Source organism: Meleagris gallopavo, chromosome 3 (assembly GCF_905368555.1).
Source record: "Meleagris gallopavo chromosome 3, MGAL_WU_HG_1.1, whole genome shotgun sequence".
Taxonomy (NCBI): Eukaryota; Metazoa; Chordata; class Aves; order Galliformes; family Phasianidae; genus Meleagris; species Meleagris gallopavo.
In genome coordinates, this window is record NC_139406.1 from 60,110,580 (window position 1) to 60,182,668 (window position 72,089).

Genomic DNA, 72,089 nt, shown 5'->3' on the forward strand with positions numbered 1-72,089 from the left:
TTTGAACTGTTTGAGAAGGTTTCTTTTCAGCTGAATTAGTGTTGGATATATATTAGGAAATGCAAGGAAGGTTTATTAGGCTGTGAAACAATAACATCTGCTTTTATGCTAATTTCTATTCTTAAACTTTCATAGACATGAGTGAAGAAGCCTGCCCTGCTTTCTGGAAGGTAGCTACATAAAATGTTGAAATGCATTTTTTTTTCGAAGCAGTATAAGAGTCAGTTTTGGCAACGAAGAAATCTTAGGAGATGTTTTCCTCTCCATGCAGTTACAAGTATGAGCCAGCTCCTTAGGTACAGATCACCGTCAAGTTCCCCACAGGTTTCAAACATAAACTTAGGTTTTAAATTCTATCTATATTGAGCATTACTGTTAGAAATATAGAAAAGGTCAATAAACTAGGAAGAAGGTAAAACAAATGTGTTGTGAATATGTGTACATCGAGCTGTTGCCCATTTGATTAAATCTTAGAATCCCGGGGAAAGATTTAAATGTCTGTAACCAACATCTTGTGTCCTGACTGCTGCATCAGTGCATAACAGGACAGAATGGAGCTTTTGGAGCAGCTGACACACCCATTTTCTAACAGCAGCAATGAAGATGAGATTGAAATCAGTCCTCAAAGCAACAGCTCCTGCAACCCAAATAGAGAAGGAGGGATGGGCCGAGGGGTTCAAATTCCAAGCTCAGCTAACATGTGTTAATGCCATTTGCTTTTTTCACACAGCATGAGTTAAGGGCAGACTGTCAGCCATAACTTCCAGCTCCCTGGGTACTGTCAGCAAATTTCACAACCTCGGTATTATTGAAGGGGAGCTTTTTTACGTTTTCTTCTTTGACTTCTTATGTCTTCCTAAGAATAATGTGATTTCAGGAGAAGTGTTGAAAGGTTTGAATGTGGTAACTAAACATTTACAAAAGATCTTTAGCCTGAAATATGTAAATATATTTCTGTCAGTGGTTCAAATAACAGTGTTTAATTTTGCACAAAAATTGCAAATGTTTCTTTTTATTTTTATACTGAATTTATGCTCTGATAAAAAAAAACACTTCACTTTGGGAATTGGAAGAAATACTTTATTTGCAAAGCTCTCTTTATGTAGCACTTTACATACCTTACAAAGACTGCGGAAGTTGAGGTTATCTGTCATGCTGTTGTCAACATTCTAACCAACTCTATTTGCATGTCTTTAGATATCTAATATATCTATGTATTGAATCAAATATTGAAGCAAATAATAATTGCTTATGCTGATTTTTTCCATGTGATATTTGTTTAGACATTAAAGCCAACTTCAAATCCAGCTATGAAATCCTATTGCTTTTCAAAAGATCAGAATTTCACTCTATTAATGTATACCTTTATGTTTCACTCATCATAAAAACTATACATAGTTCTTGGATTATTAAAAATTCACTCCTTTATTGCTATATGTCCTTTACGTGTTGAGTAGAAGAAAAGGCAAAGGATTTCTTTGCAACTCTTCTTGAAATTTTCTTGCAGAATGGAGAAATAGGAGAGGGGAGGGGCATACCTGATGCCTATTATATAAACATTATATATATACAACAAAACAGTCTGGTAGCTGGTATATTATGTCATTTATTATCATTCCTAGTCACAGACAAGAGAATTCACCACTGTGGAAGCTGCTCACCCAACTGGATTCTGAGCAAGGGGTTTCTATACCCTTGATCCAGTCTTTTCAGCAATGGCTTTGTTGATTTGCAGACTTCATTTTCTTCTTAATTTTTAAACATATTTCTGCTCTTAAAATGAGACAGACACTGTTTGTGGAACTAAACCAAAAGCAGCAAATCCTGGCCCTAGTGAAGTCAGTGGCAGAACTCCCATGGTCTGTGTCTGAGCCAGGATTTCACCCAAAGAGAATAGATGAGTATGTGTTATTGTGGAACACGTATGGACAGTTGGCTTGCACAGATACTTCCAGCTGCCATTCCATATCCTCTCCACCAACTCTGTCTCATATTTCTTTTCTTTCACAGGCAGATATCTTCCACTCTTTTGCAGATCTTCCCTCTGAACTTCTACAACCAGGTCCCATCATGGTCTTTTCTTCTGCTTCTTTAGTTTCTTTATATCTTTCTCACAAAGCTTTATAGTACTATAATACTCATACTATGCCAATGCAGTTCATTGCTTTTCAGTGTTCAGTTCACATTCTCAGTAGTTCCTCCATCTCCATTGCTGAGTCTCTTTTCAAGTTATTGACTTACTCTCTGAACTATACTGTATTTTCTTGACTTTCATGAGAGCTCTCTATGGCCTTTTTTCACTGCAGTTTTCTGTCCTAATATTTTCCTTCCTTACCACAGATCATCTTGTACAGTTGCACTATTTTTTACCAAATTCTTCACTTAGGAAAATTCAAAATCTTCAAAGATATTGTAGAAAAAAAATGAAAAAAATTACTTCATGATTTTTAAGTACAAATACGAATTTGCAGGTTTCTCTTTATTTACTGTTTTCTTTACCACTGGTGAAAGGCATTTTAAAAACCAAAGTTTCATTCCATCAGATTTTTTTATTACTTTCCGTGTTACCAACATTTCAAAAGCACTGGCTTTGAAATGACCTGAAATATTTTTCCAACATTTTAAAAGGATCCAAAAATGGAAAAAAAAAATGTTTTTTTTCCCTTGTTTTTACACCCTGTAGTTTGCCTTGAACTTCCCACACAACATCAACCTTTTACGCTTTCATGTAGGAAAAGTCAATGCTTGATCAAAAAAGGGAGCTACAGGTTTGAGGCTCTATATTAAGAATACTGTCTAACTTGTTAGCTGCTGTTTGAAATCCTGCATGCTATGAATTTCATGCAGTAGAAATTAAGATCTGGTATAATTTCATGACCTCTATCACCTTCTTTCTCACAGATTCCAACTGTGTGAATTTATTTCCATAAAGAAATGTGGGGAAATTGTGGGAAGCAAACTGGATTTACCAACAGTTCGGAGCTGTGCCGAATGTTACATTTAAAGCCAGCTTCTCTTATTATAGTTTTTTCTAACACTTCCTTAAAATTCCCTTCAAAAAACTAACAGTAATTTTCATCAGCTCTGGGAAAAGAGTCATCAAGTATCTCCAGGTGCAAGGTATTTTTAGTAGAACCACTGAAACTGTTATCCACAGTTGTGAACCCTGCTGAGGAAGTCTCTCAGTGCTGCAGCAGCAAGTTATCTGCCCACTGGCAGTTTGAGCTCTCTAGCTAAAGGTGCAAGACCTTGAAAAAAGTTCTAAAGCCATGCCATAAACTGAGGGCATTTTTAAGGAAAAAAAGAAGCAAACAAACCAAATCAAACTAACCAACAAAAATCAACAAGAAAAAAAACCCCATGCATTCTTCATAGCTTGGAAATCAATGGATTAAAAGGAAAAGAACCAAACTGCTCTCAGAAAGAAGCAAATTAAGAAACTCAGATTTACTGAAGGGTTGTGGATCCTTCCCAGTCTACCTCTCATTTGCTTGCATAGACAATTACCTCCTTCTGGCCCTACAGAAGCCCCTTGGCTTTTCTCAGCTCATGCTCTGCCTCCCTCCTCCCTCCCTTAATGCTTTTCTGAAAGGGACTTTCATCTTTTTTTTTTTTTAATCCTAGGTCAAAGAATCTAGCAATTCCCAAGTCGTTTTTTTCCAATAATCACCTAATTTCCTGCATGAAGCAGCACAGGACACCCCAAGACTCTCATCATCTCGCATGGCCACTCTTAGAGCACTCAGACTTGCAAAGTCCTGCTGCTTTCTGCCCTTGCAGGCACAAAGGTTAACTGAGACTGGGTAATTTTTCTTAATTGCCAAACTCCAGCCATGTAATCCCTGAGCCTGGGCAAGGAGAATTTCCAGGAAACAGGACATCAGCAGCCTTCTTATGTTTTCCCCCATTAAGAGGCAGAGCTGAGACAAGAAATGCAGATTGGCTCCAAAAGCCGAGCTCTGTCAGAATAGATTCCTTTTAGATCTAGAATGCAGGAGAAAAAAAAACAAACAGACAAACAAAAACCCAGACCCTTTGGATTCATCTCACCCTGCCTGAGCACAGCAATTCTGACGGCCCCTGGCCTGGCCTCAGCAATGCCATGCTGGTTTGCTGGAAGTGCAGCAGTTGGTAGCTCTTGTAAGGGAGATAAAAGCATGGAAACGGCAGTGATTTGTACCCTATGGAGACTGAGCAGTCACTACTAAGGATGTATTTGGGGCTTTTTTTGTTTGTTCACTCAACTTGAGGAAAGCTGTTTGGGGGGGACTTTTTGTTTGTTTTGGTATGTTATTTGCTTTTTGACTGCATTGCTTTCATTGTTCTACCTCATGCAGGAATAAAATCTTACTAAAAAGGAGAATATGGAACTGTAACATTTTTTTCTCCGTGCAGTGAGTGAGGCATCTATCGCACAGCCTTGCAACCATCTTCTAATGCAGTGATGAAACAGGACCAAAAGATGACTGTCTCTCCTAAAAATCTCAGCCCAGCATTACTAAGCAGGCTTGCTTCCACATACAGGACATTTGGGATGTCTTTGTATGTGTTTTTATTTTATTGGTGCTCAATTAGATTACCTGAGACAAAGAGGAAAAAAAAAAAAAAAGAGGAAAAAAAAAGGTCAGTAAAATATCTGCTTTGCTGACCTAAATTTCATCTACCTACATTGTTAAGCACTTTGGTGTATTTCTTGTACCCATTTATTCCCCCATTCTCATCAGTAGGTGTGGATAGCAAGTTTACTCATTGACTTGCCATGTGTATTTGTACAATAGCTCTAAGTCAATGACATAATTTATTAGGGAGATAAATGAGAGCAATTAAGCGTGATGGCCATAACTGGTGAAACTTTCTGGAATGAGAGTGTGATTAAAATGACAGAGTGCTTTGCTGTGCCTGCTCAAGGTGTGTTATTCAGCCTCTCTCTACCACCTGGTGGAGTGACCCCCAGCGGCTCAACTCAAGTGAGCTGTGTTTCCATAGAGCTATATATAATGATGTGTGCAAAATGGCAACACACATTGATTGATGGCCATTTCATTTTTAAGAGCCATCTTCTGCTATATTATTTAGAGTTAAACGGGACAGCTGATAAACATTACACTTTAGTTCATGTTTGTTAATCTATTCACTTGAATAACCTCTTCAGATGCTGATAAATGGCACCTTCACAATGAATAGCAGTTACTTTTTCACATAATATAGTGTTTGAGGCTTTTTATAATATATCAAATATAGAGCCTCACTCTGTCATTCAAAACCTGAATGACATTTTATTAACAGGGGGTTTCTTTTTAATACTATCTAGCTTACATTTCCTGTGGTTTTTAAAACTGGATTTGGGGGAAGGAAAGGAAATTACCAGGAGGAGAGGAAACTCCATGCTGTCAAGCAGAAAACATGGGTTTCAAACCTTAAGAAATGAAGTTTTCTGTTTTGACAGAGAAAGGGGGTGTAAATGGGCAAAAATAAAGAAATAAGAGTAATACATGGAGAAGAAGATAAATATGGTCAAATATGGTCAGATGAAGAAAAAATGGAAGCAGAGAGGCAGGGATATGCAATAACAGTGAAATGAGAAGATGTACTTATATAGGGTGCTCCAGGCATCCTCAGCAGTGCCAGGAGACAGGACTGAGCTGCAGGACAGCAGCCATACCAAGCCTGCTAGATCTTGCTGCAGCAACAGAGGGACATGCATCCCCTGTGCCAGGATGCCCACTGTCTTTTATGAGAGCTGCTGCCCACAGAGGAGCCCTGTAAGAGTTTTTTGAAAGTCCTAGACTGGCCACAGACACAATGTGTATGTATGGAATTCACACAAAACTCATGTTGATGAAGATCCTTGCCTTGTTTATGTGTCATAAAGTGAATGTATGCTAAGGCTGGAACATGGCTGGCAAGAAGATGTAGATGACATCCCTCCAATCTTGGATCAAAATGCTTAATTTTGTAGAGGATGTGATTTATCAGTGGTTTGTATCATAGCAGGCACTGCCTGTAGCACAGCACCCAAGAGTGTCTTTCCAATTCAGCTCTATTGCCAGGAACACGAGGGAGGGTGAAGCAGAGCCAGGAGCAGCAGGGCAGCATACTGCACGGAGTGGGCTGGTTGGGAGAGCAGACCTGTTGCAGAGCATCTCTCCTGAGGTAGGTGGGGAGAAGGGAATCCTGGGGGTCTCAAAAGAAAGGTAAATTAAAGCTGGGTTTAAAAATAATGTACTTTGGAAAGATTTTGCAGGTTGACTAATCATACTTCAGAGGAACTTCTTTCTTTCTCTGAAATGTTGCTCATTTTTCTAAATGTCAGGACTCTTTAAATGTGTTTATCAACATCCTTCACATCCATGCCAAGCCGGCAGCAACAAGAGCAGAGTTACTACTGATGGCTATTGAAGAATAGCAGGAAAGTGGGAAAAGAACTGCAGAAAGATAGGTGGGGACAGAAATCAGCAGATTTGGAGTATATGCCTCAAAATATTCTGATAAGAAAAAAGAAGAAAGCACTTACACTGAAAATCAAGATCAGGATTTTCCAGGGATGAAAGTTCAGCTGCATTGAAGAGGGCGGAGTGCTGCCATAGATGGGAAAGATGATGAGACCTTAGTCTCTGGGAAGCAGAAATTTAGTCTTTAAGAAGGCCTTTTTGAGCTGTTCCCGCTGAGTTAAAAGATGTCAGTGGTTGAGGAAAAACTCTTAGGGGAACTCTGGGAAAAGACGATTTCTCAAGACTGCCAGAGGTAGAGAAGAGGTCAATAGAACAGAGGCAGCCAATGTGTATGAAGGAAAAACATACTCTTGCATTAAATATATACTTAAAGGAATGAGTAATGATGCTAAGACAGATACAAAGACATACAGCATCAGAAGTAACAACAAGAATAGTATTCCAGGTCAGATCAATAGTCCATCTAATTGGCCTTTGATGAGTCAGAGCAAGGTTTAAAAAACCATTTGAAGTCAACTGCCTGCACTAGAAATAATGTCCTGGCCAGGAGCAGGCAGTCAGAATATTTTATTCCTCAAGATATGGGTACTCACAATGTTAGGAGATAACTTCCTCTAATTCAATGTGATTGAATGTGCTCAATATCCACAGAAAGGTTTTATGCGTTTGCTGAATCCTGCTGATTTTTGGCTCAGTAATATCTGCTAAATGAGTTACACCAGTTAATAAGGAGCTATGTAAAGGTAACATTTTACTTGGACAAGTATTAACCAATCTCCATTCCATTTCATTTAATTCTCTCTGCTCATGCTTTTAAGGAAGAGTATAGAAAGAGATCTTAAGGAGTGGGCCAATATGTTTGGGGGAAAATGTTCCTGCTCTAATTTTTTCATCTTACCTCCATTCTCTCTACTTACTGTAGTCAACAGTTTTTTTTGTTGGTTTCAGCCAGATAATAAAAAGAACTTGTACCTCATATTCCATAACAAGAGGAAATCAAGGTTGTTTCTTTATTTTTATTGTTGTTATTCAAGAATGTTGGCCATATTTGTCATACAATGTTATAAAACTGCATAACCCTATAATACCTACCCCTACTATTTCCCTATATAAGATAATATGATGGAAAAAAAATTGAAAAAGAAGATATCCGTGGTGCATGGTTTCCCAAGTATTTCTATCTTCTAAATAGGGCAGCCCATGATATGCCTTGAAATCAGGATACCGTGCCACATATGAACTGGTCAATAAAGACAAGATCTTTCTTCTAGGGAGAAATAGAATATATACATGAATTTTAAGTTTGGATGAAAGTTCTCACTTCTGTCATACACTTGGGGTTGGATAGTGCATTTCACATCTCACTCAACAGGAGTTACTAGCCCCCAAAGACAGAGGTATATTTCCAACTCTCACCTGAGAAAGAAATGAAATAGATAAGTCGATTCTGAAGGATAAGTCCTCCACATGGGATAAATAAGTGCCCAGATTTATACTCGGACAATGTTTTTTGGTTCTTTCAAGTTGAGATCCTTCAGCTGCAGTTCCTATGAAGGAAAAAACTTTGGTTCTTTTTCACAAACAAATAAAAATACGGGCCCAGGATAGGATAGATTTTCTCATAGAAAAATATAGCAGAGGTTATGTGGTACAGAATTTATTCAATAACAAAATGCCGTATGTTAGTAGGGCCACACTTATCTCACATTATTCCACACGTTTCTTTATGCAGTTAGAATTTATCCCAGACAGATAATATATTTTCAATGAAAGATTTCAAATAAATCTTTTCTCAGTAGCAATGAAGAGGGGTTGATATCATATTTAGCTTTTCACCTCCGTGTCACCTTTGTGCATTTTGATGTAATGCAGCAGAATGACTGCTACTATTTAATTAAACAGGAATCTGGATTAACTCCAGCTGTGGGCCATGTAATCAGTGCTGGTGAGTGTGTTCAGAAAGGGGTGTTTTCCCTTCCTCATATTTCATTCCTGCATGGAAATCTGCTCTCACTCAAACTTGTCCACATGCTGCAGTAAATGATTTTCACTCCCTTCTGAATTGTGCACTGAAGTGCCCTCTCATACTACAGTTCTATGGAACAAAAAGGCACAAACACCTTGACTTGTCCATTTACTCTAAGTACTATTTAATGATAAGGAGTTTTCTTGTTGATATATATATAGACCATTTAATCAAGTTTACACTGTAACTACAGTAATAGCTGTTTGTACTGTTTAGTGCAGATTTATGTCATTCTCTCAAATGACTACGGTTTTACTGTTTGGTGCCCACTGTATAAGATCACTGTAATGCTCAGAAGTGATTTTACCTTTCCTTAAAAGGCGTATCAAAATCATGAGCCACAGGCGTGTTTTCAGTTTTTACTATTTCTCAAATCATGTTTGCTACCATTCAAAATAATATGTATGATAAATATGACAAGTTGCACATCTATACTTTTTCCTAATGAGGAAGGATCATAGGGCCTACTTCTACATTGTGGAGAGTCTAGCCCACTCATAATTGTCTGTGTGTTCTCCAAGCTGAATGTGTGTGTGCAACAGTGCAAATGTGTATGCAAATTCCCTAACTGACATTGGTGAGAATTTGTGCTCATATTCTATTTTGAATATCTTTCTGAGTGTGCACTCTGCCCCTTAGATGTCATCATTGATCCGTACTGATGCTTTTGATAGAGCATCTCTTGGCCAACTGAGAAGACAATTGTCAAATAGATGTTGTTCATTATTCATTTCCAGAGACTGGACATCTCTGCAGTAATTTGATATGGCAAGTTTTCTCAGTCTATCAGCAGAGATACAGATGACACACAATGAAAACTAAACCAGAGTTTGTCATAAATGAAATATTCTGAGACTTTAAATTTTTTAAATTCCGTAACTTGAGTAGGTAAATGCAGGGTGGATAAAAGCAAAACTATTTGGCTTTAGTTTAATACCAGATTTTCTGGAAAAAAAAAAAAAAGAAAAAAAAATTGCTTTTAATTTTCATCAGAATAGTTCCATTTTCCCTCCTTTTATTTAATTTTTTCTATTTTTCTCTTTCTTTTGCTCCATCAGTGTGAAAGGACTGTTGAAGAAAATTCTAGAAAACATACACAAATGGTTTAGACTTTCTGATTTCCTCAAGGATATTATGAGCAATTTTGATCACTACAGGCTGCCCGAGTTATACAGTTAGATAGTTGGGTACAGTAGGATGTTTGTTTACATGTCTTTCTTCCATTCATTGCTTCTGGCAACACCAGAGTTTTAGATGCCACTTTCCTTCAGTTTCTATTTGATAATTAAATAAATTAAAAAAATTAAGAAATAATTTAAAAGAACAAGTAAAACTGCTCATTTCCTTTTTTTTTTTTTTTTTAAGACTACTGGAAGTTTTTTGATTCATTTCCTGCAGGTGCTCAATGCTGCTCTTCTAGGTCTTTACAAAGTACCTAGTCATCATAGTACCATCTCCTTCATGTTTCTGATCAGGACAGTGGTTTTGTGAGAAAGCTGGAACTTCAGCCCTAGAATCTGCCCTAATGAAGTTCTAATTAAGTTGGCAGTATCGAGAAAATCGCAGCAGTTTAAGGCTTAACCTTCAAGGAATCTTGAACAGAGATGAATAACAATATTTCTGAAACACTGTGAGTGCAATTGCAGGTATTAATGAGAATCGATGCATGTTCGTTAGAACATCTTTCCACACTGTTAAGTGGAACAAGTCACAGTGGAAATGTATGTTTATGTGCTTCAGAATCAGAGAGATATTCTTATTCTTGAAGGTAATAACGTCGCTAAAGCTTAAGTTAAATCCTACTGTTAGAAGTACTCTGTGCATTTTTTATTTCTCTCTGCAATCCACATCATGGTTCAGGGCTGTACCCACATCATTTCGCTGTTATTGACAATTGCCCAGAAATAAACAGCCTGAGAAGTTTCTGTGCTCTCTGATTTTTTGAAACAAACTCAGATTTATGATTACACTTCTATCCATTTTCTTATTCTTGGAGAGCTATTTGTCTCAGATTTTATATCATGTATATCATTTGGATATTTAACTGCATACATATGAGCTATGGCAACTGCATAAATGCTCAGATGAATTTCACTCCTTTGGAGATCAGGATATCAAAAGCCAATGTGCGGTGAAAACACCCGTCCACGTTTTTCTGTATTATCCTTCTTTAGAATCAAAACAGGGACAATATCAATTTGCTCAGTGCAGACATACTTCAGAACTGACTTTCACCTTTAACATCACTGGATTTTTGTTTCCACCCAAAAATGACTCCATGTTTGTCTTCGACACTGTGGTGGTTTTTCAACTGCAGAGACAGAGCATGTCAGCCAGGCAATCCCACGACAAACTCCACTAAGGACTTCACAGTTAACAAAACAATGAATGAAACATCATTCTGGCACACAGAACAGCTTTCTGCTGTCTTCTGCCGCCTTTTCTTTTTTTTTTCCCCCAAGTGGAAAAGCAACTTCAAAAACAAGGTGCTGTCATTTTAGCAAAGGAGAATTAGGACTGTGAAAGGATGAAGTGTCCTTGCACAGAAAGACTGCAGCTAAAATTGTATCAATATTCCTGTTATAAACTGATAAACACAGAGCTCAGTGAGGTCAAGTTGTACATGCTTGAGCTGACATGCCAATCTGCCAGCAGTCATATGGTTCTCATATGGCGACACGCCACAGATGCCAGGAAAATGTGAGAAGTTTCTGGCTCATTTCATTTCACTCTCCTGAATGCCATGTTTGCCTGCACGCACATACACACACACACTCACATACACAGAGAATGTAGATTTTCTATTTTAAATTGAGCTGTTACAGCTTGTGTACTCCCATTTTCTTAAAGGATTTGTAATACCTCACCCAAACTGATTCCTGAGGCTTCATAGCATGGCTCGTCTTGGAAACAAGTGCAGGCTTTTCTTCTTACAAGCCTTCAAAACACTCCCCTAGCCATTTTTAAATGACATTAAAAGACAGAATTAGAAAAAAGAGACAGACAAGATAACAACACATCATATGTGGATGCATTTTGCACGCTTATAATATACATTCAGGCAACAGAGTCTTAAAAGTTTCAGCTGCCTCCAAATGAGACTTCTACCAAACCTCTCGTGACATGAGAGCAGTTCTTTTATTAATGCTTGAACAGTGGCAAGTATTTATTTCTTTGGTGCTGTTTCTTCAATGTGCATTTTTGTATCAAGAATATAAAGTCTTTGTCGCATGGACTGACACGATACTACATTAACAATTGTCTATATTTGTATTTGGTAAACAGACCACAATTACTCACTGAGTATATAATGCACAATTTACAAATCGTTAAAATATGTATTTTCACATTAGACCATCTTTCAAGCTTTTACAGTCTTTTGTGTCAGGTTCAATTGTCTTCAAGATGAATTGTTTTCCTTTTCCTTCTTTTTAAGTGTTACTAAAGGGAAAAGGCTGAGGCAAATATAACTACAGCCATGCAACATTTTTGATGAAATTAGTTGCTTCTACAAATACAGAGTACACTTCACCCCTGCCTCACCACGTCAAGCTACTGTGATTTTAAATGAACGTGATTAAAATAATTAATACAAAAACATCTATTGCAATCAGGAAAATTCAAAAGGAAAAGAAAAACTACACAATACATATATTGTCTGCTTCTGTTCGAACATACAACTGTAAAAATGGTGGTGAATTCTCCACATAGTCCTGTTTGAAATTAATTCAGCTATGATATCTCACCTGTTTTTGGTCAGAAATACATCTCTTCAAGGACTAATGCTAATTCCAACAATACCAAATTTCTAGGTAGGCCAAAATACTTTAGACTTCAGGGAAATAATTTCTTCTTTTCTAAACCTAGGATTCACTTCTCTGGGCTCACACTGACCAAAGGTTCAAGACAAGATCACCAAATTAAGAAAAGGCAGTAACTTTCTTGTGTTAGTAAATTTAGAGTTCAGGGGTTTTAGCCCCTAAATTTGCAAGATACACAAAGGGAAACAACAAAGAGAATTATCTGTCTTTTAAAACAGGTCCCAACTCTCTGAAATATCAATAGTTATAACTCAGATGTATTTTGTTTTCTTTTACAGATGACTTATAGTGGAGGGACAAAGGTCAACATAACCTATAGGTGAGATAAATTAGGCTTTGTTCCTTGATTTGCCAAAAGTTTTGTGCATGCTTCCTAAGTCTCTAATTATGATATTGTCAAATTCCTCAAATTCGCTAGTGTTTTACACTTGAGCTTTACATAAAAGGAACCGGGAGTGCTTCTCGTGGGTGCTGATCACACATCCTGATGCTGGGGAAGTGCCTTTGCTGGAAGTCCTAACTGTTTTTTCCAGTACTCTAAATTTCATGGAACAGGGAGTGCAGATGCAAGAAGAGAGCAGAAGTGGGCGCTGATATAATCTCATATCCTGTCAACAGGGAGTTTGAGACCTCAGGCAAGCTATATCACGTACCAGAGGTCAGGTTACACTGAACAGTGTCTCAGCTCCTGGCATACTTCACAGGGATGCTCAGACAAAAGACAAAGAAACCATGATAATAGGAGTACTAATAAAACTTTTATTAAATATATGAAACAAATACTGATTGAATTTAAACTAACTAAACCAGATAAATCTCTTCACTTTGGAACACACTCCAATCTCTGTTATCCATTTCTCAAACCCAGAGATTCTATATTTTCAGAGGTCAGTCTTTCTGACTTTCCAGGGTCCTGCCTACTTCTTCTGACTTCAGTCAGGGTAACTTGAACATACGGACTAATTTACAAAAAGCAGTCCCCAATGGAACACTGAACTACTTCTGAAATATTTTCTCTTGCAATGTGTCACTGAAAAGAGCATTGTGTGAAATGAAGTCCTCAATATCTTTGGAGTTTCCTACTTATCTTGTTCTCAACTTCACAGAAATGTCACACACAAACTAAAGTCTACAGTCTTTTTCTTTAATGAAGCCATCTTTCTTTCTAATAATGTCGTTTGTTTGTTGGTTGATTGGTCAGTTGGTTCTTTTTTAATATGCATTTACTCAAGAGATCCTCGTTATTACAGTAAAACAATAAAGAAGTTGAGGATTGGGACTTCATAAGTTGTTCTCTACATCATACATTTGTACAAATATGTTGGAAAAAACATTTCTGTTTGTGTTTGCACTGGAGACAACAGATTGTAAATATCCAAAGTATGCATCCACTCAGACCTCATATATAGAGCTTACCTGAATTTTGTCATTAGCCTTCCAATGAAGATAAAGAGCTTAAATTGAGACAGTCTGATTTAACTCAGTGCACATCCTCATAAGATTGTATTGCTGGGATCAGAACAACATGCTGCAACATTGGTTTCAGTGTTGCATGCATTGCATATTGTACATCTGTTATCAATACTATGACCACTTTGCAGCAATCAAAACTATTTCTCCATTCCCAAACAAATTAAAACACTAAAAGATTATTCACTTGACAACAAACATTATACATGTAGTTATTTCTTAATGCTCCTATCATAATTTTTTTAAACTTAATTTGTCAAGTTCATAACTATCACTTGAAACTTGCTGACAAGGAACCTGATAACACATCATATCAAATTCCATTTTACAACTGTTTCCTTGGAAACACAGGCATAAAAATGGGCCATGCACAATGAAACGAAATCAAACAAATTGAAATAAACCTTAAAGAATTTCCACTAATCACCAAATCTTTGCTTTGCTAGAACACATGCAAAAAACAGGGGTGACGAGTCTTACAGTAAAAGCATCATTACCACCACAGTGCTATAGTCCCTACTTGTTTTGGCCCTGATTCATTAAAGCACTTTAGCACATATGTAAATTTAAGTGCATGAAGTATCCAAATGAACGGAACAAATCATGCACTTAAAGTTATTTATGTACTTAAGAGCTGGCTTTGTCTCCAGAGGCTCACTTGTTATTAGCAAGAGTATATATATGTATATACTGCAGGTTATACATACATTTGTAGAAGACATGCTCAGGAATGATAGAAACACAAAATTCTCAAGACTTCATATATCATAAGTTATGATTTCTGATTATTTAAAATCCTGAAAAGATAACTGGATAAAGGTAGAGAGACATTAATATTAAGCAATCTGTTTATATGGATGTATAAATTTTATTTAACATTAAAATTGCATGCCAGCTGAGAAGTGAAATTGGTTTTTTTTTTTTTTAAGTTGACATTTGGAATTTTCTTTCACAAGTTTGAAGTGACTTTATAGCCAGACTGCAGATCATCCGAAAAGAGCACTGTGCTGAGATATTCTGCTACCTTGCTAAAATTTTCCTGCCTATTAAGTTAAGGTCTTTTTTAAAAATCATAAAACCATGACAAACTATCACGCAAACCAAAAAACTTCCTCTTTTTTATTGTAATCATTATGATAAAAATGAGTACGTAGGTTTCTGTGCTTGCACTCAAGATATAGTGTGCCAGATTTATATGGCAGAAGTATCAAAATGAGATATTATGAATGCAGCATTTCTCCCAATAAAGCAGTTACCACACACCCAACAACAATTTAACTCTACAACTCCTTGGATTTAAAAAAGAGCAAAGAAATTTTATCATGGATTGTTTTCAGAATGCCGTGTTTTCCCAACGTCTTGGTAAAATTCATAGATAAGCAAGGAACTTCCTTTAGGGTGTTTATTCCATTTCATCCATCACATGGTCTCTTCTGTCTTTCTCTGATACCTCTGGTTCCGACAACGTACTGACTGATAACATAATTTAATTACTACATAGTATGTTCAATGTATTTCAGATCTCACAGTACTTTGCAAAGGAGATTTGCACTGAGGTGCTTTAATTTCACAGCTTCTTCAAGAGTCTCACAGAGTTCAGACTGTATTGGATGTCTTTCCTGTCCTAAGCGTAGAAAAGAACAGATAAAGCTTAAACAGGCATGTAAAGTGAAAGATATCTCACGTAAAGCTGAAAATTGGTTTCAAATACTGTAGAAAATCAAACCACTCTGTTTTAAGTGCTTAAATTTTACTAATATATTATGTAATAATATATTATTACAAATTATACAAATACAAATTTTGAAAGATGGAGAAACAGTTAATAAATTACTTGAGTGTTCACTTCTTTGGGGGCTGAACTAAATGATCTGAGGTTCCTTTTAACCCCTGCAATTCTGTGATTCTGTGATTCCTCTACTTCTCTGGAGTTTCTTGGTAGTATTTACCTGACATTCCGGAGTTCATCCTCGGTTCTTGTAGAGATATTTTTCAAGTAAGGAAAACAACTTTTAGATGTGAAAAATCATGATAATCATTATTTAAATTTCTCTCTTCCGTCATTATTATCTAAATCTCATCCTCATAGTTTTGGGGCAAAAGTTATCAGTAAAACATCTGCTGGCCCTTGTGGCATTCTCTTAACAGAAGTTAATACATAAGAATTGGAACTAGTCATTTCGAAACTATTTTTCCCTTCTACTTTCAGTTCTCCATTTACTTTCAGTTTAAAAGCAGACAGCCCCACAAAATCTGATTTCTAGAATTTTAGGATAAATTATTTAAGGTGTAAAACATCCAAGATTTTCTTGAAACTGAGTTATTTACAACTAATTTTGTGATCTTGTTTAAAGTAGTACTCAATAATGATTTATACTTTCCAGAATACCTTTAGCATTATTTTCTTCCCAAAGTTTATGGCAAAATTTGTACTTATAAATGGAATACTGTGCATTTTTTATTAAAGTTATACTTAAATAAAATATACTTTGTGCTTTAATTTATCCAGACCTGTACAACACGAAGGAAACAACAAAATACAATTTTAGTGCGTACATTTTCGCATGAATTTTTAGTAGCCAGGAAGGGATGCACAGGACAGTGCTCTTCTCTGCTGCCCTTGCTATTAAATTGAGTACAGTGTTTGCTGACTAAAGGTTTAAGAGCAGGCTTTTGAAACTCTGTTTTAATAAAAGCTATCAGGAATTCCTACCTACTGGAAGGAGGATACTGAAAGCACCTGACTTTAGTATTTTGTAGAATATCTTCTATCCTTTAACTTTACATAAGATTCCATGGTCATTCTTGGAGATCTTCTATGAGCCAAGAGGATGTTAAGAACTTACATACAATACTAGATACTGTCCCATGCTTGAAACTGAGCTCTCTGCATCTTGCCAGAGGAGCAGTCTCTCTTCTTTTTAGCAGGGACTTTCTCCAAGAGTCGGCTTGAGCTCACAGTGGCTACAGGCTGTGCAATGTTTCTATTCACACATTTGAGAAATGCCTGAAGTACCTTGGATGCTAGTAGGTGGAAACAGCAGGCAAACTGAAGATTTAACTCATGGATTTAGTTTGTGCCTGCAGTTATTAAAACATAGATACATGCTTTTCATTTGCACTGAGGTATTTTAACCCCAGCCAAATGCAGGATTTGATATAGACCTGCCACCTCCTACTGGGAGTTTTCCTTCTGGCATCGTGGCTTTGGTTCTCTTTCTAGCTATTGTCAAATTCTGGTGACTACAGTCTGTAATTTTATCCCACTCAGTTGTGCCAAATTGGGCAAATGGACAGTGTCAGGAGACTTGGAGTGATGCTAATAACCTCATGCTGTGTTCAATAGGTATCTGTAATCTTGCAAGGCCTTTATGCCCTCAGAGTAAAACAGCCAAGGCCCCTAGGGCTCTTGTTGCAGATGTAGTTGTACTGAGGTTTCTGTTTGCCTCCTTTTTCTTATCTTGTTTTGTTGTTTTTTTTTTCTGTACAGTTGAGCTTGTCAGGTTTACGAATCATGAGCATACAACATTCGCTGCCTGTGTGCAGGTGCCTTTCACCTCCTAGTCCTGAAACAAGCTGTTTTCCCGCTTTATCTGCAACTTCTGCAGGGAATTTTGGCTGGCAAAAATTCACAAGAGGATCTACAGTGTGGGAGAAAGAAGTATAGACCATCTGAAAAGGACTGGAAAGTGAACCACAGTGCCTACTGGCGTAGCATCATGAATCTTACCATGTAAAATGTATCTTGTGTCAAATGTAAGCACCAGAATTACCCTTTTTTTTTTTTTTTAAGAAACATTTCCCTTCCTACCTCTCCTTTACATAATCTCCCTCTTCTCCTTTTTTTCCCTTATCTCCCAATATTTGAACATTTAGCTAACATTCCCACCTTAAAAAGAATAATGCACAGTAACTGACTAAGTCAAAGGGCCCTAAATTATCAAAGAAATGAAGTATTAAAATTAAATCTCCCCAAAGGTTGTTGATTTCTAATTTTATGTACAGAGAGGAGGGGTGGAGGGGAAGGTTTTGCTTTTCCCTCAATTCTGCCATATTGTCTGATTCACAGCCGGAGACAAACTGAAATGGCCATCTGGTTGGTGTGCATACAAAAGGAGTGGTTTGCCAGACAAAGAAAGTACCTTTTATCATACAAAGCAATGCATCTCTTCTTATAAGACCTCCATTCTTTTGCCTCTGGTGGAGCTGCAGGTAGGTAAGAGCAGGCTCTACCTACCGCCCAGATGTAGCAGCTGCTGTCAAAATATGGATGCAAGTACCTGATGTTCTAAGGGTTCTGATACATTTGTAACATGAAATATACCACTGTCATCAGGAATATTTTCAGCTCCTAGTTTCTGATTTTAGATAGACCATTCTAAGTTCACTAATTTGCTCCCACCATAGGAGCAATTACAGGATTTTATGTTCAAACAATTAGAAATCGGGCTGAGACCACTGTGAAAATTGACCTTTCCAAATGGGGATATGGTTACAGTGCTTATGGCATCAAATGTGAGCATTTTGTGACTGTATAATCCCATCCACAACTCTATATCTCTAGTTTTTGTAATGGTAATTCTGGGTCCCCCTGCACAAATGAAAGAAGTATATGCAAAGCATCCCCTTTTTGCCTGTAGTAACTTTTGCAGTCTAATCCAAACATTCAAATACTTCCAAATAGCCACTTCACAATTCCAATTTACTCTTAATTTCAATTTTTTCCACTGGTACCAGCATACTCCCCTATTCAGGCTGTGCAAAATGTCCCCAGAATTTTAAAAGAAAACTTCACAGTAGAATGTTATGATCACCGTTCCTCTTTCCAGGTGGTAGCTGATCAGAGTAATGTGAGACATTCATTCTAGTTCACATGCACAAGATATCTGCTATGTTTATGAATTAATCTTTTCCCCCTCTACGAGGTACTTTTGGTAGATGAAATTCATTCATATGTATGAAGTACTGGCACTGTTGTTTGAAATTCATCCTTTATTTCAATTTTCTCATCCTCTTTTTCCATTGAAATCTCCTGCTCTTGCTAGTGGACTCTACTGACCTCCTCTTAAGGGGGTATTTCATTGCCTTTGCTGCAGTGATAACCATGGAAGTAGAACATCCCATTTCCCCATAAAGCTGTCTGGGGAACTGAAATGGAAATTACCCTGAGCTGCCAATGGAAGAGACTCCACTCCTGAGATTGGGTTGCTCTAGGTTGATATTCCCTTCCTCCTGATTTCCTTCAATTTTCAAAGATTTCTAAAGAAGATTCAAGTAGAATGCTTTTCTTACTATTAAATGGCCTAAGCAGAATGAAGTTTAAGAAAATGAAGCAAGCAGACAAACAAAAGGAGGGTAAGGAGTGATCCTGGATTTCTAGGCATAGCTGGAAAGTTCATCTCCCTGGTACGTTGCAGGCATGGCAATATTATTAAACGTTCCCCAGGCAACGTTGCTAGGTCCCAAATTCTGTATTTTTCTTCCAGAAAACAAAACATTTTCCTTTTCTAATCAACTAACCCCTCCATCAATGTGTAACAAAATAACCGGAGTACATTGTACAAAAGCTGTTTAATTTCTGACAGTTACTGTCGTATTTATGCTGTCATGATGTAAGGTCATATTAAACTAAGGGACAATCAGTTTATGTGTTGATCATGGAATCTGGGAGTGTAATTGCTGCAAAAATTTTCTAATAAGGTTTTAAAGGTTCGATACATTATTTCAAAATAAATGTGCACAAAGGAGATCTTGAAAGATGTTACTGAAATGTAAGTGTCAGTCATGCAAGAAGTAGAGATTTAAAAACAGACTTTGTATTCACAGGTCCATGACATGAAGTTCCTATTTGGAATACAATAAAAGAACATTCAAGGACAAAAGCATTCCCAGCCTTAAATTTCCCTTACTTCATTCAATTATTTAAGAACCTATGTGTTTTCCTTTCTCATGACATATGAAACGAATTTCTGCATATTCACTAAATCTCTCTGTAGGAGAAAGACCTCCAGATTTCTGAGCCATGTAGCAGCAAATTTCCTTTGGACCTGACTTGTTCTTGGTTGATCTAGTACATTTGTTTATTGTAACCCACAGTGTTCTATGTGACATGCATTAGATCACGCACTAAACAAAAACCATTTATGATACTCAAAATAGCGTCTGAAGGTAATTTCATTCATCTTCTGGTACATGAACCCACTTGAGTGCCTTTTTTCTAGTAGGAGACAAAGCCTTTGCAGTGGACTTCTGAAGTTCAAGGCAGGAGAAAATACGCTTTGGAACAAGGGCTCTCCACAAAGTAATTGCAGACTGAGGCTTTTCAACCAAATTACCTGACCTGGAATTATCTTTCATAATGGTAAGTGCAGAGCAGTCTTCCCTGATGCTTTTGTTGTGAGCAGCACACAAGTCAGCGCAAGAAACAGACTGCAAATAAAACAGCAGAAGAAGATAGTCCAAAGAATGAAAACTATGATTTAGGAAGACCTCAACTTGGGTGGTTGCTTGTGGCAAGTGCATTAATTTTCCAAAATAGTTTCAAAACCTTAGCATTAGAATGACTCAGTGTCTCACTACACATTGGTTGGTTGCCATAATAAAGTCAGCTATTGGGATGCTTTGATATTTTCACACGAAAACCTCAATCTTATAGTGCTATTGCCTGCTCATGGATTCCTTACACTACTGTATTTGTACTGTCCTTCAGACTGTACCGGAGGAAATGTCCATGCAATACTCAGATGTTTCCCTGAGGATGGACTGAACACCACCAGAACAGACAAATGTGAAAGTTCCAGTTCTGGGACAAACTGCTCATACACCTGGTCTACTGTGGTCCCTGATACCACATCACAGAAAAAGGAATGCAAGACTCTATGACCGCTAGTCAAACAGAGAGGTTAGATGCCCCACTTGTTTTAAAGCTTCCTTCCCATTCTCTCAACAGATTCTCTTAATCAGATCCAAGTTTGCCAATTTTTTTCATTCAGTTCCCAGAGAGCTGGAGTAGCAAAATACCATTCTGGCTGGTGAGAATGATGGTCTTACATCAGGACATTTTCTCCTAGTCTCCTGGTGTCTGTGTGCTGGTGAGAGAAGGCATAGTTCTTCTCTTGTGCATGAAAAAATGTGACACGGTTAGAGAGAAATGGAGTTGCCAGTACAAAAACAAAATACTTAGTTGTTTATTTTGCAGGCATAAAATGTGCAAACCAGCAATATATGGTCAGCTACAGGTGCAAGATCAGTCAGATGGAACAGGAAGATGGAGTTTAAAATGTGCCCCGTGTTCCTCACCCAACCGGAAAAAAAAAAAATAATAATAACAAAAATTACATTTGATAGTGCTCCGTTGAACAGAGGGATAAGTGCAGGGACTTCTTGAAATCTAGAGAAGATACACTGCCAGGACAAAGGAGTCTGTAGAATATTTAAGGAGTTACAAAGATAAAAACAAGTAGCTGGAAAGGCTAAGGGCGATGGGGACATTTTAAAATGTGGTGGTAGAAAACCCAACATGCACGCGAGCAAACTGAGAAAGACAGTGACCATCTGCCATGCCGAGTGGGGATGCAGCCATCCATCCACTCCTCGTACCGACACAGCCCCGTGGCGGGTGCTGGGAAGACCTTGGGGCAGGACCCCATGGATGGGAGGAAGGCCATCCTTCTCTTCCTCTGTCATCTCCCATCACATCCTTGCTTCAGCCAGGCCTTCATGAGTGAGCTTGAAAACGGAGGCAAGTAGCATTAATTCAGCTTTCCTGAAAAAAAAATGGAGTGAATAAAGTCAAGGATAGAGTAAACCTACTTTCACAAGATGGAAGTTAGGCTGGTGGCTTTTGGGGCTCCTGTTGGTATGAATGAAGGCTGAGGGTTCAGTTTGCTGAATATTTTGCAGGGTCTGGCTCCCGATCTGATGCTGAGTCACCTCGCCAGGGTTCTTGGGCACTTTGCAGGATTGCACCCTTATGGCTCTACCCGGTAAGCTGTTGTGGCAAAAAGACTCAAAACATGGTGGAACAAAATGGGGAAACAAAAATCACTATATTTAGCAGTATAAAATTGTGATTAAAATCACTATATTATGCAGTATTTTTAGCATAAATAGGAAAATCCAGCACTTAATACACAGTGCAGGGTTCATTTGCAGTCATATAATAGCTGTCAACTAATGCCTGATAAACCCTGCCTAAATTGGAATTTTATGATATCTATTTTATTATATATCTATATTTATTCTGACAAAAGTTGTCCAAACTTGTCCAAAAGACTAGGGGTCCATTTTATGTGCCTGGGTGTCCAAGCACCTGCCAGCTGTTTGTCCCTTGAATTGAGGACATCATGTTTTCAATTTCCTTCAATAAAGCTATGAATCTGGCAATTTGCTGGCCTGCTTCAGCTAAACAGAAAGGACAATTTGAGAAAGATCATAGTTCAGGCTCAGTCAGACGGAAACGATTGAAAACAGAGAGCTGGCCGCTATGTTTCCCCAATGCAGCTTGCTGTCGCAGTTTGACTGACAAACTGACTTTTTTGAGGTGCTCATGCCCATTTCAGTCAGAGTTTATTGAAGGTGATTTTGATCTTCTCCATGAGGCCACAGCAGCGGCCATGCCATCTGTCACCTTGATTGCATCGTGGATTCTCTGGAGAGAGTGCGATGGCTCCTGATCATTTACAGATTGTGCTGCTTTCGCCTCCATAAGGACCACATGCACAGAGCCAGATGGTGAACATACACGCTTATTATAAGTCTTTATCTCTGTGCAGGAAGGAGAGGCACCATTAGATCTCCCTCAGGAGCTCCTCTCCTCTCTACCGTCATGCTGCTCTTCGGCAAATACAGTCTTCTTCAGCTGTCATCAACCTACCTCCGAAAATTAAAAAAATAAACAATAATTCCATCAGCATGGGCACGAGATGTACGGGCTCTGCCACAAAGCAGCCCCCCCGTGCACACACACACACAGACACACATTCGGTCACTCCCGTGACTGTCAGCTTTAGGTGGAAACAAGTTTGTTTGTAAAAAGACAGCCCGCGTGCAATTAGGAGAGGCTTCTTTGTGAAAATAAAGCGATGCCGTCCTGGCCACTCTTGGCACATTTCGCATTCAGCCCATCCTTTCTTGAAAGCAAAGACCGAGCGCGCAATCGCTATTTTCCAAAGGCAGCTTTGTGTCTGTGCCTGTGCTGCCCGGGCTGCTCCTATCGGGATCTGCTTCGGGATGCTATGTGCCACGGTCGTGGGGCTGAACGGAAAGGCAATTCTGCCACATGGAAATGGGGGCAATACCAGAATTGTATCAATGCTGGACCGCTGCAACAGCTTTGTCATCCTCTGGCTGCAAAGAGCCACCCGACAGCATCTGACCGTGAGGGAGAGGGCAGCACCTGCAGTCCGCGTGCATCTCGGCTCTCTGTGTCTGTGCACCCAGGTGTAGGGTCTGAGTGCTTCTCCCCTAGTGCTTCTCTTTGCATAGCAAACACCTCATTGCTGGTAGCAAACTTTTACTTGTCCCTGGTTAGCTGCATTTTTCTCTTTAAAAGAAAATGTAATTGTTAAATCTTAAAATCTCAGCAGAAGAACCGTTGCAGGCACACATTTCTGGGCTCTGCCAAGCACAGAGCATCCTTCAGAGCGAAGTGCTGGCCTCCTTCCAACCCCAGCGTCTTTTCTGAAGCACATTGAGATTAATTTGTTTGTTTCTTTCTTAGAAGTGCTTCTTTCCCGAAGACACGATGTCAGGGAGATATGATTCAGAGAAGAGACCGACACATTCCAAAATGCTAAGAGAACTTGTTAAGGTGACTATCCCAGAAATGGAAAAAACATGATTTTTTGTTTTTTATTTTTTTAATGAAAGAAGAGAATGTTCTGGGGTTTTTGTTAAGAAATTGATGATAGATTCAGATAGCATCACTTACATTGATTATCCCTTGCTCTTTTCCTTTACGTTCATTCCACTGTTCCCTGTGATTTCTCTTTATTCATACTCCAGTTGGTAAGGAACTTCTACTGTGGAAAAAACACAGTTTCACTGCTGTGATTCTGTCCCACTTTTCCCTTTATTCAGATTGTGTGGAAGAGAAAAGCAGATTTTCTTAAAAATATTAAATTGCTTCATAAATGAAAATGGGTTTCAATTCTAGCTTTGGCAGCTCATACAGGTTACAGTGAATCTTATTTTTCAGCTCCAGAGTAACACAATATTAAATATCATCTTTCAATTTTGTCAAAAATTTGTGTTTTAACATTTTTCTGAGTTCTTCCCCACATTTTGTATCCTGAATGCTATGGCATCAAAAGGAAAGGGAAAAAAAAAAAAAAAAGAAATTTCTCTCCATAAATTAGAAATAAGTTTTTAAATATGGAACTAAATAAGGGAAAACATATATGTATGCTTACTGTGTGCTAAGATCTCAAGCATATATTCAGACATTTTATTTGTTGTCCTATAGTTTTGCTTAGGCTACTGTCTGAAGTTGGTGTTATATTTTGTGAATCTGTAATTCCCCTAGAAAAAAAAAAGTCTCACTGGTACTTAGAAGTGTGGGACATAGAGAAATCCTTCTGGCTATTAGCAGTTACATCTATCTTCTATTGTCTTGCTTTGCCCATCCCTAGCGTACCTCCCCAAATTAGGCTACCATGTGGCTATCTTGTATCTCCTCTGTGGATAGAATTTTATATTGTGCTCAAAATCTCTGATTAATCTGATTAGGCCAGTGAGTGACTAATCCTTTAATCTCCTCAAGAGCACTGTTATGTCTGCTGCGTGTCAGATTTGTAACTAGTAATCAGTTAAGTAAATGCTAAAAGTTAAGCAAAAACTATTTTGGACCCATTTCAGCATCTGCTTTTCATTACTGACCTTTAAAGTTAAAACTGTATGGAGAGCAGGAGTGAAAATCAGAAATTGCCTGTGGAGACAGCTCTGCTGCTGCAAGCTGTATCGGCCACCAAGGACCAGTCCAATGCTGTTCCTCTCTTCTAAGTAAGTGATTCAATTACAAACAGGTAGCTTCCCTTTGCTTTCTTTGTTTCTTTCTCTCTGGAAAGCAAATAAAAAACATGCTCTCTGTATGCTTATAATTCAGAATGAGAATTCTATTGGCAATTAATTTTCAACTATTTGCTTTACACTTGCTTTTCATTACAGTCAGAAATCTTTGCAATCTTCACCTGAGCAAATACAGGCACCAAAAAAAAAAAAAAAAGAAAGAAAAAAAAAGAAAGAAAAGAAAAAAGAAAAAGAAAAAAAGTGTTTTGCCTTAATAAAAGGAGACTGTGTGTAGAAGGGGAATTTGGGGCAGAGGAAGGAAAAAAGTGCAATCTTTGTAGAAAAAAAAATGTGTAGACCTATTGCTGGCAGATGTAAAAGCATCAAGTCAATATGGTAACAAGGATCAATATGCCCTCAGGCAAGATATGATTATGACAATGCTGAATGCATGTATAAATTTACCACTCCAACTAGCTGCCTAGGAACAAAATAAATTCAAAGCAACCATGCAGAGAGGAGTCAATCTTGAGCCTGATATCCAGCTCATAAACGTGGCCATGACACAAGGAGACATTCAGACAGGACAGGGGATCACCTCCAGAGGAGCTGGGCCCTAGTGTTGCCCACTATACAGTTCCAGCTCCACGTTCCCCACAGAAAGCACAAGGTACATCTAGCCTAAGTTCTGCAGCATCTTCTTTCCCCAGACTGGTTTTACGTTTGCAACTGTTGGCATGCAGACTGCAGCTTGCCACCCGAACAATGAGGGCAGTGCCCCAGCCATGGAGCACTCAGGGTGAAATTCGGGATGAAGTGATCTTACTTGCCCTTTTTGTGGAGGTATCTGTGAGGACTGCACAAATCTCACAAGGTAGTAAAACTACCACAGATTTCTGTAAACCAACCTATATTGTGTCTTTTCAAGAAAACCTGAGATAAAGAGCATCCATTAATTACTCTCACACTCACAAACCAAACATTGTAGTACAAGAGGTTTTTTATTCTTTTTATTTCACAACATTTTCAGATGCCTTTCTTTTACCTTGACGAAGAAGAGAGAGAGTCAGGTAAACACAAGAAATATCTAAGGAGGAATATGAGCACAATAGATTTTAGGCCAGATTTCCCTTTGGATGCACAAGCTGAACTCCCACAGATTTCAATGACAGCAACACTGACAGCAGTAGGAATCAGGCGTACCCATCCAAGGGTATGATTTGGCCCATAGCGTATGAGGGTTGTCCAGCTCATGGAAGCAGTGAGTACTGCATTACAAACACTGCCTCTGTGCAATGTACTGGGGGTTTGAAATGGTCTGTGGTGTTTTCTATGCCTCTAAAATGCATTTAATAAAGATAGCCAAGGCTGCTCAAATCAATACCTGTTGAAAGAACAGACTCACTAAAAGATGTAAAGTTTGTTGGAAAAAGGTTATACGTTTAACAGGTTTCTACTTGAATAGCTAAACAACCCTCATTTTATAGCCCATCTAAAGCCACAGTGCATCCACTGGGGAAAGACAGATTTTTCCCAGCCTTGCTTCCTAAGCTCATCTTTGCAAATGTTTTCTATCCTTGCTTGCAGCGGTATTATTTCACCTTGTCAATGGTAATGGCTCATATAATTATGACTTTGTATATGAGCTGAACTCCCAATGGATGCCGGGGCTCTTATTATCCTTAACCTCTGGTGGTAAACTCTCACCTCGGCGGAGTGACTGGGGATCAGCAGGTGGCTGAGATGAGAAGGGTGGTCACGCAGGGCCTGGCAGCTGATGGGTAGATCGTTAGCACTGATGGAGTGCAACCACCAAGGAAGGGAGACACACATAGGTCCTTTGCTCCAGTTCTTCCCTGCTGAGTGGCATCACCAGAAATTGGTTGCAGCAGAGCCATCCTCTCTAGTGCAGTTTCCTGTATTTTTTCATTGCGGTGATTTTGTTGGCATCTCCCATTAAATTAATTTCCACTCTTTGTCCAGACACGCTGGACAAGAGATTACAGAGCTCTCGCTAGCATAAACTCTTCACTTGGGTGTGAGATGAGGGATGCTATTTTCCTTCTGCATCTTCCCCCTCAGTCCCTCAGACATGCCTTCAACATGTACCACTTGAGTGCATTGGTAGAAGGAAACGACAGCTCCCCAGGGCAGACGTAAGTCTTCCTCCTGGCTATAAATATGGTTTGGGAAACTGGTGAACTTAACATGGCCTGGTCCATGTAGCAGGCAGAGAAAAGGGCTGTTGCTAGGAGGGACTGGTCCTGATCCTTTAGTCTGGTCTAGCTGAAAAGTCATCGAGAAAAACAGGGAAAACATGTTGTTTAAAAGTATTAAATGCAAAGCCCTGAGAATTATTTTTTTTAAGATCTGCTGAAGCTTTTTTCTTGACAACTCTTTGTTTAATTTAATGCCGAGTTTCTTCAATCCTTCTAAAATATTTTTTCCTTCTTATGTCTAGACCACATATTTTGTATCTCTATACATTTATATAGCAATGTAAAGCAAAATATAGCAATATAGAAATGTAGCAATGAAAGATTTCTATATTCTTTTAATGCTCCACCTCTTCCAAACAGCAAGGAGTCATCAAAGTCCACCCAGCACCGTAAATTATTTCAGCTCACTTCTAACAACCTGCTTTGCTCATTCTCTCCTCATTTTGTGCCTGATGTTGCCATAAGCCATATGGAAAGTGGAAGAGACCCTGTAGGGTCTTTTCCCCAGACACAAATAGCATAGGGACCAAGACAACTGCCCAGAAACAACTGTATCTGTGCCTGTTCCCAGCTTGGGTCGCTCCTGTCTGGTATCAGCAAGTATCCAGGAATACCTGCAAGAGACTGAGAACATATAATCACCTTTAAGGGAACAAGGACAAGTACAAAGAAAAACAGTGACAACCAGGAGCACATCACTGGATAGGAGTGAAATGCAAATCCTGTGACTATTACTTCCCTCCAGAATTGAACAACCACAGGGGGTGTGATAAACCATCTGTAAAACTTTCAGAGAATAAATTTCATGTCTTAGTCTAATTTCTTCCAGTCATATCAAATGCAGAGCTAAGTGGGGATTTTCTTCCCCAGGAAAATTCACAAACACTGAAATTGTGGAGCTTAGTTAACAGTTATCCAGACATCTCAGATCTGACCTGTGTATGGAGACCATCTCTAGTTCCCTTGAACCTCTGGCATTTTTCAGTCACAGTGCATGTGCTGGTAGGTTTCAATCCTGATTAACAATTCTGTATTAATGTTCCCACACAAATCCTGTTTCCCTGGAACTATGGAATATACACTGAATTTTGTTTTATAATACTGAACATAAATTACATGCACAGTATGGTAAGTGAACACTGAAGCAAAACCTGCAGTGATTTAAGAGCCAGAATTTAACCAAAATATATTCTCATCCATGTGGGCAAGAAAGAGCCAAAGCCAACAAAGAACTTGCTGTTTTTCTCACTTGGACATTGTTGAATTTGAATTCATGTGTGTCACCAGAAAATGAAATCAACAAAAAGTAGAGTCTGAATCATTTTTTTCACACTATTAAGGATACAATGACCTTTCTGTATAAGAACCACATGCTAATGAAATTGTTGATAGTCTAAATATCTCCAACACAGAAACAAACCAACTAAAGCAACAAGAAGAATGAAGTAACCAAAGTGAAGCTATAATGACAACAGTGACCCATTTGAGTATCATTATCTGCATGAGACAGATCAATTATATAAATCTAGATAGATCAGTCTTCTAGGTCAATTTAAAAAATATACAGTTTGATGCCCCCAACAAAACCAGGAAATTAGATGATGCATATTTATTTAGGGTTTAATTTATTTGAAATATTTCAATATGATTTTTTTCACTGTTTTTCTTCCCTGTCTACCTCCATGTAATTCTAACACCGCACTGCGCCTCTTATTCCTCATTTGAGAATGAAGTGTTCATGTCTGTAGTACACAATGAGATAGAGATAGCCTTACAAACCATTTGGGGATGAACACATATATAATATGCACTGCCTTGTGCTTTACAGGGGAATTAATAATTATGTCTTTAGATTGCTTTATGCTTCCCTTTCCGTAATGAAATTAAATCACCACCACTGGTGCATCAAAGCTTGTTTGTTTTCCTATGATAGAACTTCCAACATAACTGCCAAAATATTCCATGATTTCTTTTCTCAGAACTTGCCCTCTTCCAAAGCACTCATCATTTCCACCAGCCTTTCCTCTTCAAACGTAACAGCTGCAATTCTTCTGTACAGATGAAGACAAGAGGGGAGAGGGGAGAGCAGTAGGTGCAATAGTTTGTGTTGATGTGTGGTGTCCATATGGACATAGTATAACTTAACAGTAAGGCTTTTCTTTACTGGATTTGATCCTGGCCCCAGGAGTCAAACTCTAGCTGTTAGGGGACTTGTTGTAAGTAATGGTCATTTGTGTTTCATAATTATCTTGAATAAACACAATTAGTTCCACATTCTCTGTTTTCTTCCTAAGGCATCTGTAAACATTCTGTACCATTCTAGCAAATAGCTTTTGGCAATCATTAAAAAAACAAAAACAACAACAACAACAACAAAAAAAAAACAAAGCAAAATGGTTCTCAGTGGATCCTTTTAATTTATTCTAAGGAGCATGCCCAGAGGAGCAATGAGACCAAGTAGAAAATAATGACAAAGGGATATTATCTTTCACTTAGTTAACCATTGTAACTCACTTTGAAGAATCTCCAGTCGCAGTCCTCATGTGGTTAAATTAGAACATGGACTCAAGAGTTTTCACTTCAGGGTTTCTCCCATAAGTCAGCCTAATGTCTTTGGTATAGAAATAATGTAGGCATCTACTTCCATTCTCACATTCTAAAAGATCTTCAGCAAAGCTGGCCAAAAGCTTTAATAAAACAAAGAAAAGGAATGTAGATATTTTTAAATATATCCATGCAAAAATCTGTGCTTTTCTTAAAGCTACAGACGCTCTGTAGCCTTTGAGCACTGAGCAGTTTACTTCTCCTCTCTGTGCCTCATTTTCCCCATCTGTGAGAGAAGGACAGATAGCATTTGCCCACTTTTGTTCTTCTCTTCCAACTGAAAGCACTGCAAATTCATAGTCACGCCATCGCCAAACATAGTCCTTAGTGGCAACCCATTGCCCCTTTTATTTACGTACAGTTAAAATAATAGAATAATATTTCGTCAAGATAACGGGCTCCTTTTTTTCAGTTGCATATTAGGAAAACAGAAAATCAGTAATCCTTGCCCCTTAAAAATGAAGAACTTTGCCAAACAAACAAAAAAGCAACAACAACAAAAACCAAACAGCTTATTAAATAAGGAGGAGGAGGCGTTGCAGTCATTGTTCTAGCAAACAGGCAGTTAAAACTGGGTGGAAAGTGTCAATTGGTAAAATTAGCTAAAAAGTTAGTTTGAGTTTTTGCCCTACATTTGGACTATCAAAACTGAGGCAAACTTTTCAAAGCAAATTGCTGAGGATTGCCAAGTTAACAAGCTGTTCTGTGCTGCAAGGGACATATTTATGGACATACTTTCGACAAGACGTACCTAGTGCTACCAAGCTGTGCTGTACTAAAGAGCAGTAAGTATCAGATAAACTGATTTTTATTTTTTTTTAAATAAAAGATTTCACACATGAGGATGATTAAGCACAGCTCAAATATTCAGAATTGTACAAACTAGCCCTCCCCTCCAAACCCACCCCTCATTTCTCTTATAATAGCGTCTAAACAAAGCAAGAGAAGCCAGGGAATTCAAACTTAAGGTTATTTCACATAATTTTATAATCCATGAACTTGTGAAGAAGACATTGTACAGTTAATTGTGGATGAGTATGAGGTCTTCTGTGGGAATTTTTATTTTAGTAGGATTGTGTATGGCACCTTTAATGATTTTTCAGAGTATGCCTTTCAAATATATCAACTTCTCCTGCCTTAAGAGATTACTGAAGATAATTCTAGCCTACAAGACAAACAAAGTTAATAAAGCAAGAGAAAATACCCAAGAAAAGGCCTTATTTCTAGTCTCTTTTATAAGGAGCAGAGAATTTCATGGCAGTTCTCTCCAAATCCGATCTTTATCACTTGTACACAGAGGGCCAAATACACTGAATTTCTTTATAAGTTCCTGCTAAGGTAGATTGTAACTCTGGGTACAGGATTGTTTTACACACCCTGGTTCCTCTATACACCTGTAGCCCACAGTCAGAGTATGGTGATAGGTTTTATTTTACTTCCTGCTCACAGAAGGCTGAGGTCTTTTCTGTTATTACCTGTGCAAAGAACATAGCATGTGGAGCGCACCCATTCTTGGGAGGTCACCCAGTAACCAACCATCATACATGTAAACCCATCAGTGGTGTTATAAAACATGCCAGAGAATGCCTTCATGGTCCATAAACAAAAATGATTCTAAAACAACAGATTATTTGCCTTCAATCTCCTTTGTATACCCTGGTTTAAATTGGAAATCTGGTCGAATAAGTAAATCATGTCTATGAACTTGTGTCAAAGTTCACTGGACATTTTGCGTCTACTTATGTATCTTGAAATGCCACGGACTAATTTTATGAGGTACAGGGCAAAATACAGCCTCTTTCCTAGGATAATTTTCAGTGTTAGTAGAGACCAGTTTTCCTCTGCGGTGCTCCCTGAGAGTCAATATTCTCCACAGAAGTGCAGGAGCTCCTACTGAAGCTTATTCAAACCAGAACCCATGTCACTCACCAGGAGGCAAATCCAAGATTTAAAAAAAGTAGGAGAAATTGCATTTTTCTCCTATAGATTATTTTTTTTCATGTAACCTTAAGCACATTTCTGAGTAGCTGCTGTCTCCCGTGTCATCTATACATTGGAAGTGTCATATAGAAGAATCTGCAGCTTTTTTAGAGAAGAAATACTTATATTCAGAGCACCTTTTTTAATACTTCTGAAAGAAGTGTATCTATTAAAATTTTCTCTTATTCAACAAATAAGAAGTTTAGTTTCCATTATTTTAAAGTACAAAGTACTGAGTAGATTAAATAGGTGCAAAAAAGGCGGTTGAAATACAGGATCACAAATAACCAAATGTAATCTAAATAAGTCATCTGCATGCAGCACAAAAAAACAAGAACACTGCAGAATGTTTTCTCACTTTCTTTCTGGACTCCTACTGTTCCCAAAAATGATTTAACATTTACCTTTTCTTTAAGAATAACTTCAACCTTAGGGGCTCTCAAGGATATATATGCCAATTTATCCATTTCAGACACAACAGTATCCCTCTCTCAAATATCTGAAAATGAATTCATTTAGTGCCTGTAAGTCAGACTTCTTTTTAAGTGTGAACTCGAGTTTTGGAGGATTTTTTTCCCTCTAGTTTTGGTAGAAGATATTTAAGCAGAAAGAGCAGCTTGTTTCCTTGACAGCAGAGAACCAACTGTTTTGGTTTTCTTTGTTCCATGTCTGTTCAACATACTGTATCCATAGAAATAGCTGCTGTCCCAGAAGTTCAAGCATTTTCTATTATATATACCCAAATAGGAGGTTAATGCTACCTTAACTTTGCAAATTTCCCATTTAAAAAAAATCACAAAAATTAAAAAAAAAAAGAAAAAATGTTGAAAAAAGAAAACGTTGGAAAGAAAAGCAATGTTGTACATTCTGCATGTTTTCTGGTTTATATTTAACATTTCAGAAATACCAATATTAAGCTAGCTATTTGAGAAAGAAGGACAAACATAATGCATCCCTTACAATGCACGTTGGTAACTGGCTGTTACAAAAGAAACTGCTACTTTTACTGTTTTTAGAATCACATAACTTGGTAAACTGCTTATTTAAGTGTGCCGAGTCTCTTTGTTTGTAGCAGTCCTGATTCTTCGCCAGATATTTTCTTCTACTTCAGAAGTGAAGAAATAGAAAATCAGGTAACCTAGGTTTGAGGCACTGGAACAGGTTGCCCAGAGATGTGGTGGATGCCCCATCCCTGGAGATATCCAAAGTCAGACTGGACAGAGCTCTGAGCAACCTGATGTAGCTGTAGGTGTCCCTGCTCACTGCAGGGGAGTTAGACTAGAAGACCTTTAAGGGTCCCTTCCAACTCAAATGATTCCATGAGTCTATGAGGTTTTATATCTGAGGACCAGACTCACTTCTAAGACAAAGTCATAGCTGATGAGGGGTACTCAGATGGAACCCATCGCTGTGTCTCCCTCAGCTTCCCTTCTTTTCGTCCTCACACACCACCCAGCTCACGAGGAACACCACATCACCTGCAGCTTTTCGCAATCTGTGAAATGAGTGGATAGACATCTTGAAGATGGAGACTGGAAAATCCTCAGCAAAGATGAGCATGGAAGCATCTGGCTACCTTTTTTTCCCCTAGAATGATATCTTACGAAGGTGTTTCCCACCATGAAATGTTCTGTGAGGAAGGAAGACTTTCCAGAGAGCTATGAAACAATGAGGAGGAACATGACACTGAGGTTATAACTAGCATAGGTTTGTCACTTTTGCTTCACATCCTTTGCCTGTAGTTGCTTACAACACACTGGGTGTGCATGCATAAACCACAGAGGCAGTCCATACCTTCCAAAACAGCAAACTACCCTTCAGGTGTCAAGATTCTCTACCACAAGAACAGGTGTGGGGAAAGGGGGTAGGAAAGAGCTGTGCTACACAGCTTAATTAAATCACAAATCACCCACTTTAACCCAGAACAGCCTACTTTTCCTTTTTCATCCAGAAACGAGGACAACTCGCAGCGCTGTGCTGCCCGGCGCAAGGGAGCTCTCTGGCAAACCCCAAGTGTTTGAGCTAAGAGGGGGCCTTGCTGCAGGGCTGGGGGAAGTGTGAGCCCCCTGCCCCTCCTGGGCCATGGAATATAGATGAACTGTGAGAACAAGCAGCCGGGCTTGTTCCCGTGAGCCGCCTGCCTGCTAGCTCTGCCTCTCTGTGTGTATGCATACATGTGTGTGTGTGCTGGTGTGGGTGTAAGTACACATTTGCAAAATGTAAATAAATATAAATAAGCAAGCACTCGCGTTTCTGCACAAACATCTATGCAGACACACAGAACATGAAAAGAAACTACGATGAAGTAGTGTCATTTTACTCCTGGTGCTCCCTGCGTATGAGGGGAAATGTATGGGCAACGGATTTTTTTTTTTTTCCAAGCGTCAGCTCAGCAACATCACAAAGCCTGATTTCCAACATGGCCTTTGCAGAATTGCTTTTATCACTTTCTCTCATTGTGTCCTTATGTACAAGGGTAAAGACTATTCTGCTGCATCCAAGTGCAGTGTGCTGAAGGGAGGGTGAGCAGTGGGGAGCCGTGCCTGTGCCACTGTCCTTTGCCTGTTCCTGATTCCATGGCCTGAGGCAATGGTTTGCATTTTTAGGACAACAGCCGGCTATCTGCAAGCAGGAGACCACTCGTCAGGCTTCATTACTGCACACAAAATGACACTAGTGAGCCTGTGGTCACAACTGTGCTTATGGTGCGCTGAAAAGCCATTACATCTCATTGCAACAAAAAACTGCACGAATGTACAGGCTGACCAGCCCCATAAATTGCCAAAAACCTGACAGATCAGCTTATTTATGCAATGTGGTACCTGCGGTACAAGTTCTGGATAAAGGCTATAGTAAGAGACTGGAAACTAAGAGATCTTTTCATCAAAGTTGTTATATTTTAATAGGCAATGCTCCTGTTTTCTTTATTGGGTACTGAAAAAATAAAGAATTTAATTCTGCTGCATGTTTGCAGCATTAGGCATGGTCAGCTGAAGTGTCTTCCTCTTCTCCACATTATCAATCCGAAACGCATTGTTAAAATCTAATGATCAGCATTAATGGATTTTCATGTTTGATAGTGTTATTTTTCACTGTTTAATTTTTTAATATGGATCACATAAATGTATCTGATATATAGCATTTTAACTTAACCATAAGTGAACTCGCTTCTGCTACAATTACCAACATTGTTATTTAACTTGGATAATGACTGTATATAATCATTTTGCATGTAAAGGGTAAATCTGAAACAGACAAAGAAAATGCAGCAATTGGGATTCTGGAACATTCCCTTCCACAGGAAACTCATATCATAACGTGGCCAGTATTTATTTATTTTGCAGTTAATTGGCACTCATTGATGAGAGCAGGGAACAAAAGCACTGTGAGTCACATTCTGACTGCGTGTGTATGTGTGCATATGGTTGCAAAGGGAGAAAGGGAGAGGGGATAATTTTGTCCTGGGGAAGTAAAATTTGTAGAGAGATTCTTTTTTCTCTGCTATAATTGGGGAATGCAGAGAGGCTCTCAGACTTGCAGTTTTTTTTCAAGTAATCTTACATCCCTGGCATCATTTGGTAAGCTCAGGTGTAAGAGTGTAAAATAACTCAATATTGTTGATGGGCTGTGTTGGCGCATTCAAAGTGTAAACAAGACCAACATCAGCCTTCATTATTAATAAAATTGTTGTACCAAAATTCACATGTATTTCCCTTTCCTCAAAAATACTCCTCTTCATATTCTCATATACACATGTTTAAAAGCATACATGGTTATGGTGACAGGGAGGAACTCATTTCTGTTGGCAAAAGTCCTCACCTCGGTGTTAATAGATTCTTGCAAGTGCAAGGGTTTGCTGTAGGTCTTGCATCCAACCTGTTAATGGTCATCAGAGGTCTGTACAGCAATATTCTATATTACTATATTCTACTGCAATAATGCCTGACCTTCCAGCCCAGCTCTCCACTTTCTCAAAACGTGAAGCATGCTGGGTATGGTAACTTGGAGGGGGAGGGCAGTTCTTTACAGAAAATACTTCAGGGGACTCAGCCATGTGGATTGAACTTTACCTGGAAGCTGCATTAAACTTTTTCAAGGCCTCTGGGTTCAAAAAATGTAGGATGCTGTCACACTGATTAAGTATCTGGGTCTTGACAGAAGGTCCATCAGCTGTAACTTTGAAGGCCACAGATATGATGATGGAAGTATAAAAGCAGCCCATGGACTTGTGAATGGTAATGCATTACTTTAAAAAGATTGATATATTGTCACTGTAACACCTACCAGTAAGAGAAACTAATCTACCAGAGGTTTTTCAGCATTCCATCATCAAGTTTCTCCTATACTGACTCTTGCCACTGATACTGAGTTATGTGGCTATAGGCATGCTGTAATGTGCTTTTTCCCAGCACATATAGAGCAACACATACAGGTAATTGCCTTCAGCAGCTCACACTGGAGTCAGTAAGAGGCATTTTTATTGAAAACTGCAGGACTGCTTTGTTGCATGCAAAATTAGGGATCGAGACTCCACGAACTGGGTACCAAGGAAGACCTATTTGTAATGCCAGCATCATTTTTGTTGTGATTGCTTAAGCCTGATCTCGCATAAATAAATACCATGTTATTCACAAATAAGGCTGAGGTATAACATAGTCCAATACACGGAAAAAACAGACCAATCATTTGACAGCTACAATTCTGGAACAACAGAGAGACAGAGCACATAGAGGTTTTTTTGCTTCCTATTTACAAAAGGAAATTTTATAAATAACTTTACCCAGGGAAGTGGCTTTGAGCTGGACTGTGACCTAAGAATGACATTATACAACTCTCTTGGTATCATCAGGTGAGTGCACATACTCCTGGTGAAAGAGCCTCCCACTGGTGAGCTGAAGGTCCTTGCCCTGGAGGAGAAGCAGCAGCAGAACAGGTACCTGGCACTAATCAGCAGCACCATGAAGGGGGCAGTAAGATTTCTGTTGTTCTGTGTGTGCCATCTGCATGATACCCTGTTTTCTCAGCAGCGATGTGAGCTGACCCATTTCCTTTACATATTGCCTACATGAGTACTGCCCGTTTTGGTATCCCCACTGGCTCTGGAAGGAAATAGCAGAAACAGCTTTCTATATGAGGGAACAGGAAATAGGGGCCAGCATGGTCACAGCATCACAGTGCTTTACAGCCTAATTACTATATTAATTAATTCCAGCAGTTTAAATATAGAGCATTTAATGCACTGAAAAATACTTCAGAAAAGCTACAGGTATACAGACCAGAAGAACTATCAGCCTTATCAGTTCTAAAGATGAAACCATTTGTCCACTGTATGTTTAATAACATCACAGATAGCGTCTGAGTATCAGAGTAATATCAACTCAGTGAAGCGGAAGGAATACCAAAAACTGGTCTTTTATTGCCATCCAGCTGTAGGACCTCCTGGAGTGCAAAATTAGGGAGTTTAAAAGTGTTGACAACAGTAACGAATACTTCCCGTTCATATGGTGCTGTGCATTGCATTTTAAAGGTGCTGCATGTATCTTACCTGAAAAATGAACACAACATCCCAGAGTAGGAAGAAGTTTTCAAAGAGATGAGGCAAACTGAAGTAAAAAGCAAGTGAAGTGTACCTGCATACAATAAAAGCAACATTTTCTGGGGCATGCTGAATAGTCTTTCCTAAGCATCTTCCAATGAATCTGGTGCTCTAAAACAAGTGCAGCTGAACACAAGACCAGCGATAGTTAGGGCTCCTTTCATAGTTTTGCATCATCATTACCTTCTGGCATCTTTCTTATCTTCTTGTATAGTTTGAGATGCATTTTTAAACAGCTTTCTGTCACTATTTTATTAGAGCATGTTGACTTTTTTCTATGTCCTGGGGATCAAGCACGGGTGCACAAGGAGATACTATAAATACTAGCTATGTTTCTAACATTGATTAGCTCCAGTGCCTCTGGAGGCACTACAGACAAGCCAGCAGCTAAGCTCAATGTCTGCTGTGGGACTGGCACATTACAAGAGGCAATCACTGCCCAATACTTCAACTCTGTAAGCAATGCAAGTCACTATAGCTGCCCTTCTTCCTAATTTCATTTGTTTTAATTATTTACCTTCTAGAACAGTAATGCCTCAAGTTACCACTGCTAGAAGTTAGCAGCAGATAGTTCACAGTGCCTCATAGAAATCACTAGTAGTTGGCATGAGCAGAAAGAATCCAGAAGAACAGAAAACAGATCCCAGATCCAGGGGATCTCTCCATGCTCCTGATTCAGCCTCTGAAACTCTTTCTGCAGCCAAAAGGACTTGCTGAATATTTGGTTTCAGTTTTCTTCTCATCCGTACCCTTAAAATTTTTAATGCTGTAGGGATAAGTGATTGTTACACTACCTACATAAAAGAATGACACAACAGTTGTGCTACAGAAAACTCAAATATGCAGATATTTTAATTTGCTTTAAGTGTGCCATCTGGAATATCACAATGAACTATTTACTGCTGCTCCTATATTTAAAACTGGTAGGCTACACTTAGAGCAGCTGTTAAGTTAATAACCAGTGGGGGACAAATTGATATATAACTTAATATGCCAGTCTTTCAAAAGCTCTTCTAGTAGTTCAATTCTATTACAATTTCAAGATTTACATAGTCATAGCCTTACCATTTCTAGGGTGAATCTCTTAGGACTCACTCACTGAGCTTCCGAAGCCCAAGGTATCACCTTAGACAATCTAAACTAGGAATACTGTGTTTGCCAAATACCCTGATATGTTGCTTTTAAAAATCTCACAACACATGAGTTCCAGATACATTTTTTTTCAGCAGCACAAAAATTATTCCTTCTTTCCCTTTTCCTTTCTCTTCTTTTTAAGTCACATCACATAGGCTTCATTGCTGTGCTCAGTTTTTCACTCACAGTTGCAATGAAAACCTGCTGAAGTCAACATCACAGAAATGTAGCCCAAGATCCATGATTTCTGGCTCCAAATACTTAATTCTGTCATCGTTCTTCTCTCAGGGCACTCATCTCCCTCCACAAAACAAACATGGGGCAAAAATCATATTATGAACTGGATGATCATCATGCTGCCATGAATGTATAGATTTGTTGTCTTTAAGACACCTGGAGCCATCTTTACCTCTGCTCCACACTGCCAGGACCTCAAATGGATGTGCAGAGGAAACCACTACTACCACTATGTCATGGTTTTATATATTTTTTTTTGTTTTGGTTTGGTTCTCAGTATTCCGCATCAATACATCATGTAGTATACTGGGAGTTAAAGTGTTAATGCTCCAATTCCAGGCACCTATCCCCATACGTTACAGAAGTCATGGGATCTGACCCTTCCGGGTGGGGCGGTCTCTTACTGCCTGGCAGTGGGTGCTGGAGGGTGCTTTCCTGGCCGTTCCAAGCTTTTCAGGTTTGAATCGGTATCGGGAACTCTCTCTCTCTCTCTCTCTCCAGAATAGTATTATATAGGGCGCGGTAAGCACAAGCCAAACCCCAAATAAGTTGTACCTCCTTAGAGTTATGTAAGCCGCGCTGTCCCTGACTCAAATACTGACTTAGTTTCTCAGGATCCCACAGATGTTCAAGTGTAAAATCCCATGACACTGCGGGTCCCCTTGCTTTTAAGATCTTTCCTAAACCTCTCCATATTCCCTGCCAGTCAGCACTCTCTGGTTCTGGAGGAGACTCCTTCCCTTTGTAAAGGAATATAATCACAATCCAGGAAAGCAATAGCGCGCCCATGAGTATTAATTCAGAATTCGAAAACCGTCTGACAAACCGATAAGGAAGCCTGGAGACTGGTCTGAACGTTGTGCTGTTTGTAAAATTAGCCATTCCATCTGGGATGTGAATGTCAAAATTCAGACCATACCACATTGCATACAGGTACCATGCAGGTGTCTCCGTCAATGCCCTTAAGTAGTTATATATGAACATAATTCCACAACAAGTAATTATGGCCTTGACAATTTGCCAATAGGTTGAGAGTAACATGACGGTTTGTAAGCCTTTACTCAACACCCCCACAATGAAAAGTGGGTTCATTGCTGGTGTCTATTAAAACAGGGGTTAATGAATTGAAACTGACAAGAAGAAGGAGGAAAAAGGCAAAAAAAAAAAAAAGAAAAAGGCACTACCCAGACTGAGCAGTGCTCAAAGTTTACAAATATCCCAGAACACTGGCAGCACGCCTAGTCTTTCAAGGTCAAGTTTTCCAGCACAGAAACCTAAACTACTGATAATGCTCCCTAACGAAGCTCTCTAAGAGCAGAGAGAGAGATTCGTTCTAAAAGCTAAGAAATAGAACTATGCCCGCATTCTCCACCAAAATCTGTCACGGAGTTAACGAGATCAATCTACACCCGTGACAGGGGGGCGGTAGGCCCCTGCCCTCCCCTTCCCAGCCCACAAAATGGGAAGGAAGGGAGGAAAACAAAAAAAAACAGCGGCAACAATCTATGGAGGAAAACTTATTTTACTAATTATGATATCGGAATGCAAGATAACACAATATAATACAATCTGATTGAAATTGAGACTAATAAATCAAATAAAACAGGAGAGAGAGAGAGAGGGAGAGTTCCCGATACCGATTCAAACCTGAAAAGCTTGGAACGGCCAGGAAAGCACCCTCCAGCACCCACTGCCAGGCAGTAAGAGACCGCCCCACCCGGAAGGGTCAGATCCCATGACTTCTGTAACGTATGGGGATAGGTGCCTGGAATTGGAGCATTAACACTTTAACTCCCAGTATACTACATGATGTATTGATGCGGAATACTGAGAACCAAACCAAAACAAAAAAAAATATATAAAACCATGACACACTATTTTCCATGACAGCTAATACTCCAGCAAGAAACATGAGGCTTCAAATGGTAGGAAAGGAAAAAGATTTGATCTTAGGAGAAAAAAAAACAACAGCACAAAGATAACAAGCCACAATGGAATCAATATTATTGTATTGAGAGGTTTTAAAGAATGAACTAGCTAAACACTGACTTGCTAACACTGACGCGCTCCATGGCTTTGACGTAGATGGTCATGCTGGAGGGCAGGGCACTGACTGCTCGCCCATTTGAACTTTCTGTCACTCTTGTTTTCTATGATTCAGATGTGATGGGGAATTTAACCCAAGACTGGAAGATAAGGTGAAATGGAAAACTGGAGATGATCAGATGCTCGAAGGTAACAGTCCATCAGCGCTTTCCTACCCAATGCTCCCCCCTCTATCACTGCTCACCTCTTATTCACCTTCCCGCTTCTTTCACCCGCAGTCTCTCATTTTCAGATGCTCTGCTCGCTGGCTTGCACCTCCAGCTTGATCTGGAGCAGCTGACATCCAGCACTCGGAGTTTGTGACGAGATTGGCTTAAATGGAGTCACTTCTCTAGCGATGAAACCGAGAGCAGATTTTTCAGCCCCTTCTCTCTCACACCCTCTTTTTCTCACCACTCATCCCCCTCCTGCTTTAGGGTGCTTTAATGTGATGAGGTGCTAGATACAGTCAGCCGAAGCTGCTGTTTTAGACTGGTTAGTGAGAGCGAGCTAACACATGTGTGCTGTGTATACATATTTTATTATTACCTTTCTAGCACATTCGGGTCTGTCAAAGGAAGTATGGCTTTATTTTGCAGTTTTCTGATATATTTAATGTTTTACACTTCAGGAATGCTTTATAAGTAGGGCATAAGTTGTGGGAGCAATGGAATTCAAATCAGATATACAGTCTAACTCCAAGTCCCCTATTAACTTTTTCATCTCCCTGCAGAAGTTGTTTCTGTCCATATTTTTATTTCAGCTGGGCTGAGTGGGAGAAAGAACTCTAAGGGAGGTCTTAGCAGATGGTTGTCACAAACTGCATACGGCAATTGAGAATTAGTGTGCAAGCATATGCAACCTGGTACAGTATGAAACATTCCAGCATATGAACATTGAAGTAAATCAAGCCTGGACAGGTTTTTTCATTATTATTATGAAAATTAGAACTTAGCTTTTCTTTTCTTTTGAACATACGGATCTCTGGGTTTTGCAACATATGAAGCAAATCCTGGACTTAAGCGTAACTCCTCAGAAATAGAAGTAGTTAAACTTAGTATGGATTTAGTTCACTACATTTAATGAAAAAATAAAACATGCACAAATGCAAATAATCATTGTATATATATGTACATGTGTATCTGTGAAGCACCTAATTTTATCCTTGTAGTTCCTCTTGTTCAACACGTTCTCTGAATAATCTGTGAAAGAAACCTACTGATGAAAAGGAGAAGAAACGTGGTTTCAAGAATAATAATGTGGATACATACATTGATTTTGTTGTTGTTGCTGGATATATATATATATTAATAATATTTTGTTTTTTTTCTTTTTATTTTTAGAGAAGGAGAACCTTTTCTAGAAATACCATCTGGAACTGGAAAATATCAAGTGGAGGAGCAACCATCCCTTTGTAGGTCACGCTTTGAACAAGCAGGAGGAAGGATTCTGGGACTCTGCCTTGAGATGTGGCAATGTTTGAGCAGGTCCTTCCCTGAACAGCGGTTCAGGGAGCATCTGTTCCCCTGTGCCCTGGTTCCAAGCTGCAGGATTGACCCTGCTCTGGGCTGGTTTCACCCACCTCCCCTCAGATCCCTCCCCACCATCCTCTCTGAGCTTGGGGTGTGGAGAGGGGGGAACAGTGAAAGGATTTGGGGGCAGCTTTTACTGTGAGGGAGCCTCCTGGAATCTATGCCTCAGTTCTTCCTTAACCTTCCTGGTTGCCCTTCTCACTAAGTTATGGTAGAAAACTAGAGCTGAAATGGAGAAAGTGGAAAGAATGCAAATACTGGCACACAAGGAAACAGTGAATTACATATTGGTCGACCAAAACACAAATCAACTCAAAACTACAGGAGTCCATCAACATGCACATAAATCATTTATAACGATAATCCAAGGCTAGGTCCAAATCTCATTAAAGTATATGAATCCTTAATCTATTTTGGCAAAAAAGAGCCAATACACATTTTTTCTTTTTATCATAAATTACAGTTCTGTGGCACTGTGCAAATATTACCAAGCTGTAAGACAGCTGTGCTCCATTAAAATGTGTAATGGTCGCTGATTTCTTACAGCACATGGTCATCAGGCTGAATCTACAGCCAGTAATTAGGAAGATGAAATGTTTAATTGTGCCTTAATTTTGATAAAATTTATCTGTCACACATCCCGTAGTCAAGCAGTATGCTCACAAATCAATGTCATCAGGCCTGAGCAGGAACTGAAGCACCACACTCTTATTCCTGACAGATATATTTGAATATCAAACTGGATAAGCCACCAGACTAACAAAACAAGCAAAACTTTCCTGATGAGCATGGCTCCTGAGACTTGTCTTGCTGCCAGTGCAATAGGACACAGAGGTCAAAGTCAAAGGCGGGTAGCAGTCTTTCACCTCTCACTCTGCAAATTCCTACAGCGTAGTAGTAAGCATAAAGAAGAAATGACAAAAAACTTCTGACTTCTTGAGGGTGGAGGAGTTGGGGCAGGCAGTGGTTTTCATTCCTTTCTGTCCCTTCCCTTACTTGTTCTCCAGCTGAAAAACCATGTGAGGCACAGACAGCGTCCATTGTGTAGAAGAGATGCAATCACTCACTTCCCTGCTGGCAGTACAGCAGTGCACATTACAGCAACCAGTCATGTGCAGATTATTACCACACATATGCATTATTATTTCTTTTTTTCTTTTTTTTCTTTTTTCCTTTTTTTCTTTTTTTTTCCCTCACTAGAGTACACAAAATGGTAGGGCTCTGCCTTAGTAATGCCGTGATCCACTTTTAAAAATGCATGCTTTGCTTTTAATACATTCAAATATTGGGCCCATTTTTTCATGAATGATTTTTTTCTTTCTTTCTCATTCGCTTTGTATCAGTCTAACAGGAACAGTTACCAGGACAGACTGACTGCTTCACCATGATGGTAGGCAGAGTGGCTGCTACTCAATAATGCTTCTTAATTGTTTTCAAAGTACCTTTGTTGATATTGTCCATCTGTTCTACTGAAGACACTGTAGCATCTCAGCTACAAGGCCAAACACAGCAATGCAGGATGACTAAACATAAGCCTTCCCCTACTTGTGCAAAATAACAGCGCTCATAACTTCAGATATTCTAACTGATCCAGAAGCAAATATGTGGCCTAGACAAAATAGAGAAAGGCAGGATAAAACTGGTTCTCCTAGGGGTCACAGTCCAACTGAGACTACACAGGGTCCTTGGTGACATCAGTGAAGGTAGTAGTTATAATCTCCCTGATCTGGTGTAAAGGCACACCTAGTAGTCCCAAGCAACAGATTGTTTTTGGATCAGAACTTACTGTTCTTACAGTGCGTTCATTAGACCAAACCTCCTAGTACTGGCAATGAGGTTTCCGTTTTGCACCTAGTGAAGGATCAGTCTGGTTATGTCCCATTTTTTGTTCTGCTAAATTAGATCCCCATACATAAGACCATATATTCTGCACATAAATGTAAAGAGAAATTTTATTGAAAAGGCAGCAAAAAGGCAGTTTTGGCAGCACCTGCAATTCTCACATTTCTGATAGCCAATTCAGAGAAGCAAATGCTTTGGACTATATTCAGTCTGCTTTCAAGCCAGGGGGATTGTGTACACTGGATTGCTTACTCATTTTGGCTACCAAAGAATCAGGTGTCCATCCTAATCCTGTTTAATATGAAAACAGATTTTAATAACCCTTCCCATGAGGTCCTGTTAACCTGCTTGCTTATTATATTATTATATTTTCTGTTTTCTTATGGTTCCTACTCCAGATCCCAGAAGATTCTCTGGAATTATTGCTCAAAGGTTGCTGCTGAGGTTGTCCCATGAAACCCTGCTCTCCCCATCTGCTTAACCTTCACATGACCTCCATCTTCAGTAATTCAAATAGCTGAGGGACTAGAAAGACAACACCTCTGCAATAGAAGTTGTAAGTCATCATATGAATATGCTTGTGTCTTGGTTGTAACAACTTTGTTGTTGTTTTTCTGCTGTGAATATACAATGTGTATTTCTTATCTAAGAATGGATATCATCTCAACCTTAATCTGAAGCATGCAATATATCTGAAAAATTATTTGACTTCCATTCTACATTTTATTTATTCTTTTCTTGATTTTCATCCACAATCATTAACCAGCTTTAGCAAATGTTGGAGGATTGCAGACCTAGACTCTGTTTTCTTCAACAAGGTCTCATGTAATATTTTGATTTAACTACTGAATAGAATATTAGATTGGATTTGCAATCTAGTTAGCTAAATTAATTAGTTAAATTTCTTGAAAATCAATGGACTGTTGTTAACAGGTCAGTTGCTGTTTTTTGAATTTTTTATCTTTTTCATTTACAAGTATGAATACTAATTGTACCTATCAGAGACTATCATCAAGATGTTCAACATTACATTTCCATAATGTACTGTAAACTGGAGTACACATTAAAATAAGAACAGAAAATGGAGTTAGTGAGTATTTTCACTTGACTTCCAGTAGCACAGCTCTAGCACTGTGCCATGGCTTGCACACACGGACAATGGATTTGACGATATTAACTTCATCACCCTAAAAGACTGAAAACCCTCTGCCCAGAGAGGATTTTTATTGTTGTATCACTTGCTGTGAGCAGAAGGAATTTACATATCTATCTGTTATTTATGATTTCTTTTGAGGTTATTTCTTGTGCAGCATTGACGTAGGAGAACCTGCTCACCTTCCCACATTCTTTTTCAGTGAGATGATGTTTGTAACGTACACAGTGATGCAATGTAAAAAGAATAACTATGTTTTACGCTCAACTGTCACATTTTGTGTTTCTCGGGAATCTGTGCATTAAATCTGCTTGCATCAAGTAGAAAGATCTACCATTTTTATTAATCTGTATAAACAGTGAAACTTCAAAGTCTTGCAAAAAGAAAAAAAAGTCTTAAGGCCATCTGATAATGTTATTTTCATCACCTTGCAGTTCTGTCTGCAAAAACAACAATACTCAAGGTATACAGTCAAGCTAAGCTCACTAGCTCCTTCTACTCTAGATAAAAACATGAGTACATAATTGCTGAATTTGTGCCTCTAGCCTGTTCAGAAATTTTGACATAAACAACATGAAAACAGTTGATTGATGTCAGAATGGTCAGACAGATAGGCAGGACTTTTAACAATGGAGAAAATTGTGAGCTCAGCCATTCTGTCTCCTTTGATTTTATAATTACTGTTATGCATCATTGTGATACACCCTTCCACCCCTCGTGACAAACCGTGCTTAACAAACATCAGTTTGGACTAAATGTGGGATCTTCAATTTTAAGTGCCGTATCGGAAGGCAGGATATATTTCATCACAGCTTTCGTTTCATCAGCCCCTTCTGAGATGTTCTCACTCCCCTTCATTCTTTCTTATATTTCACAACATTTCTGCTGGCTATAATAAGAAGGATTCTTCAATCATTTTTTCAGCTTTGTTCAGTTTGGTTTCTCTTCTTCAATGTTAATGAGATTACAAATTTTAACAGTGATTATGACAGTGTTAACAGCCTGTAATCTGTCAAATCCCTCTGAAGTCTGTTTTAACTAAGGTTTTTTATATTTCTATATTTACTTTGTCAATTGTATCGATTTAATGCCTGCTTGTATCTTGCAAACAAAATCTTTTTATTATCAATCCAAATTTCGAGATCTTTGGGGCAGTCAAGCAAAAAGTTATAAATTCGTCCTAAGGTAATCAAATATGCAGATAACACTGCTCTTAGAGTAAGTCTTATCAGATAACAGTCCTAAATTCTCTTTTCTTGTTCATTTGCTAGCTTGTTTTTTCCCCCAGACAATCTACAACAGAGGGCTTTATTGGCATTATTTTCGACTCAGCATATACAAAGTCAGTTTCTTAATTGAACTTCTAGATCTACCTAAATAATCTGTAGCTGTTACCTCAGTGTAACATGATAACACACAAGCAGTCTCACTACTTTAACTATCTAATTCTCTGAGAAGTGACAAAGATTATTTTATATTAATTTACATTGCAATAACTATCAGCACTGAATAATGAAAAACATCTGCCTACATTAGACAGCTCACAGCCTGGACTTCTGAAGTGATGAAACAAATGATGAAGTGAGATAAATAGATCTGTGTAAGTGAGGGATAAAGCAGGAGGGAATGGAAAAAATAAAAATGTTTTGCCCTGTAAAAAATAGGCTATTCTCCCTCTGCTTAGTCCTTGTCAACTGGCATCCTTCTGCTGACACCATTAAAAACTAATTGTAAATATGAACATACAGGAGTATAACAGCAGATTCCAGGATTTAGGCAGAAGCATTTACCTAAGCATAGTGAGTGTCAATAAGGCAGTAATTATGTTCTCTATTAAAATCTATGATGTATTTGAGATGCATTGTTTCAAACCAACATTCTGGTTATCCTTCTGAACTCCAAACTGTAAATTCCTTCTGATATTACAGATCTTACATTTAAGATATAAGATCTTAAATCTGATCTTATAATTATAATTTTGATTTTTCTACAATACAATTAAGGTCAAATTTAACTCTTTAAACTATGTCTGCACAACATTATATTACAGTTTCATTTTGCACTGGGAACAATAGACGTGAAATTCATCAAATACAGACTTGAATACATCAGACCGAACAGAGCTGGCTTGGGTTGATTTGTGCCCGTTAATCTTGCTTGCCTATTATGTCTCTTCCCTCTTTCTTTTCCTCCAGCCATACAACTGGCAGAATATGAGAACACTGTCATTCCCATGTGGAGCTCCTACAACGTCAACGTGATGCCAGTGGACATAGCAAGCTGCCTTAAATACCAACTGCAGAAACACCATAGCACTATTAGCTGGTAAAGTTAAGAATTAATGCTCATCTAGTTTTTGTGTTTGTAAAGGGAAAAGTAAGATGCTACACTGTCCTCATTGATTTTCACATGTTAAAAACCTGCAAATTAATAAACAGTAACATTCTACAAACCTACATTTCATTTGGTACTAACTGAGCCAAAAAAGTCATTAGAATTCACTGAACATGCTAAAGATTCTGACAAATTCTTCAAATGATCACCTGAGAAATAATAAATATCACAGCAAATATCACAGTGATTCTGCAGAGCAGTGCATTATTTTGCTGAAATATCAGTGGAAGGAAAACTTGGAAGCTTTAGCCCTCATCTTCTGGAGGTCTTTTAAGACAGTTTTTTCTGTAAGACCTCAAAAAGTCAGGAAGTCACTAGAATGAGGATTAAATGCAAAGATGTGGATGCAAAAGGAGGAAAGCACATTTTAAAATTATTTAGAAGGAAAAGAAGGTGATGTTTGCATTAATCTATTTATTCATTCTACAGTAGCTTTTTAATGTTTTCCTCATCCATATTCTTTGTTTTTTGCTTTAGATACAATACTGCTATTAAGCTAATACTTGAAAAATACTACTTATAATTAGCCTCCTCTTTTTGTCTATGAATTTTTTACTTACCTAATCAGGGAGAAGGAATAATGCAATGTAATTAGAAAACCGTGACACCCCCAAAGAGGGAGAAAGTATTTCCAATAATTTGCATTTACACAAATAACTTTTGCTTTATACTGTATCAGCAAGCAGCATTTCATGTGCTGAACAAATCCTGAAAACAACAACTGTTCAGAGCAAGACCCTTAAGAAAAAAGAGGTGAAGTTGAATATATTTTCAATATAAACAGTTTATCTATCTCTATTTAGGATTTATTTCTTAGCACCCTGGTTTAGAAAGCTATAAGCCAATATTTGGTTGTATTCCAACAACATCCCACATCCCCCAGGCAGATGACTTTACATTTTAATGAATTAATATATTTTAAAACAAAAGCCCCACATGATCCTATAAAAATCTCTGTCAAACAAGAAGCCCTTATTCCTACTGCAGTGTTTGTAGTCCTGCAGAGGAAGGTGAAGAGAAAACTATTTTTAAAGAACACACTTCAGGATTTTCTGGATTATCAGGACCTGGCACAAACCCAAATATCTGAAAGCTGCTTCCTTAGAAAAATGGGCTCCTTAGTATGACAGCGGGAACAAAGCCTCATCTCCAGCCTGCGTAACTTTGTGTCCATCTGGACGGTGGCCACAGCGGTGAGTGACAGGCCTTAATGGAGGAGTGGGTGCAACCTAAGGTCCCCACTCGAGTGAGCTCATGGTAAGGCATCTTGGCAGAAAGGCTCCACTCGGGCCAGCCAATCTGCCTCTCCGCAGTTGTATGGGCTCCATACCATAACACCACAAGCTGCCACACCATCACCTTCACTGCTCTTCCATGGAAACGCGTGCCTGAGCCCTGCCATGCCTCTGCTCTGGAGCTTTACCCTGATCATACAGTGCTGACTGGATTTGTCCTAGAAAAGGACAAAAATCTTCAGACCTGTTGGACTGTTTGTTGTGAGCTCTAAGGACTGAAAATAAGCAGTTAAATACAGACATCGTGGAAGCTCCTCCATGGTATCTATAATGCAATATTTAATTCATACCGTATCATAAGACAGCATCTAAATTTGTAAGCTGCTATGCCAACGCTCCATTTCCCTACCCAGCAGTGTTCTGGGAACTTGTACGTCTCTACCATATAAATCCAGCACTGCTATCAGGGTGCACTGTTAGCCTCATCACACACGCAGTAACTGGCTTTTGTTTGAGCTACTTGGACCAGAAAAAAACTTCTCCTGCGCTGACCCTGGACGCCAGCCATATTGAAGAATGAAGGGTTGTTGGCCTGCAGTGCCAACATACTCCACCTTCACGGGGAGGCCGTGCCCCTCACGCTCCAGCAATGCCAGACGGCACTTGGATGAGGCGGGCTGGGTCTGGCAGGTGGCAGCACAGGAGGTAGTAAGTGAGAGCAGCACAGCATAACTAGCTGTAGCGTAGCCGCAGAATAATATCCTCGCGTCCTCAAAACTGTAGGAGTGTTTTTGACTTTGTCTGCTTCCAATACCTGACAAATATAAGATCATGGCTTCTGGCAAAAAAAAAAAAAAAGGCAAATTGGTATCCATGCCAATAAGGCTGCCACTGATGGGAGGAGGTGTCACGCACCCTCTCCCAACAGGTGGACCATTGACTTCAAGATGGCATCAACTCCTTTCTACTTTACACCACAGAGAGATACTTTGTCAGACAAATCTTCCTTTTTTTTTGTAATGGGAAGACCAGTGTGATATGTTAAGTCCTGCGCTGGTTTTGCTGCTTTAACAATTTAAGGTAAAGGACTCTTTATTCCTAAGATACATTGATTCTAAGAATTGTAGAGCTGGAGAAATGAGTGAGCAAAAATTACAGTGTGAGAGCAAAGGCAGTTGAGCCTATAAGCACTGAGCCCAAACACAGCCAGAGAACTTCACTGCGCAATAAAAACCTATGAATAATTAATTTCAGTAGCTGAAATGAAGATTGGTTTTTGAAAAGCTGTTTTTGGTACCAAAAATAGAAATACTGTGGTCTAAAAATGTCATAGTGAACACATTTTACCAAAATCACCAAACCCCTGTTTCTAACAGTGAGTACTTCAGTGTCTTTTTTTTTTTTTTCCAATGGCCAGAAAATTCTTGACTCTACCAGCTAGTTCAAGAGCAAGTCTGAAGCAGGGGTTTGCACTGTGCAGGCTGTATCTATCCCATAGGCAACTGCGACTGTGGCTCATAGGTAAGTGTTCCAGAAGGTGAGATTAAGCAAATGGCTCTAAACTTCAGTGACACATACTGTTCTTTTGGCTGCATGCCTAAAAGCAAAGAGTTTGTGTGTGTGTGTTTAAAAAAAGGTTGCAAATTCATCTAATTATGTTGATATTTACATTCTTTCTGTGTTTTACAAGTCTTCCAGATGAATTTGGCTATTCACTTGGCTAAGCAATTTGGCCAACACAATTGTGAGATGTTGAAGAGCAAGCAACATGGTCAGAAATGTGCAAGTGAAATAATACCACAACAAGTGACACCTCCTGTTTACATCAGGTAACAGAGAAGAGCATCGGTCAGTGGGGACTGCTGGGCACCCCACGTAATCTCATTGACCAAAATGAGTGGTCTAAGGGCTCTTTCATCCTGTAATTTGGCAACTAGAGCAAAGAAAATGGCACTGAATGGAAAAGCCAATTTCTGGTTTTCTTGATGCGAAGAGTTCTCCCAGAAAGTCTGGTCCAAGCACAACAACAATCACAAATATGCCAGTGAATGCTCTGCTGGGGAGTTTGCCCAAAAAACATTATAAGGCCCAGATGAACATCATCCAGAGAAATTCTGTTTTGTTCTAAAAAATGTTAGTGAAACAAAGACTGGCTATTGTTTTCATCATTGTGCTGCTCATCTATTCTGCTTTCACTTGCAAGCTTCCACTGGTATCAACTGTTTTTGTTTGTTTGTTTGTTTGTTTGTTTGTTGCATTTGAGTGTACCATATTATTCTTTCCTTTCATAGTCCTGAAACATTCAACAAACAAGAAAGCATGAGGAAGTATTTTTCTCTTTGAGGAAGCAACAGAGAACAAAAGAGGGATAAAGAAAAAAAAAAAAAGACAAAAATCAATTTGACCATCATTTTGGAATATCACTCAAATGTGAACAGAGTAGAAGAAAAGGTTAAAGCCCATAGCAGTTAGAGATCTAGTGTGCAGCTCTAGGCAGACTTTTGTATGCTTCTTGTACTTTACACTTCTGCTTCTGAATCCTTCTGCTGGTAAGTATATATTATTATCAACTTCTGTGTTACCATGGAGAAAAGGAGACACAGTGAAAGAACAAACATGAAAAAACAATGATACTGAAGAGAAACAAAAATCACTGGTTATAGGAAAAGACAGAATCTACCTGTAAAGATACAACAACAACAACAACAACAAAAGAAAAGAAGAAAAAAAAAAAAGGGAGGAAGAAAAAAGAAGACTATTTTTAGTGGATAATTGGCACTGGAGGATATTTTCAAAGTGGTAGAAAAAATATTTTCACACTGGGAGAAAGGCATTTCTGAAGAAATTCACAACAGCTATGTAATTGTGGCTTTGGCTAAACCACGTTTCTGTTCTGGAGAAAGACTCTAAAAAAGCATACAATATTCCTCTGGAACTTTTGCCTACAAGAAATGTAAACCAAACTTCTTCAGTTCCTCAGTAAGAAGACACAAGAATTTATTGTTATTTTAAAAATAAGCACTGTGTTCAGTTTTGGGCCCCTCACTACAAGAAAGACATTGAGGCTCTGGAGCATGTCCAGAGAAGAGTAACAGAGCTGTGAAGGGTCTGGAGCACAAACCTTATGAGGAGTGGCTGGGGGAATTGGAGTTGTTTAGTCTGGAGAACAGGAGACTCAGGGGAGATCCTGTGCTCTACAACTATCTGAAATGAGATTGTGGTGAGGTGGGAGTTGGCCTCCTCCTATGTATCTAGTGATGAAAGGAAATGGCCTCAAGTTGCACCAGGGAGGTTCAGGTTGAATTTTAGGAAAAATTTATTCTCCAAAAGAGTGGTGAAGTGCTGGAACAGGCAGTCCAGGGAGGTGGTTGACTCACTGTCCCTGGAGGTATTCAAGAAATGTTTAGAGTGGGTAAATATTGGTGGTAGGTGAATAGTTTGACTAGATGATCTCGGAGGTCTTTCCCAAAGATCCCCCCAATCTTGGGGATTCTATATTTCTTAAATGTCTTTTTTGTAAATATAACCTCAGATGTGAAAAAAAAAATTAAAAAAATTAAAAAAATCAGACAGTATTCTTTCTGGATTGGGTATTACCACAAACAGCCAAAGGTCTGAAAGGCACAATCAGTTTTCATTTACCTTTGTGAAGTCTCGCGAAATTGAGATAATCTAGAATACAAGATTCAGGCAAGAAATCACTTAGTACTAATACCTGTGTTAACATTTCATTGAGTATGAAAAGAAACAGGAATCAAAATGCACTCTTCTTTTTCCTAAAATACCTGTGATTCTAAATCCAAAGTAGGCAAAGATTTGATAAAAATTGTGGTCCACAATCTAGAATGAAATCAAACTTTATGGTTTAATGATGTTTTTGACTCAGAAGTCTCTTTACTTCCCAGAGGCATCATGACTTGTCAGCGTATTTACAAGTGTTGTCAGGTACTTGTATTTGCCACAGATTTTGTACCAATAGCATCTTCTGTTTAAATCTGGTTTTGGTATAATAAATATTTTATTGGGAAATAAGTACATTTGAGTCGAACATTTTACTAAGGATGGGCTTGATGAGTGTACATTGATTGTCATGCCACACATTGGAGCTGATGGATCTGGTCTGGTATTTGTTGAAGCACTACATTCATCGGGCGATGAAGCCCTGCAATAAAGAGAAACTAATGGAAGCAATTAGGAAAGAACACCTGTCGGTGCAAGACTGCAACCTCTACATTGACCACAGCCAGAAATTGCTCCCAATTGTTATTCACAACAATGGAAGGCCTCTGGACTGTGAATGCAGGCAATGATAGACTGCAATAAAATTTGAAAATGAGTTTTCACACTGTCCAATAAAATTCTATGACTATGTCAATCTGTGTTGACACAAACCAACACAGAGATAAAAAATTAAATGATGTAACAAAGGTACTAATCGCTATTGTTGTTGAAAAGTATCCTTGCACTTCTGAAAGACCTGGGTTTAAATTTTCCATAGGTCACAAATGGTCTTGAGACTTTTCGGTTCATCCTAATCTCTTCTGGAATCTCTCTTATCAGGCAGTTTAGGTCAGTTAGTGTTCTTCACTTAAGATCCAGGAATGTAACACCCAAGTTATTTCTAAGTCAGCAACAGCAACACATTCACAAGAGAAATGCTTGTCTGTACTGCAAGGTTTTAGCTTTCATAAGACATTTTTCTAACACTCTATTTTACTTTTTATCTCTATTGTAGGCAGAAACTATCCACAAAAAGAGAAACTTTTGACCTTAAGGGTTTAGAGGGACTGTTAGAAAGAGATATTCAGGTAAAGTGCATGCTTTCCTTCCAATTAGAAAGGAAGCTTTACTTTCATAGAATCATAGAATCATAGAATGGTTTGGGCTGGAAGGAACCTTTAAGATCATCTAGTTTCAACCCCCTGCTATAGGCAGGGACACCTCCCTCTAGATCAGGTTGCTCAAAGCCCCATCCAGCCTGGGCTTGAATGCCTCCAGGGTGAGGGCATCCACAACCTCACTGGGCAACCTGTTCCAGTGTCTCACCACCCTCACAGTAAAGAATTTCTTCCTCGTATCTAGTTTAAATCTATCTCCTTTCTGTTTAAAACCATTTCCCCTCTTTCTCCTCCGAGCTGCTCTCAAGCCACTTTCTTCCTCTTGCTCAGCAAAGCAGTAAATATTCAACATGCAGTTGAAAATAGAGAAGGAGGAAGTGATATGGGGAGAGAAGAAAGAGATCCTAAGAGGAGTCCATTTGGAATGACACACAAAAACTAAGCACACTGTAATGTATGTGATCCGTGAAAGACCTCTGAATGGCAAATCTTCACATCTGTCTAACGGCTACAGTGTCAGATATGTAGGACTAGGACAAGATCTCCAGTAGAAATCTGAGAAGTCATTCAAACTTTTATTTTGAAAGAGTTGCCACCAAAAAAACTCATGGAAAAATAATCCTCCCAGTTTATAGTTGCTTGACCTTTTTTTTTTATTTGTCATTTATTAATAAAATGTGTATTCCACAATCGTTCTGGAGTACAATTTCCTTTCCCTTAAATATACTACTTCTCACTACTGCAATGTAACTCAGTAAGACTACTCGATGTCTTTTAAAAAGCCCTGCCACAATGCAAAGGTTTAATCAATAGACTTAATTTTATTCTGTAATGATGAGTTGATTTTTTTCAGGGCCTAATATTCTGCTCTGTACAGATAATAGGTCTCAGTACTTTTTGGTGCAACTGTTTACATACAATCAGACATAAATTTGTACATAGAAATTGATTAATTAGAAATCCATTAAAGAAATATAAATTGCCAGTCATTAAAATCAAAACAGCACTCTTTTTGCCTGAATAGAATCTGCCACCCATAATTCTAGTGTTCTTTTTTGAGGGCAAATAATTACTACTGCATTTCAGTCTCTCTCTTTCTTTTTCCACTTTCTCTACTTTTTTTTTTCAGGAATCAGACTCAGAAAAATTGCTGCAGACGTGTCCACTGTGTGAGATATTCCACAGGACTTTCCAATTAAGAAGACTACTTTGGAGAATAACTTTTAGTCATTACATAGGAAGCATCAGAAAGACCTCTCAGGACAGTTCTTTCTACATTATTTATTCAAAAGTTAATGGTGATTTGTAGCAGGAACAGGAAGATGATCCACATGCTCTTTATTCCCAGTTCCAACCAGTCAAAACTGTGTTCATAAAAGCTAATGCCTATCTGATACTTCGGCATATTTGACACACAGTAATACAACATTTTATTTTAATCATCTGAAATAATCTCATTAAACAGGAAAATAAATGGTTCCTTGGAAGAAAAATTTTTAAGATTTCAAAAAACAGATTTACTCTCGGATCTATAACATGAATACAAGATTTCTATGAGTACCTGGATGAATACCTTTCATCTGCATGATTTTTCAAGAAGTTAACAGGAAAAGTGAGAAATAGTAGATGGGAGATGAATGTGTTCCCTTCCTTCTGCAGATGTAATAAATTTCTGGGTATTTTGAGAGATAAGACAAGTGCGCAAACAGCTGAGCATGAGTCATCAGCGCAACCACCCAACAGCAAAAGTCAACCACATATAGCTTTGTTGCTTGGTCTAGAGAATAGAAATTAGAAGTGCAGAGGGACAACACAAGAGCCACAGGCAAGTTGCAGCAAATCAAAACAAAAAACTCATTGTGTTTTTTTTTCCAGAGAAGAAGCTCTATCACACTCTGGACACAGCCCCGTAGTGAGACGATTATGAGCATACATGTCTAATGATGAACACTTCTGGGATTCATTTTTTTTATGTGAACGGTGTCTGATCACAGATAATGGCATTCATTTTTAATGATAATTTCACTAAATGGGCTGGTTTTACCTTCTTTCTATTTTCCTTTGGGGAGATTCCTCTCATCAACAAGCAAGCATGCAAAAAATATGAACTGATACAAGACTACATAGGTGCTCTCTTTTTCATTGGTCAATAAACTTTTAAGAAATACTAACACCTTAGTACACCCTTAAAATGCAAAGAACAATTTCTATTATATGCAGTCGTTTTGTTTGAATCAGAAAAATAACTATTCCTCCTGAAGCTGTTCTCCAGCGTTGGCCCCATTCTGAAATATGCTTGCCTAGTTTGGGGACCTGGTTTCTTTGTCTAAAAATGTGCTAATGGCCAGCATGGATGGGCTTATTCATCTGGAGACTGTTGAATGTCATCTGAAAGCTTTCTTTTTTTATCTTTGACTTAATAAATTTAACAGTGAACAAAAATGAATACTTTCCTTTTAGGATCACAGTTTGGCAGGCTTACTCACACTGAGTAGTTCTTTGTCGTCTGAGCAATTTCTTAATATGTAGAAACTCTCACTTTGTTCTTAACTGATCTCCACAGAAAAAGGTACAATGTTAGAGCTTGACATCAGTCAAGCAAATGTGGCAACGTAAAGCCCTCAAAGAAATAATTTAGAATGAAATTATTGTGATTATCTGTATGCACAGACATCTTTGTGAACAAAAACTGCTGGAAGGACTTCACCAGATTCTTGAGGAAATAAGCAAAGTGCTGAGATTTGATTTTCTTCATGTATTGAAGAAAGGTATTGGCATTTATAGAAGCATATATAACATACTAACTGATACAGAAGTTATGTTTAAACTCTTCTGTATTCGAGATAACACTTATCAAACTTTTATTTTACTCTTCTGCAAGTGAAAGGGAATTCCAGAAGAGCCACAGCTGTGGCTGTGAAAAAAGTGCTGAAAAATTCACCAAAAATAATTCTTAAGAGGAGAAAGATTAATTAAGTTTCTAGCCCTAAAGATTAAAGAAATCTGGCAATACAACAGTAAAGTAGCACCAGAGATGAATACTAGCAACCAAAACTAAAGATTGTTTGGTTTCTCACTGTAAAATAAAGTTCTATTATCAAAGTAACAAAGCTATAGTATAGTTCAGTGAGTACCTTGAATTCAATATATAAATTCATAATTCATAAATTCATAATGCACTATATTTTTTCAATTTAAGTTCAATATTTCCTATATTGCATTTCTGAACTTATCCTATATGCAAATTACAGGAATTAGCTGAGAAGAGCTCTGAATTCAAGTACCTCCCATTCTGTTCTTGATCAAGGAGTATTTATCATGAGTCTCATCTGTTATCCACATCTAAGTAGTCACTCTATCCAATGCAGAGAATTCAGTTTTTTCCAGGGCAGATTTCATCTTGTCAGTGGGACAGGTACTTTAGGATGAGATAAGCCCCCAGCTTCTCCTGTCAGGATGGTTGTTATTCACTCCTAGCATCATCTAGCTCTTTTCAGTGACTTCAGAGGGAATCTATACAACTATTTCAGATTAAATGCCTGACTTTAATACAATTGAAATATCTGTATGTATTAGTAAATATCCACCAACAGCTATTCCAAGAAAATTTTATCCTGGCAGGGATAACAAATCTAAATTCTGTTTCCAAAACTAAACTCAGCATATCCTTAATATGGGTCATTAGCATAATAAATAAGTTTCAGTTGAGCAAAGTAACAACAACAACAACAACAAAAGGAAAATAATTTAGATTTTGCCAGAAATTATATCAGTTTTTGTGTTACTTTCTCATTTCCCAGTGTGTTGGAGGCCTGCTCCAACACATCTCCTGTCCCTGTTCCCACCTATTGCTCCTCTTGTCATTTCTTGTATGTGTCATACTAGTTTGTGGCTCACTAGAAAGCTGTGGTTGTGTTGGTGTACAACAGTAGGGCAGGAAGAACTCGCTTTAGTGAACATGAAAAGACCTGTCATTATGATACAAGTCACACTGAGTTTCTGCAATTGATCTTTGTCAAAAGACCTGGATCCACTTGTTCCCTGTTGTTCCCTGTTCATTGCCTTAAAATGTGAAAGCAAATTATTTTCAATAGTATTTGTACTATATTTTATATTCACCTCCATAACAACTAACACCATATTATTACTAGGTATTACATTTTTTTTTCAAAAGATCTACTTAATTTTGCAGAATATAGTCAACAGACTTATGTAACTAAAAATAGCAGTTAGCATCTAGTAGAACAAAAGTTATTTTTGCGGAACACGGGAAAAATTTATCCCAGGCATTGACAAATATGCATGTACAGATACAAATCATGCACTCTGGAAATTTTCTGCAACTGGTTTATTGAACTACTGATGGGAATTCAAGGTCATTTCTAATGTGTTAGTCTCAAAGCATCAGGACAAGATCACGGTTTTATTCTGGAAAATCCACATAGTTGTGTGAGTAATTAAAACATCGGATATCCCACTGGTCATTCTTAACTCAGTTATCAGCAAGAATCCCACTAACCATAAGTCAAGGATGGAATCTGTGCATGTGCTGTACATGTGGCTCTCTGCATATGTCTGCACATCATTTCACAGGAAACTATTTCACACCAGACCAGCTTGGTGAGTAGCTGTTGTTCACACCCACTAAGAAATAAGTACATGTGAGAATAATACCTTTACAACTTTGAAATGTCCTTAGACAGACTTTTAATCTCCAGGCCATCAACCTACTGTGAACTCTCCTCCTGACTTTTCACACTTACAGAGAACAGGAGTCAAGCAACACACCACAAGGCAATATGAAAAGACAGAAAAATTCTGGGAAGTGCAAAATTAAGTGTAAATAAAAATATGTCATCTTTTAAAAAATAAGAGGCTGTTTCACCATATATTTAAGCATAAGCACATGTATGCTGATACAAATTTGATTAGTAAATTAGATTGTAATGCTTAAAATGCAAGATGATACTAATGAATTCTAACAATTGTCTTCAGCTCCATCTCCTCAGTGTCTGCTCCATATGTCATGGCTGGCACAAAAACACCAGTAGTTGAAACACCTGTGTTTTCACAGATTTCTTACTAATGTTAAGTTTAACCTCCAAAGGCCTTTTCATTCTTCCTAGTATTATTTGTATTTTTAAAGAAATATATCTCAGCAAAGATATAGAAAAGCACAGATTTGATCTCACAACCTTTCAGCTGAAGGCTTTGATATGATGTTTGTCTAAATCTTGATATCAACTTAAATTGATCATTTTTAGAGAACAAAATAAGAGGATAAAGACAATGCCTATATACCTGTCCTTTCAGAAATGGAAGACACAGAATGAAATGGCAGATCATGCTGAGAAGAAGAGTTAGTTCTAAGGAAAACAAACAGTAACGTGCAAATCCTGTGTCTTGATTTATTTGATTTATTGACAAATACGCATGTACAGATACAAATCATGTACTCTGGAAATTTATTTATTTTTCTCATTTTGTTACTTGCTTGGTGAGGATGTGTTGTACTGGAGAAGTTGTCATTGGCAGGTCAAAGACAACAGTGTGACTTAAGGGTGGATTTGAAAGAAGAGGGGCCTTATGGCTGGCACAGAAGAGACAGGAGGTTTTTCAAGGACATGGAAAATCTTACACAAAAGATGACAGAAGAAGTTAGGGACAGAGAAACCAAGTAGAAAGCACAAACATAATAGTAAACTAGAAAATAAAAAGACAGAACAGAAACCAACAATTTGAATCTACTCAATCCTAGGCTTGTAAAAACAAGGATTTCAAATGAGAAGGAAGAAACTTGAAGTCATCCATAGTGTTTCATGGTATTTGGGAAACTGGGAGAAGATGAACGAAGACGGAGAGCAGCATATTGTGCATATCAGTAAAAAAATGACCGCAGCATCAAGAGAAAAAAAAAAAAATGAGACACAAATTGTTTAAATGAAGGAAATACTGAAAAATTTAATTAGTTTTGCAGTTAAGGAAACAGATTTAATTAAAAAAAAAAAAAAATTGCAGGAGTTGGGTGTATGTCTGTGACCATGTCAAATTTGCTTAACACCTTAGTTTCCATCTATGAAGACAGGATTTTACAAACCTTTTTTTCTTATGGGAGAGGGTGTTCTCTATTCCTTATTTTGCTACAAGCAACTAACTACATCCCTGATCCTTAAAGTGGTATTCACAAAAACTGATCACTTCATTCCCTTTAATGATGTAACACCAATTTTCAGCTGAATATTTTGCTTTGAGTTTACTTACAGAAAACAGCAGAGAGTTGAAAATATGATTGTACTGGGTTTGCATGGCAAGGTTTTGGCAGAGGAGAGTCTGCAGGGGTTGTTTCTGTGAGCAGAGCCCCCCCACTACTGCCCCATGTCAGATCAGAGCCTGCTCCAACTGCTCCAAAACAGACCTGCCACTGCCAGAGATATGAGCAATGCTGAGTATGCTCTGGGAGAGCAGATTGGAGAAACGTGTAGATTTCCATGTGCAGCTCCATGCATGATGGAGCCCCATGGTGCAGCAGTGGGTGGGACCCGAAAGAGGCTGCAGTCCATGGAGAGCTCCTATAGGAGGAGGCCACAGGAGCTGCAGGCTGCAAAAAGGAGCCTACGGAGGAGCAGCTCCTGAAGGGTGAGCCCTGTGATACAGACCCATGTTGAAGCAGTTCTGGGAGAGCCCACATGGCATCAGCTGGGGAAGGACAACATCCTATGGAAGGAACCTCACGTGGAGTAGGGGAAGAGAGTGACCATGAAGTAATCAGTTTATCCAACCTTACGTCTTAAATGAATCTCACCTTCCCTGTCACTGTTTCACTAGAATTCTCTTTGTCTGGGTATGAGAGGAAGTGAAAAGAAAAGCCCTATGCCAAGTTTATGGAGGGGGCAGCCCATTCAATTTAATTAAAAAAATTAGAACGATAGCTGATCTGACGGTCTTTGGAAATTTGCGAAGGACTCCGCTTGGTGGGACAGTTTTGATTTTCTTTAAGCAGTTTGTAAGATTTTCATGCTACAATTGCCTGCAACAAAATGTCACCTCCCGTAAAGAACGATTAAGACAAGCAACACTGAACTTCACAAACAGACTGTCTGACAATCTTGTTCCGTCAATACATGCTAGAGAATCATCATCCCAACAAACCAGACAAGCTGTCTCTTTTGACATCTGCTCCTGTTTCAGTACATGAATTATCCTCCTGGGTTATCCCATTTTCAGCTGCCTCAGCACGGATGCCATCTCATAATTTACCTATTCCAACATTTTATCCATCTTTTCAACAGTATACGTATGTAAATGAATAAATAGTATAGAAAAGAACAGCCAGAGAAACATAAATGACTTTTTCCAGGATGAATAATAGGTAAAAAGGGATCACAGAGAGCTATGAGGTGACATGAAATCTTGTAAAATGTTTTAAGCAGTCAGTACTTAAATTTTTTGAATGTTTGAAACTGTATGATCATCTGATTAATAATTATTGCATTAATAATGAACAGATTCCCCCCACAGCTGCCTGCCCCCCAACTGTAAACTTATTTCTTTAAATTGAATAGTAACATTTCTGCGCAAGGACAGCATCTCTAAACCCTTCTGAACAGTCTTCCAGAGATTAAAATTTTAGTTCCATAGTGGCTTTTTGGTTTTACCACATGATGAATAATAATACTTCTATTCTGTCACATTCTGCTCCAATGCTAGCACTTCTTCCTACTTACTGTCTTTTAAAGAATTCTTATTTTGTTCGGCATCTAAGAATTGTGCAGCATTTTAGAGAAAATAAAGAATTTTTTCTTCATTACCATCACCAGTAAAATAACTGGGAAGGTATTGAAATTCACATAAGCTGGAATATTAGATGAAGGGAAAGTCTTAAATTTCTTTAATAAAGTGATTGATAGACTTTCACTATGAAACAAGAACACAGAAGTGGATAAGAATAACTTGGCTAAGACAAGTAGAGAATCTGATATTTGCAGACAGCTCAGCCAAACCTATCATAATAAAATTGAGAGGAACAGAAAGATTCCATATAAAATTACAGCCAGTACTTTCGCATACTAGAAGGTAAAATTTCAAGGAATTAAATTGATAGTTTTTCTTAGGGTATGATTTGGGTCAGGTGGATGGAGCATCAGTGCATGATACAGATGAAAAAAAATCAAGAAAGATCCCTTTAAATTATCATACAAAAAACACAAATTGTTGACATTTTCATCCTGATTTGAAAAAACGAATTAAGATCACTGGTGCAGAGAAGGGTGGGCTCTATAGCTCTTATAAGCTCAAAGATTCTACCAAATGGCCATTAGCAGTTCTGTAACATTCACAAAATACCAACATAAGCTAATGGAACAGGCGAAACACCTGAAAGAGCCAGATCAGATCTGGAGGCTGAAGTGTTCTTGTTGACAGTGTTCAAAAGTGAAAGCTTGTACTCTTAGCACAATGTAGCACAATAAATGGCACTGACATGTCAAACTGTCCCTCGGAATTGGTTGACACAGCAAGCAGGGCAGTTAGGAAAAGCATTGTTTGCTTAGTATCAAAAAGGTACTTTATAATTCTGCAGATATTTCGAAATAGGAAGTTAATACTTAGGCAAAGGGGATAGAGACTTTCAACTTCAGCATAAATTAAGTTTTTGCCAGGGCAAAATTCCTTTATGGAGCTCAATAACTGAGTCACAGGAATACAGTTGTTCTTTATGTCTGTTACTGCAGTCACTGCTGTTAAAGCTTGTGATGTTACCACAATTCCCAATTCTTGGGCAACAGTCCTCATCAATATCTTTGCCAAAAGAGTGACCCAACCAGAATGTCTTATCAAGAATTCTTGTCACTATGCAGCAGGAAAAAACAACATTTATCTTCACATTTTCTGACACAGTTGGACAACTGATACATTGCTGTCATTTTTCATGCTTCACATGTACCCTGTTTGTTTTTTTTCTGTGGGGTATGAAAGTTTGGAAAACACTGAGACCTGCAAGAACTGTCCTTTATGCTTTCTCAGGATACAAAGTTTGTTTCCTTTCTTGTCATCATCACATGCTCTGTAGGAGATAGGGTCTCAGCACCACAAGTGCTTTTGGCAGCAACCACTTAGGCAAAAACAAACCCAGTGAGAAGCAATGTTGGTCTAATTTTTTAGCTATCATTACAATGAAATAACATCTGTGTAGCAAAATTGCTTTCATTTATGTACACTTTACTCTCAGGGTCATCACAGATTAGACATGACAATGAAGTTGCCACAAATGTTTCTATTTTAGTAATTGTGAATTCCAGCAAATGTAATTACTTTAGCAGCAAAAATTTCAACTGCCTATAAGACAGTAGTGATTGAAAATTAAGAACCGAGAACGTATCCAATATAGTCATTGAAACATTAGTTTCCAGCAATGAGACTTTTTAATATATAGTTTAGCAACGTACTCTTTGGGACATATTTCCTGGAACAATCGAAGAATTTCTTTACTAAAATATTAGTAATACTCTCCGATTTGAAATGTAACCAAAGACCAGTTAGTGGTCTTTATTCCTGAGAACTGTACAAATTAGGTAAGAGAAGATGTGATTGATGGAGACTTAGAGAGGAACCAACAAGGGCAAGTGTACAGTCCTGCACCTGGGGAGGAATAACCACTTGCATCAGTATAGTCCAGTGACCTTCTGGAAAGGAGATCTGCATAAAAGGACCTGGCGGTCCTGGTGGTCATGAGCCAACAGTGTGCCCTTGTGGCCAAGAAGGTCACTGGTATTCTGGGGTGCTTTAAAAAAAAAACATGGCCAGCAGGTCGAGGGAGGTGGTCCTCCCCATCTACTCTGCCCTGTTGAGGCCACATCTGGAGTACCTTGTCCAGTTCTGGGCTCCCCAGCTCAAGGAAGACAGGGAACTTCCAAAGAGAGTCCTGCGGAGGGCCACAAAGATGATGAGGGGAGCATCTCCTGTATGAGGAAAGGCTGTGAGAGCTGGGACTGGTCAGCCTGGAGAAGAGAAGACTGAGAGGGGGATCTTGTCAATGCTTATAAATATCTAAAGAGTGGGAGTCAAGAGCATGGGGCCAGGCTCTTTTTAGTGATACTCAGCAACAGGACAAGGTGCAATGGGCACAAACTGGGATATAGAAAGTTCAATACAAACATGAGGAAAAATTTCTTTACTGTGAGGGTGACAGAGCACTGGAACAGGCTGCCCAGAGCAGTTGTGGAGCCTCCTTCCCCAGAGATACTCAAAACTTGCCTGGATACGTTCTTGTGCAACCTACTGTAGGGAACCTGCTTTATCAGGGGGCTGGACTCAGTGATCTCCAGAGATTCCTTCTAGCCCCTTCAATTCTGTGATTCTTGCTTGACGAAGAAGGTAAACACTAAGGCCAAACACACCCACCACTTATGTTAATATCCCCTTCTTCATTCTCTTATTTCGAAGAGATTTTCATGCTTGTACTTGCAGTGCAAGATCAATTCACGGAATTAACTTGTAAAAAACCCAGCAGATAAAACGCTTCTTTTATTTATTCATCTTCTCTACTAGACAGTTAATCAGCTGAGTATTCTTCACACTTCTTTGCTATTATTTTCCACTGCAAGGACATAATTCTGTCCAATACTAAGCATGCCTTATGGCGTGAAATAGGATCACAATCTGAGCTACATGGGGTTCAGAACTACAATGGAAGTACAAAGTCAAGCATTTGATTTTAGCTGCCTGTGTTTAGAAGGAGGATGTTGTTGTCAGATGAACATTTCACATTAGTGAAAGACAATTTCATTAGATGTAGACAGAACATTATTCCTGAGCAAGAGAGCAAAAAGAGGTCCATTCTGGCCACACAGAAGTGAATACAAATAATATGAGCTCCAGTAGAGTCATAACAGTGTGCAAACTGTTTTGAAATTGGGATAGAGCCAGGCATTCACCACTACCATTTTTTTTTTTACCCAATTGGGTACCAATGTTTTTAACAGTTCACATTAGCACTTAACCTGCAAATATTCTAATCTAGAGGAGTTCATTATTTTCTGGTGGTTCTTGCCTTCTGTCATTCCCCAGACTTCTGGGTCATTTTGTTAGCAGTCAGTATGTCTCATCATCTAATTGCCTCACGTTCATTCGCATTTCAGAAAAGGTTACAAAAGTCAACAAGAGATTTGCTACTTTTTTGTGTTCTGGGGTGTGGGTTCCTGAGTATCTACGTGAGTTAAATGAGACTTTTTATCATGCAAGTATAAGTGTTGCAGAGCAGTCTGCATCAGAACCAGAAGGCCAATTCTACTGATCATTTCACATATTACAGCATTTCGTTTCCAGGAGGCACTACATATATCCTTACTTTCAGCACAAAAGCTGAAAGTTCTGAGCTGGGTGTTAGCCCACATGTCCAATGGCAATTTCTCATAAACACATTTCCTCCTTTAGGTATACATTGTGTAATTTTTATTCACATTCTATTTCATGAAAGCATTTAAAAATTGAGAAAGAGTGAGGCCTGTTTGGTGTTTCTCCAAAAAGGAAACAGAAAGTATGGCCAATTAGATGCAAAGAGACAATTACACTCTGTACATCTTCTTTGAACAACATAGCCAAATAAACACTGTTTTATGTAGTAAAACTCAAGCCTACAGTGGATTATTAAATATGTAATTTCTACTTCCTTTTTACATCAGTGAATACCTCTTAAACTTTGTCATTCCTCTCTAGATAAATCTATGTTTAGTGAACTATATAGTCAATTTTTACATAAAATGAAAGTTTATTTATCTCAATACAAAATTACCATTTTTAGCACCTGTTAATATCCTAGTGATTTTAACCTAGATTACTGCAAATTTGCTATATTTACAATTTTCATTCTGATACAAACATTTTACTAACATGAAATCAGGAACATGGAATTACAATAGAAAATGGGGTAGACTAATAAAAGTTGTCATTACGAACACCAAAACTCTGCCTTAGGAAGGTTAATTATCATATTGTACTGCATGTGACATGTAGTGTTAGAATGAAAGTGCCTTGGTACTAGAAGATTAGAGTACTGTACACAGCTCTAGCAAACAAAATGAATAATTGAAATCCAGAGCTTTTATGCTTCACTGAAAAAAAACAATATTTCATGGCGCATAAAGTTATTCAGCTTATTTGCATTAAGGTTGAATGATCACTACTGACCAAAACAGAAGCAGTGATGGTACCTTGATGTAAGTATCGAAGAACATTCATAAATATTCTTAGGAAGCAAGATGTACCTGCATTTAATCAGTACATATTAAAATTTTATTCCCTATAGTTATTCAACAGGATCTGTGGTATAAAAACATAATTACAAAAATCAGATTTGAGCTCATTTGACAACAGAAGGGTTTTATGGTGACCTATCTCCAAATGTTCCTATTTGTAATTAAATGCAGCGATCAGCAGTAAGGATTTTGAAGCTGTTTTAGTAGTTCCGCTATTCTGCTTAACATGTGGCACCCGTAATAATTAAAATGATACTAACACATGCACAATTTTATGGCCCTTATGGTGCAACCCATTATGCCAAATAAGGGCCTCTGTTTTCACAGCATACTGCACATGGTCTCATTACACCCACTTTTCTTTTCCTGTCTTCACACTAACAACTGTTAAAGTGAATCAACACACGAAACGTACTATAACAGCTTAGTGTTTATGATATGTGTGCTGTTAGTCAGTGAACAGGAAAATCTAAACATTTACTGTTTATGTAAAGAATAGCGTTAGTGTTAGCGAATTGCTTGGGTCTGCTTACTTTATTATCTAGATCACAAACATAATGACGGGTGTCAATGGCACCTATATTTTCCCTTTGCTTTGCTCTCCTCCATAGATTTCTATAGGAACTAGAGGAACTTCACATTTGCTGTTCTTGAAATGTTTTCTATTAAGTAGCTTTCCTTCTCTGCATTAAAGAGAGAGAAAAACATTCCTGTCATTATCATCCACCCCAATAAAATATTTCCATTCATTTTATCTTCTTCTTCAACGTATTGTGCTTGGACACCTTTGGTTTATCCAGGGTGTTAGGAAGTTACATAGTTTTAATGCAGCACCCTAGGAAAATCTGCAAGAAACTGGGAATTCTAGATTAGTGCTTTTTTATCATGAATAATTTTGCAATTACGCAGCTACTCAAAGACCTCCTACACTCATTTTACAGTCATCAGTTCGGAATGGCTTTCACTCTCTTGGTCTGGGATCCATTCCAAGGAAAATCCCATAGGTGGAACACCAATGGATTGGACTAAATCTATCCTCTGCATTTCATATTATAGCTTTGTGTGAACATTAGTTGAAAGTTCATATAAAGAGTAACAACCTGTCCTTTCATTTTCCCCCTTTTTCCCCTGTGGACTGCCACTTAATCCTAACAGTTTTGGGATTTTGCTATGTTATTAGCAGAAAGGGGAAACCAAAGAACTTGAATGCAAATGGCATAACAACTCAGCTGATTTCAAAGACATAAAATGAAAATCATCACAAAACACAGCAGTTGGGCTCTAGATATGTTTAAAATAGAGAATTCAACCAGAAAATACTGTGTTGTGTAATATATAGGGGCCACATAAATCTGACATATATTTTTCAATACATCTGGACTCATTAGAATCCAAATAGGAGCCACAGTGCCACAGTATAGGAAAAGGGACTAAAAATCAGTGTTGGGCTGCTTTCACCATTAGCTTCATGCTCAATGGTGAGTGATACTGCACAGAAAATTTGCAATATTAATCTCTGCAGATTCAGGAGAAGGGTGTGACTGGGGAAGAGGTGAGTGAGAAGACTACGGCAGAGATGGGCAGTATTTGTGTAACAAGTTCTTCTTAATCTATTCTGAGAAAATCTTGCATTAAAATAAGTAATTAGATAAGAAGATAGATTACAGATTTTAGATAGACAGATAGGCAGGTAGGTAGATAAATAGATACTAAAAAAAAAAAAAAAAAAAAGGAGAACCATCTGATAATTACCTTCTGTCTGAACTTGAAGAAAGTTGAGTTCCACGATCCCTTTTCTTTGATTAAAATGAATGTTTGTGATCAGCATTACTATTTACTACCCCATGATCAAAAACAAATAACCCACTTTGTTTGTTTCTTACTGCAAATGAATTAAATTAGACGCCATTAGGAGCACTAGCTGTTTATATCCTTGTTTCAGCAGTGGTAGTATTTGAAGTTTCCTGCGGTAAGTTCATTACTCGTATTTTGTCCAGAATTAGTGAAGCGTGCTGAAAATTGCTAATGACAGATGTTTCTCCACTCTGTCACACTTCTTGTATCATTTGATTTGGAAAGCAACATACGGTGTTCTGCTCTATCAGTATGTCACAGACTGTCTGTAAACAGCTGGTCATAACTCAGTTCAGTGAAAACCATTACTTTCCAATGAAGTGCTGGACACCCTCCAAATTGCATTTTGGCATGGCCTGAGCTGCATAATGCACAAAGTTCTTCTGTTCTGAGGTTACCTAAGGAAGGATTTTTTCCCCCTTGCACTTGTTTATTGTGTTTCAGGAAACAAAATATCTTCTAAAATGGTTAGATAAGAGATGAACAGCAAGAGAAATAAAAATGCTTTTCCTTCTCTCAGGAACCCATAAAAGCTGTGACTGGTGTTGCGCTAAAAAAAAAAAAAAAAAAAAAAAAAAAAAAAAAAAAAAAGCAGCCCTACCTCACCATTTCTGTTTGTGCCTCAGGTTGAATGGGGTGTATTATCGGGGTCAGGGCACACAAGATGATGACAGATTGAAATGTCTCCTATCAAATAGTTGTGGCATTCTAACATTGCTATGACTATGGGGCTATTCCACAGCTCCTAATCACAATGAATCCTATTAAAAACGTCTCCCTGCAGTTTATGCACTGGTCACATGCAAAGAAATCCATTTCACTTTTGTATGTGAGAAGCACGAAATATGGAGAGTAGATTTAATGCCATACTCATGGGCATATGTACAGCACAGTTTGCTGTTTCTCTCTAATAAAATCACTGCCCTTTTTGTTTTAAGTAGGTATGATGTGTTATTAGCACATGTTTAGCCAAATATCTATCATACACATCACAAATATCAGTCTCAATTCCTGTGACATAGAGAGTCCGGAACAGATATTTATAATGAAAATATAAAGCATTTAGACAGCATGTTTTAGTAACTTAATCAAATTGTTGATGGCTAACACGTGTATTTAAGTGAAATCTTTACTTATCTGCTCCTGGTTTAGAATACTACAGTGGGAAAATTCATCAAAGCCATCTATAATCCCTGAAAACTTCCAGCAATACCTGTACGCTTTCAAGTATAAAGCAGCTCTCCTACCAGTAGAAATTACAATAGCTAACAATAAAGTTGGATTTTCTAACATCTGATAAGAGGACATTTTGTCTATCATTGGATGCTGTCAAAAGTTGAAGAGAAACTCACTGCTAAAAAGCTCCATACAGAGAAAGAAATTTTCCAGAGAACTAAGCTACTGAGAAAAACATATTGTATCAGTGTCTGTAGTATTTATTTGAAATACATTAACCTATATGAATAAAGAGCCCATTATGTTAGATAAATACTAATTTTTTTTTCTTTTCATTTATTTGACATGTTGAACACTGCTGAACAGATGGGCTTAACTGAGACACAGTTTACAGAAAGTGTTCAGATCAGTTCACTTGAAGAAGATGCAGCTTCTCTTTCAGTGTAGAATTTTTACTGAGGATGAATTGAGTGTAAGCTTATGTAGAGGATCTGAGGGGCCTTACAATGAGGAAAAAAGAAATTAAAAAACATCTCTAGAACATTTTTGTACCTGTATTACATTACCCCTCTAGAGAAATGTTGTAAAATGGGCCAGTACAAGTATATGGACCTTCAGAATGTATTAATGAAACATAAAACACATGAAGAAGAAAGGGAAAGAAAAGGCCATACAGCAACAACACAAACAACAGAGCAATTAAGTTTTGTCACATGTTAAACATAACTTCTGCACAAGCTAAAAGCATACATTGATTTCAAGAAAAAGTTCTCTAATTACTGTTTAACTGAACTCAGTAAATAGACAGGGAAATTTACAATGTCAAAATTTAAAATAAATGAATTGCTTTTTCCCTTTCAGTAAGTACGTACCTGTTGTTCATCATTACACATGCTGCCTATAATACAAGTATTCACTCCTACAGTTTTTATCATAACAAAAAATGTCAAAAGTTTTTATTTGGCTTGGTATCTCATCCCACTCAACAGGTCAGACATATCCTTTAACTTATGTTAGAAGTTATAACTTATAACTTATGGTATATAATGAAATCTAATTAAGCAATTTCACTTGCTTTTACAGCTATTTTCTTGTTAATTTTGTGACTGTGTCCTCTGGCCCCAGCAAACTGCTGTAACATTTGTAATCCGAATACACTGTAATTTGTGTTTATCTCTTCCGTCAAAAATAATTAGTCATATAGTTCTGAAAGTTTTCACCAAATTTGAGTTTTGTAAAATATATTTGTTTTTTGAACTGTCGTGAGTTAATTCAAACACAGAAGTTCCGTTTTATCAGTAGAAAAGGGCTCAATGTTCACAAGAATGTAAAAGGAGATAAGAGGAGGAGAAGCTACAAAATCTTTCTTATGCTCAGCCCCACAGCACACTAGTGAAGAGCATTAATTCATTCAGCGTCAAGAAGTAAAAACTGGTGTTGTCAGACTTATCTTTTTTTGCAAATGAAGTCATAAACAAAGATGAACACCCAACTGAAAGTCTCTTACTGCTTTTCCACGCCAACTCCTACTCCCTCCACTTAACTCCTTGAATCTCTGCTTTTCTCCCACTTGCTTAATCCTCTGGAAAGATCATGTTCTCCAAGGTACTAAAGAGAAATCATTCAACAGCAGTAAATGAAAAGAACCTGATGACTGTACTGTCAAACCATTACCTGAGATCTCAGCAGCTCTATCTTGCATGCTACCTCTTAGCATGACTAAAATAACCTCCAGTGTTACAGTACCACCGAGTCTCCATAAGTTTTGATCTAACTAGGCTGAACACATTTAGGTAGCCAGTACTATACATTACTGGGCTGAGTTTCAAGTTCTTTGTTCACCATATGGAGGCAATCATAACAAGACACAAAAGCATGCAGAGTAAGGGGGGGGCTGTCTCATATCTCCAATAAGATTTTGCCAAAGTGTGTCAATCTCAGCACAAGTTGCAAAGACACATAAAAAGGAAACATATTCATGAGTGCACCACAACAAGGCAAAGCTCGGATGATGTTGATACCAAAACAGAGGTCTTTGTTGGGTCTGTTGATCAAAGCAAGATTCTATAACAGATTGGTTTTGTGAAAATGGAAATAACCAGTCAAAGTAAATTTCAAAATAGATACTGAAGCTGAACACATTATCATCATTCTAAGCACATGCAAAATTAAGATTGACCTCCCAGTACTAGAAGCAAAACCTTCTCATAAAGAGATCACCAAAGGGCATAGAAAGTGCTAGGCGTAGAAACTCTTACTGGCACAAGATTTCTGTCTAAAGATATAAGATGAAGGAAGTGGTATAACTGTCTAGTGTTCAAAATCTATTCTAAAAAATTTGACGAGGCAGTTAGCAATCTGGGAGGCTCTAAGAATATAATGTATCACAGTTGCAGAGATTTCTGTGTGCCATCAAAATGCTTGCTCTGTTAGTACTGGGAGATAGAGTCTGAACTTGACTGAATGATAAAGTGAGAAGTTACTGGGCAAATTCACACATCAGTTGGCTAGAGTAAGAGTTATGTTGCCATAACAAAGCCAACAGTTAAAGTTTGTCAAAATCTATGAGATTTCAACATGATTATCAAATATTACCATTAGCCAATAATGACAGCTGATACAGAGTAGACCCTGACATTCAAAATACTGTGATTTCCAAATGCAAGCCATAAGTAGTACATACTGATGAAAAGTCACTAAGCTGAGCAACTTCCCATGTCCTCATGGTATCTGCCTACACAAATGGCTTATTTTCAGCCTTGTATCAGTCTAGAAGGTCACAGTCTTACAGCGGTACGTTAAGTCCTAGCTTTTCTAAAGTTTAAATTCCTTGTTTTTCAGCTACACGGTAACTGAGCAAGGAGAGACAGGAATTCTTCATATACATAATCTCTCCACCAAATTGCCCCTTTCTCCAAAATTTTATAAGTTAGATTTTAACAGCTCAGTAAGGTGATGCTTACAATATTTTAATTTAGAAAAGAAAACAATTATTCATTTGTCACGTATTGGGAAGTTTTGACTGTTCAACATACTTACCTATTTGATCCAAGATCATGATTAAAAACAACTTTTTGAATGCCAGACACCGATGTAATATTTATCAAACCAGAAAAATTTCTTAAAGAGGAGTGATTTAATACAGAAAGTTCAAGCACAGTCCCAGAAGTGACACATGTATAT

General features: G+C 38.2%; 2 long non-coding RNA genes across 18 annotated transcripts; one reads left to right on the forward strand and one right to left on the reverse strand.

Moving 5' to 3' along the window:
• Positions 1 to 13,038: 13,038 nt before the first annotated feature.
• On the reverse strand, positions 13,039 to 38,850 carry LOC104910357 (uncharacterized). Of its 13 annotated transcripts, none has more exons than XR_014882544.1 (7): positions 38,719 to 38,850; positions 29,510 to 38,610; positions 26,484 to 27,062; positions 24,648 to 24,827; positions 23,701 to 23,788; positions 15,719 to 21,534; positions 13,039 to 15,393 (listed from the first exon to the last, which is right to left on the reverse strand). It is a non-coding gene; the product is annotated as an uncharacterized LOC104910357 (long non-coding RNA). The 13 variants fall into 13 exon arrangements; XR_014882540.1 differs by lacking the exon at positions 38,719 to 38,850 and having other exon boundaries at positions 29,510 to 37,209; positions 38,241 to 38,443; XR_014882545.1 differs by lacking the exon at positions 38,719 to 38,850 and having other exon boundaries at positions 29,510 to 36,678; positions 37,125 to 38,443.
• Positions 38,851 to 38,937: 87 nt separating this feature from the next.
• On the forward strand, positions 38,938 to 56,067 carry LOC104910356 (uncharacterized). Of its 5 annotated transcripts, none has more exons than XR_014882552.1 (8): positions 38,938 to 39,003; positions 40,708 to 40,781; positions 41,975 to 42,045; positions 43,507 to 43,553; positions 44,404 to 44,561; positions 47,354 to 47,483; positions 50,205 to 50,308; positions 50,478 to 52,822. It is a non-coding gene; the product is annotated as an uncharacterized LOC104910356 (long non-coding RNA). The 5 variants fall into 5 exon arrangements; XR_792997.4 differs by lacking the exon at positions 38,938 to 39,003 and adding an exon at positions 40,324 to 40,471; XR_014882551.1 differs by lacking the exon at positions 38,938 to 39,003 and adding an exon at positions 54,755 to 56,067 and having other exon boundaries at positions 40,635 to 40,781; positions 50,478 to 50,616.
• Positions 56,068 to 72,089: the final 16,022 nt, after the last annotated feature.